Raw genomic sequence first — 72,089 nt, 5'->3', positions numbered from 1 at the left:
CTTCAAACTATGTGCTGCAAGCACAAAATGGGAAGTGCTTGCTGAATCTTGAGAGTTGGAAGAAGTAACACTCACTTTGCCAGTTTTTAATCTGAAATAGGTGAAGAAAACAAATGCAATTGACGTAAAAAGACCTGTCAGCATTATCTCCAGGAGTGTTACAAAAAATATTGCCTTTATACTGTATAATATACTGTACTTTTAAAACATTTTAAACATATTATATTGCAATAAAGCATGATGCTTAACCTCCTGGAAATCAATCTAAATTATTGAAAATACTTACTGTATTTTCAGATTTGCAAGAGACAGAATTTGTGATGGAAATCAAGATCTTACTGTTAGAAAGGATGCTATAGATGGTATAACAAGTCTGTGGTGTATGTGCCTTCACACTTGTGACTTTGCTGCAGCTCCTTCTGGCAGGGGCAGCTTGCAAACACTCTTTACAAAGCAGGAATGGCAGCCCCTCTGCTGAAGGATGATCTCCCTGAGCTATGGTTTATTAATGGTGTTATAAACGCCAATCACTTGGTTTTTAAAATTTTAAAAGTTTAATAATAATAAAATGGTTATAAAAATAGTAATACAATTAGAGTAATGAAAATTTAGAGTTAGGACAATTACAAGACAATAAAAAGCAAAGAATTACGGACATCCGGATGCTCTCGGGCACTTAAGCCCAATAAACATGCCTTGTGAACAAAGGAATAATCTTTAAAAGCAGTAGCCTGTTGCATATTCATACATCTCATACATGATGCATAAATTCCTTGCAAATTAAGAACTTTTCTGGTTTTTGTCAACTTCTTCTCCTTAATCCTGGTGGTTCCATAAAGACTGAGAGAAGGTGGAAGAATGTTTGTCTTTTCCGATAAGGAGGCAGTAATTCTTTATGGGCCCCCATCTTTGTCATCTCTGTGTGAAGAGTTTCTTCATTATCTCATTTCTTGCTTGAGTTAGTAAAAAAAAACCCCACATACATAGGTTCTATTTTAACTACAAAACTACATTTACCATACTATTAAAATGTTAATACAGCACTTCTAATCAATATAACATAATACATATAGTATTCAATTTAATATTTGCGAAAAGCCAATCATAAAATATGCATTTTTCAAAATCCCTCCTCTTATTCTTTATAAATCATTTGGCTTGAGCAATATTTCTTATCTAATTGCATTCTTTAGACTATGTTAGTAATCAAATTAAAGATGGGATTAAACAAGGAAGAAACATCAGAACAGTTGTAATCCTAATTTATTCCACTATCCATTCTTCAATACATTATCCCATCAGTTAGTTTTTATCATTGTTTTCTCACTTTTGGACCGGTATCTGGGTTATTTCTTTAATTCTAATGCCTGAGCGGCTTTGTTTGTTATCTTCTCTATGACTGCTTGGAGTCTTATAATATGATTCAGTATACTATTTGGGTTTAATACAGAGGTAGATTGCTGTGCTGATTTCACTTTTTTTTTTTACTAATGGCCTTTTTGCCTAATCTTGGACTGTATTCCTGAAATCAAATGTAAAACAAATCCATCTCTCTCATTTTGGACATTCAATGCCCCATCTATTACCACTTTTTCCTAAGTTCCTTGTAATTCAATATTTTTCCCCATTTTTCCTGCAGGTACTCAGTTCGGATGGGTTATGACAGTGGCTGTTGACATGGGGGTGTGTAACAAAAAAGGAACTTTGGTTTCTTTCCATGTAATATTTTTTTGTAGCATTTGTGACACGATCTTGCCAGTATCTCAAAAGGTAAAAGACAACAAATGAGAGACAGAAACAGGAATAACAGAGGTCTGGTATGGCTTATACCCCCACCTCCCCTGCCTATGGAGTTGCTTCCCATAGTAGGTATGTGTGATCTTCTCGGTGGCGAGTACAGTGGTCAATCCAGGCTTGCCCTCTGTTTCCTTTGTTACTCTTTTTACTAAATATTTTTAGGCAAGTCCTTTTCAACACTCTTTAACTGAGGTTTCTTACCATTCCTCAAGTATCTCTCAGTCAACAGGCACTGATAATTCCCATCTACAAAACAAAGTTATTACCTCAGTTGCTTTGAGTTCTATCTCTATAGAGGATAGATTCAGTACTCAATACCTATTGCAATGAGAACATAGATTTTGTGAGCTCCAATACCAATCATTCTCATAATTTGAACATTTACTTATAACCCAGTTAGCGTGTCCAGCACTGGGATGAATTAAATAAAGTATACAGTATAATACTGATGGTAATTTCCCTTCTTCCTTGTACAAGTCACAGGCTAAGGCCAGAATGTGAGAACTCTGATTAAAATAATCTTGATCTTCCTGTTTGAAGTGGTAATGTTCCTCTCCTAAGGAGGTGTCGGAGGCGTCTGAGGACTTATTTAGTCAGTGCTTAAAACCAGTGATGTAAGCTTTGCCTTATTTCTCAGTTAGGTGTTATTTTTTGTACTTTCTTTGGTTCATTTGGGTTTTCCCAGACTATTACCATCCAGTCCCAGTCGAAAGTCAATTTGATATCACCCAGTTTAGATGTGATAGTCCATTCTTCAAGGTTCTTCACAAGTTCTTTGATTTTGCTGTCGTGAATTCACCCTCTTTCCGTGGTTCAGATTGTTGCTTTAGTGGTACCTGGAAAGGACTTCTTAATAACACAGTGTTAAAAGAAAGACAATACTGCATTAACTTTTACCATTAGTTTTCTTCAAAACTTTCTGGGTTTAACTAAAAGCTTTTTCTACAGCTGCTTCTTCTTCTTGTATCCAGCTGTTTTAATAGCTGCAGAGGCCAATTCTTCTTGTGAGCTATAAGTAGCTAAATAGAAAGACCAGGCCAATTTTAACACAACATGAATCACATCTCTTGTTTTTTACTTTTTGGGCAACATTTAACTCATTCTTCAGAACAAAAAGCCTCCTCTTCTTAACAACAAAAACCAGAAAGAGAAAAGAGTTTTTGCTTAAACAAATAAATCACTTTGTGAAAGTCAGCTGTCTCTGCCTTGATCTTATCTCTAGTGGTGGTCCCTTTCTTTTATTTTTTTTTTTTAACTGTATTGCGTTTAACTCTGTCCTTCACCTCCCTCTCTCTTTTTCTCTCCCTCTCTTTCTCTCTCTTTACATTTTAACATCCACATTCCACCATCAGTCCACCTTCTAAGATCAGTCTACATTCCAATGTCTCAGAGAGGTAAGTCTGCCAACCACCCCTCCCCCTTTTTCAACTTCTTTACAAATTAAATTACTTTTGTTATGTGCGTTTGGCAAGCATGCAATTCATGGCACTCTCCATCAAGGTTACTAGCCACTCACAGCTGACACAGTATTAAAACTAAAGACTTGTTTTTCTATCACAATTTTTTTCCCATTCACAAGCTCAAAAAGGTTATAAGAACAAGGTAAACAACAACTTACTTCCAAAGTGACTCTACCTGTACCAAAAAATTTAAGACAATGTTAGTTAGTGCAATGCAATTTGCAACGAAGCCAAGGTTTGATTTGGGAAGGGCATCTGAGGACACAGAGCATGAGTTTTACAAATCCATGTTTTGAAGAGAGAATGGACAAAACATGAATACAGTGGGGGGAGACAGAAAGTAAGGAATTTGTCTCTGCAATACTTTCTCTTTGACCATTAGGAAACACTGTTCAAAGAGGCTCCTGTGGTACAAACAATAATTGGATGGAAAGAGGCATTCTTGAATTTAAGCTTTAATGTCACAATAGGAAACAGCAACTGAGCACTGCAGTGGTGAAGCACCCTGCCTGCAAACTCACTAGAGGCAAGCTACTGCTGCCACGCTGCAGGGCTACTTGCAGCACAGAAGGAATCATGACTAAGCCCTCCCTGCAGGCCTGGGTAAACCACACAGGGAACCCACAACTTCTTCATAGCTGTCTAACTTATTTCAGAAATAAAACTACAGCAAGCAGAGATCCCCCCTCACCAATATTTTTTTTTTTTTTTATGTGTGTGTGTGTCACACAACCACAGAGATGCTGAAAGTAACAAATTAACAGCTTACATTAGAAGATACTGAAACCTTTTCTTCATCCAGCTTTGTGTGTTCCCATTTATATATGTAGCCATCTCCAATTCGAGGTTAAAAAAATGAGCCTTATTTTTCAAAAGTGCTATGCATGCACAACTCTAGCTGCTGTTCTAGGTGCACTGCAAGTAGTCAGCACTTCCAAAAACACAAACAAAACAAAAAACTAAAAAAGCAAAACACATTTGGGTACATGTAAAAGGACTGGCTGGAAGAAAAAATGTTTCTCATTGACCTGCCAAGTAGCTGGTGTTACCTTTAGTTTAACTTTACACACTGAGAACCATGTGATTGAACAGCTTCACATCGATTCAAAATAAATTAAAAGTAGGTCTGGCTATGTCACAGCTGTAAACTAGTTTCTCAACTTTAGAGTATAGCAAGTTACAAATTTCAAGATGAAAAATCACAATGCAAATTGGAAGAAATAATTTAAACTACTTGTCTTTGCTTGCAATTTTGATCATTTCCCTTTCTTCTGGAGAAAATAATATCTTTACTATCGACCACATTTCTTCCCAGGTATAAATGCTTGAACTTAAAAATTGGTCTAATTGTTCAGCAGTGCTTATGGGATCCTTCAAAATCCCTTTGATTTCCTCTTTAAAATTCCTGACCTCAGAAGAAGTTAAAGGAGCATTTACAAACTCAGTTCCACCCACTCCCATCAGGACCTCTCTTAGTGGAAACAGATCCCAGTCTTTTTCTATAGCCTTTCTCCTGTGTTGTGAGGAAGAGTCTGGAGAATGTTGTTTTCTAACTGAACTTCTCGTGTTCCTATAAGGGGCGTCCTCCAGGTGCGAGTTTTTTGGTTTTTTTTTTTTTTTTTTTTTTTTTTTTTGGCTGCAGCTGCGGTTACCAGGGGAACGGGAACGGAGCTCAGGGGACCATGGGCAGGGTTCGCTGCCGGAACCGCCAAACGAGGGGGCATTTCCAGGGGATACCAGCCGGGAGCGTGGTTAATGGCGGCTGGGTCAGCTGTTCCCAGCAGAGGCGAAGCAGCAGCGGCGGTGCCCAGAGCAGCTGGCATGGTCAGAGTCACTGGGGATGGGGCAGAGGAAACAGCCGCAGGAGGAGCTGCCAAGGATGGGACAGACGGAACGGACGAGAGCCCGCCAGGCACGGCCGGCGGAGCGGCCACGGACCAGCCGGGCGGGATGGGGACGGGGACCGGTTGGGCAGCCGCGAGCAGCGAGACGGGGACTGGTACAGAGGCTGCGGGCAGCGAAACAGGCACCGGGACAGGCGCCAGCACCGGGGCAGGCGGAGCCGAAGCGAGCGGCTCGCTGGGACTGGGACAAATGCCGGGACTGGGACAGACGGAGCTGAAACAAGCGGCGAGCCAGGCCCGGGACAAGCGGCTCGGCTGCGAGTGGTGTGGTTCCCTCTTGTTCCACTCCCTTTTCCCCTTTTTCTTCCTTTTTACTGGTTTTCTGTCCCATTTTTTTTTTCCAAAATCTTATCTATTCATTCCATGCTCTTTTTTTTTTTTTTCTCACATTTTCTAACAACCTAAATACTACCTTCTTTCAACTACCCATGCAAAAAAATCCTTTCTCTCACAAACCATTTGACATAATACACCTCCCTCTAAAAAATAAAGCTCAAAATAAACAATCTACATTACATATCTTCCACTCATTTCCAATTACTCACCTTTATCTCTCGCTCACTCTCACTCACATTCACACCCTCAAGCCTGTTCATTCATACTTCTGAACTTCACAATATTGTTACATATACTTTCATTCGTGCACACTTACTCACTTTTATTTAACTCAAAACAAACAATCTGCATTGCATATCTTTCACTAATTTTATTTACTCACCTTTATTTTCCACTTACTTTCGCACACACATCTACACCCTCAGGCCTGTCCATTCATACTTCTACATTTCCCTTTATTGCACAGAGGAAGGAAACTTTAGCAAACCTCTTAGACTTAGACAAAGGGATTTCTGTAGCCAGAGAATCGTGAATCGTGTAAGCCCCCACCCTGACCCCTTCCACCTCCCCGAGGTTTGGCTATCCCTCTTCCCTAGAGATAGCCTCAGAGTCAGGGGTTCGGACCTCCGTACCTTGCCCGATCTGGACTCCCCACACCCCCTCCCCCAGGGGGAATGGGTTAGATGACTACTTTACGCAGCCGCGGTGCTGAAAGGTCCTACGATACTGAGCCATCCTTGCTTTGGGGGCAGCCTCTCTGGGTTTCAGTACCGCTGGGCCTCTGGGAAGGGCCCTGAGTTACTCAATCCTGGGTGCTCTCGAAGGTTAATATCTCAACCCAGCAGACTTTTTCACTCAAGTTTTTGCAGGGTTTTGCCTAAGCTCCCACCCTCAGGGGACTTGTTGGTGCAGGACCCACCGTCGCATACACAACAAGTAAAGGTACCTTTTGTTTGCCTCTGGTTCCAATTCACCTTTGAGGCTGGCTGCAGTCACAACTTCCCCCTCACGCCCAGGGGAACAAGGCTAGTTTTGTGGGTTTTGCCTAAGCTCCCACCCACAGGGGACTTGTTGGTGCGGGACCCACCCTCGCGTACACAACAAGAAGGTACCTTTTGTTTCACCTAATAGGTGTTACTGGCCAGTGTTGGTATTCTTGGATATCCCTCAATCTAGCTGTGTTGTCCAAAGCAGAATTTTTAGGGGCCCCTCCCACACATTTTACCTTTTGAATTTTTTCCTCCAATTAATTATGCCAAGAAAACCCTCTTTTTACCTTTTATTTTACCCAATGGATTATACCAGGAACACCCTTGGCTTCTTCTCTCCAAGGGGTCCCACTCCTTCCCCGAGCAATCCCAATTTTCCCCGGGGGGATTCTCTCACTCTTTTATCATTTGCTTCATCTCTGTACTGGCCGCTTTTCTCGCGAAAAAGACGAAAACGCAGCATGGGAGACTACCGCACTCACTTAGCAGGTCTGGGGTAACCAGCCCGCCTCTCATTCACACACATTCATCCCCCCTTATCCACCCCATCCCAACAAATACTTACCTATCCCTTGTCCTTGGGTCTTTGTTCTTCGTGTACACTTTGGTCTTAGGGGCTAATTACCGCGGTTTTAGGGAATCCTTTCCCTTTTCTTTGTTTTATTGTCTCCTTTTGTCCATCGGATCGTAACCTGCATCTGTCGGCAGCACCAGGGGAGCAGAGCGAGGCTGCCTAATCAGGGCAGGATGCGTCTTCTCACTCTGACTCTCCTAAGGCACCGGCAGAGAGGTGTTAGGAACCATCCTCTGCTACCATTTGTTATAAACGCCAATCACTTGGTTTTTAAAATTTTATAAGTTTAATAATAATAAAATGGTTATAAAAATAGTAATACAATTAGAGTAATGAAAATTTAGAGTTAGGACAATTACAAGACAATAAAAAGCAAAGAATTACGGACGTCCGGATGCTCTCGGGCACTTAAGCCCAATAAACATGCCTTGTGAACAAAGGAATAATCTTTAAAAGCAGTAGCCTGTTGCATATTCATACATCTCATACATGATGCATAAATTCCTTGCAAATTAAGAACTTTTCTGGTTTTTGTCAACTTCTTCTCCTTAATCCTGGTGGTTCCATAAAGACTGAGAGAAGGTGGAAGAATGTTTGTCTTTTCCGATAAGGAGGCAGTAATTCTTTATGGGCCCCCATCTTTGTCATCTCTGTGTGAAGAGTTTCTTCATTATCTCATTTCTTGCTTGAGTTAGTAAAAAAAAACCCCACATACATAGGTTCTATTTTAACTACAAAACTACATTTACCATACTATTAAAATGTTAATACAGCACTTCTAATCAATATAACATAATACATATAGTATTCAATTTAATATTTGCGAAAAGCCAATCATAAAATATGCATTTTTCAAAATCCCTCCTCTTATTCTTTATAAATCATTTGGCTTGAGCAATATTTCTTATCTAATTGCATTCTTTAGACTATGTTAGTAATCAAATTAAAGATGGGATTAAACAAGGAAGAAACATCAGAACAGTTGTAATCCTAATTTATTCCACTATCCATTCTTCAATACATTATCCCATCAGTTAGTTTTTATCATTGTTTTCTCACTTTTGGACCGGTATCTGGGTTATTTCTTTAATTCTAATGCCTGAGCGGCTTTGTTTGTTATCTTCTCTATGACTGCTTGGAGTCTTATAATATGATTCAGTATACTATTTGGGTTTAATACAGAGGTAGATTGCTGTGCTGATTTCACTTTTTTTTTTTACTAATGGCCTTTTTGCCTAATCTTGGACTGTATTCCTGAAATCAAATGTAAAACAAATCCATCTCTCTCATTTTGGACATTCAATGCCCCATCTATTACCACTTTTTCCTAAGTTCCTTGTAATTCAATATTTTTCCCCATTTTTCCTGCAGGTACTCAGTTCGGATGGGTTATGACAGTGGCTGTTGACATGGGGGTGTGTAACAAAAAAGGAACTTTGGTTTCTTTCCATGTAATATTTTTTTGTAGCATTTGTGACACGATCTTGCCAGTATCTCAAAAGGTAAAAGACAACAAATGAGAGACAGAAACAGGAATAACAGAGGTCTGGTATGGCTTATACCCCCACCTCCCCTGCCTATGGAGTTGCTTCCCATAGTAGGTATGTGTGATCTTCTCGGTGGCGAGTACAGTGGTCAATCCAGGCTTGCCCTCTGTTTCCTTTGTTACTCTTTTTACTAAATATTTTTAGGCAAGTCCTTTTCAACACTCTTTAACTGAGGTTTCTTACCATTCCTCAAGTATCTCTCAGTCAACAGGCACTGATAATTCCCATCTACAAAACAAAGTTATTACCTCAGTTGCTTTGAGTTCTATCTCTATAGAGGATAGATTCAGTACTCAATACCTATTGCAATGAGAACATAGATTTTGTGAGCTCCAATACCAATCATTCTCATAATTTGAACATTTACTTATAACCCAGTTAGCGTGTCCAGCACTGGGATGAATTAAATAAAGTATACAGTATAATACTGATGGTAATTTCCCTTCTTCCTTGTACAAGTCACAGGCTAAGGCCAGAATGTGAGAACTCTGATTAAAATAATCTTGATCTTCCTGTTTGAAGTGGTAATGTTCCTCTCCTAAGGAGGTGTCGGAGGCGTCTGAGGACTTATTTAGTCAGTGCTTAAAACCAGTGATGTAAGCTTTGCCTTATTTCTCAGTTAGGTGTTATTTTTTGTACTTTCTTTGGTTCATTTGGGTTTTCCCAGACTATTACCATCCAGTCCCAGTCGAAAGTCAATTTGATATCACCCAGTTTAGATGTGATAGTCCATTCTTCAAGGTTCTTCACAAGTTCTTTGATTTTGCTGTCGTGAATTCACCCTCTTTCCGTGGTTCAGATTGTTGCTTTAGTGGTACCTGGAAAGGACTTCTTAATAACACAGTGTTAAAAGAAAGACAATACTGCATTAACTTTTACCATTAGTTTTCTTCAAAACTTTCTGGGTTTAACTAAAAGCTTTTTCTACAGCTGCTTCTTCTTCTTGTATCCAGCTGTTTTAATAGCTGCAGAGGCCAATTCTTCTTGTGAGCTATAAGTAGCTAAATAGAAAGACCAGGCCAATTTTAACACAACATGAATCACATCTCTTGTTTTTTACTTTTTGGGCAACATTTAACTCATTCTTCAGAACAAAAAGCCTCCTCTTCTTAACAACAAAAACCAGAAAGAGAAAAGAGTTTTTGCTTAAACAAATAAATCACTTTGTGAAAGTCAGCTGTCTCTGCCTTGATCTTATCTCTAGTGGTGGTCCCTTTCTTTTATTTTTTTTTTTTAACTGTATTGCGTTTAACTCTGTCCTTCACCTCCCTCTCTCTTTTTCTCTCCCTCTCTTTCTCTCTCTTTACATTTTAACATCCACATTCCACCATCAGTCCACCTTCTAAGATCAGTCTACATTCCAATGTCTCAGAGAGGTAAGTCTGCCAACCACCCCTCCCCCTTTTTCAACTTCTTTACAAATTAAATTACTTTTGTTATGTGCGTTTGGCAAGCATGCAATTCATGGCACTCTCCATCAAGGTTACTAGCCACTCACAGCTGACACAGTATTAAAACTAAAGACTTGTTTTTCTATCACAATTTTTTTCCCATTCACAAGCTCAAAAAGGTTATAAGAACAAGGTAAACAACAACTTACTTCCAAAGTGACTCTACCTGTACCAAAAAATTTAAGACAATGTTAGTTAGTGCAATGCAATTTGCAACGAAGCCAAGGTTTGATTTGGGAAGGGCATCTGAGGACACAGAGCATGAGTTTTACAAATCCATGTTTTGAAGAGAGAATGGACAAAACATGAATACAGTGGGGGGAGACAGAAAGTAAGGAATTTGTCTCTGCAATACTTTCTCTTTGACCATTAGGAAACACTGTTCAAAGAGGCTCCTGTGGTACAAACAATAATTGGATGGAAAGAGGCATTCTTGAATTTAAGCTTTAATGTCACAATAGGAAACAGCAACTGAGCACTGCAGTGGTGAAGCACCCTGCCTGCAAACTCACTAGAGGCAAGCTACTGCTGCCACGCTGCAGGGCTACTTGCAGCACAGAAGGAATCATGACTAAGCCCTCCCTGCAGGCCTGGGTAAACCACACAGGGAACCCACAACTTCTTCATAGCTGTCTAACTTATTTCAGAAATAAAACTACAGCAAGCAGAGATCCCCCCTCACCAATATTTTTTTTTTTTTTTATGTGTGTGTGTGTCACACAACCACAGAGATGCTGAAAGTAACAAATTAACAGCTTACATTAGAAGATACTGAAACCTTTTCTTCATCCAGCTTTGTGTGTTCCCATTTATATATGTAGCCATCTCCAATTCGAGGTTAAAAAAATGAGCCTTATTTTTCAAAAGTGCTATGCATGCACAACTCTAGCTGCTGTTCTAGGTGCACTGCAAGTAGTCAGCACTTCCAAAAACACAAACAAAACAAAAAACTAAAAAAGCAAAACACATTTGGGTACATGTAAAAGGACTGGCTGGAAGAAAAAATGTTTCTCATTGACCTGCCAAGTAGCTGGTGTTACCTTTAGTTTAACTTTACACACTGAGAACCATGTGATTGAACAGCTTCACATCGATTCAAAATAAATTAAAAGTAGGTCTGGCTATGTCACAGCTGTAAACTAGTTTCTCAACTTTAGAGTATAGCAAGTTACAAATTTCAAGATGAAAAATCACAATGCAAATTGGAAGAAATAATTTAAACTACTTGTCTTTGCTTGCAATTTTGATCATTTCCCTTTCTTCTGGAGAAAATAATATCTTTACTATCGACCACATTTCTTCCCAGGTATAAATGCTTGAACTTAAAAATTGGTCTAATTGTTCAGCAGTGCTTATGGGATCCTTCAAAATCCCTTTGATTTCCTCTTTAAAATTCCTGACCTCAGAAGAAGTTAAAGGAGCATTTACAAACTCAGTTCCACCCACTCCCATCAGGACCTCTCTTAGTGGAAACAGATCCCAGTCTTTTTCTATAGCCTTTCTCCTGTGTTGTGAGGAAGAGTCTGGAGAATGTTGTTTTCTAACTGAACTTCTCGTGTTCCTATAAGGGGCGTCCTCCAGGTGCGAGTTTTTTGGTTTTTTTTTTTTTTTTTTTTTTTTTTTTTGGCTGCAGCTGCGGTTACCAGGGGAACGGGAACGGAGCTCAGGGGACCATGGGCAGGGTTCGCTGCCGGAACCGCCAAACGAGGGGGCATTTCCAGGGGATACCAGCCGGGAGCGTGGTTAATGGCGGCTGGGTCAGCTGTTCCCAGCAGAGGCGAAGCAGCAGCGGCGGTGCCCAGAGCAGCTGGCATGGTCAGAGTCACTGGGGATGGGGCAGAGGAAACAGCCGCAGGAGGAGCTGCCAAGGATGGGACAGACGGAACGGACGAGAGCCCGCCAGGCACGGCCGGCGGAGCGGCCACGGACCAGCCGGGCGGGATGGGGACGGGGACCGGTTGGGCAGCCGCGAGCAGCGAGACGGGGACTGGTACAGAGGCTGCGGGCAGCGAAACAGGCACCGGGACAGGCGCCAGCACCGGGGCAGGCGGAGCCGAAGCGAGCGGCTCGCTGGGACTGGGACAAATGCCGGGACTGGGACAGACGGAGCTGAAACAAGCGGCGAGCCAGGCCCGGGACAAGCGGCTCGGCTGCGAGTGGTGTGGTTCCCTCTTGTTCCACTCCCTTTTCCCCTTTTTCTTCCTTTTTACTGGTTTTCTGTCCCATTTTTTTTTTCCAAAATCTTATCTATTCATTCCATGCTCTTTTTTTTTTTTTTCTCACATTTTCTAACAACCTAAATACTACCTTCTTTCAACTACCCATGCAAAAAAATCCTTTCTCTCACAAACCATTTGACATAATACACCTCCCTCTAAAAAATAAAGCTCAAAATAAACAATCTACATTACATATCTTCCACTCATTTCCAATTACTCACCTTTATCTCTCGCTCACTCTCACTCACATTCACACCCTCAAGCCTGTTCATTCATACTTCTGAACTTCACAATATTGTTACATATACTTTCATTCGTGCACACTTACTCACTTTTATTTAACTCAAAACAAACAATCTGCATTGCATATCTTTCACTAATTTTATTTACTCACCTTTATTTTCCACTTACTTTCGCACACACATCTACACCCTCAGGCCTGTCCATTCATACTTCTACATTTCCCTTTATTGCACAGAGGAAGGAAACTTTAGCAAACCTCTTAGACTTAGACAAAGGGATTTCTGTAGCCAGAGAATCGTGAATCGTGTAAGCCCCCACCCTGACCCCTTCCACCTCCCCGAGGTTTGGCTATCCCTCTTCCCTAGAGATAGCCTCAGAGTCAGGGGTTCGGACCTCCGTACCTTGCCCGATCTGGACTCCCCACACCCCCTCCCCCAGGGGGAATGGGTTAGATGACTACTTTACGCAGCCGCGGTGCTGAAAGGTCCTACGATACTGAGCCATCCTTGCTTTGGGGGCAGCCTCTCTGGGTTTCAGTACCGCTGGGCCTCTGGGAAGGGCCCTGAGTTACTCAATCCTGGGTGCTCTCGAAGGTTAATATCTCAACCCAGCAGACTTTTTCACTCAAGTTTTTGCAGGGTTTTGCCTAAGCTCCCACCCTCAGGGGACTTGTTGGTGCAGGACCCACCGTCGCATACACAACAAGTAAAGGTACCTTTTGTTTGCCTCTGGTTCCAATTCACCTTTGAGGCTGGCTGCAGTCACAACTTCCCCCTCACGCCCAGGGGAACAAGGCTAGTTTTGTGGGTTTTGCCTAAGCTCCCACCCACAGGGGACTTGTTGGTGCGGGACCCACCCTCGCGTACACAACAAGAAGGTACCTTTTGTTTCACCTAATAGGTGTTACTGGCCAGTGTTGGTATTCTTGGATATCCCTCAATCTAGCTGTGTTGTCCAAAGCAGAATTTTTAGGGGCCCCTCCCACACATTTTACCTTTTGAATTTTTTCCTCCAATTAATTATGCCAAGAAAACCCTCTTTTTACCTTTTATTTTACCCAATGGATTATACCAGGAACACCCTTGGCTTCTTCTCTCCAAGGGGTCCCACTCCTTCCCCGAGCAATCCCAATTTTCCCCGGGGGGATTCTCTCACTCTTTTATCATTTGCTTCATCTCTGTACTGGCCGCTTTTCTCGCGAAAAAGACGAAAACGCAGCATGGGAGACTACCGCACTCACTTAGCAGGTCTGGGGTAACCAGCCCGCCTCTCATTCACACACATTCATCCCCCCTTATCCACCCCATCCCAACAAATACTTACCTATCCCTTGTCCTTGGGTCTTTGTTCTTCGTGTACACTTTGGTCTTAGGGGCTAATTACCGCGGTTTTAGGGAATCCTTTCCCTTTTCTTTGTTTTATTGTCTCCTTTTGTCCATCGGATCGTAACCTGCATCTGTCGGCAGCACCAGGGGAGCAGAGCGAGGCTGCCTAATCAGGGCAGGATGCGTCTTCTCACTCTGACTCTCCTAAGGCACCGGCAGAGAGGTGTTAGGAACCATCCTCTGCTACCATTTGTTATAAACGCCAATCACTTGGTTTTTAAAATTTTATAAGTTTAATAATAATAAAATGGTTATAAAAATAGTAATACAATTAGAGTAATGAAAATTTAGAGTTAGGACAATTACAAGACAATAAAAAGCAAAGAATTACGGACGTCCGGATGCTCTCGGGCACTTAAGCCCAATAAACATGCCTTGTGAACAAAGGAATAATCTTTAAAAGCAGTAGCCTGTTGCATATTCATACATCTCATACATGATGCATAAATTCCTTGCAAATTAAGAACTTTTCTGGTTTTTGTCAACTTCTTCTCCTTAATCCTGGTGGTTCCATAAAGACTGAGAGAAGGTGGAAGAATGTTTGTCTTTTCCGATAAGGAGGCAGTAATTCTTTATGGGCCCCCATCTTTGTCATCTCTGTGTGAAGAGTTTCTTCATTATCTCATTTCTTGCTTGAGTTAGTAAAAAAAAACCCCACATACATAGGTTCTATTTTAACTACAAAACTACATTTACCATACTATTAAAATGTTAATACAGCACTTCTAATCAATATAACATAATACATATAGTATTCAATTTAATATTTGCGAAAAGCCAATCATAAAATATGCATTTTTCACAATGGTTTATAGTATTTTACAAGCTTTGCTTCCAGCTAAGTGGAAGAAGTGGCACACAAGTGATAGGAGAATAATTCTCAGTGACACACTTAAATGTCTGCAGAGCTGTTTCAACATTGGATTCCCAGCCTTCTCTGTTGTTTCCAAAGTTTTCCATTTCCTTCAGCCTAGACAACAGCATAAATCAGACAAAGGTTGTGTACTGAAAACAGTGGTTACAAAGGCATATTTTGGGGGCCCCAGTCTCCAAAACTGTTTGGAGCACTGTGCTACACAAGCATACAAAGTCAATGTTAAAAACCTGACTAATACCTAAAAGTACCCTTTGTTCTTGTGTGTGGCTTGAAAATCTCTTTTGAAATTTGAAATTTGATGGTACATTTGACCTTTAATAATAGCAGTGATTTAATGTTCTACTAGAAGGCCATTATTGAGGTGGAGTGTCCATGTACCCAGAAGAATAGTCTGGGTCTTTGTTACTGAGCAATACTACTATTTTTAGGTAAGAAAAGTTGCCTTTAGCAGCTTCCCAGTCTGGTGTTTCTTAATGGAGATGCTAATTTCCTAGAGAGAGAGAGAGCTCCAGGAACACAGCTTTCAAATATTGATGAAAATCAGGAGCTGTACCATCTCTGAAATGAGGCAAAGATGAAATTGCAACATAAAAATACACTTCGCATCTTAGAACTCCAGGCTGCTGTGGGTCTGTGTGGGGTCAGGCAAGCTCGCTGCCCACGTTCAGCTGAAAATATCGAGCATGCCAACACATTGGTGCCATGCAAGGGCTGCAAGTGGGCTAACACAGTTGGCCCTCTAGCATCTCATGCCTTCACCCCCACCGCCAGGATATTGTGATAGTGTTATAAGTTAAAGTAAATAATTTGTCTGATCCTTTAGGGATTGATAAAAAGAATTTTATTGATTACAGCAAGCAATGACAAGCAAACAGCGCTGGGTGCAACCGGGGAGTCAGTACTCCGCCAAGGCTCACACAGCTTCTCTTTTCCCACGGTCTTTTATTTTCCCCCTTCTTCCGCGTTTGCGGCTTTTCCGGGAGTACTCTGCGCATGCGCCTCCAGTTGCTAAGGGGTCGCCCTCTGCTCTCTGGTGGTCGTCTGGATGAAGGCTCTCCTCCTCTTCCTCGTTGGGGGTTTATGATCCTGTAACAATCTTTCCATATATGGTTACACACCTCCCGACCCTAGTTGTACAATCAAGCAGTCAGCATATCCTCGGGTTTCCTGTTATTCACAAAAGCCTCCTCCTTTGTCTGAGTTCCTGTTTAATGATGAACAAAGAGGCTTCTCTTATCTATTACAATAGGAGGAGAGAAGCTGCTCTGGCTCCCAGGGCAAGGGGTGAAGAATCCCTGAATCCCTCAGACACTTAGGATCAGAACCTTCCCCGTGGTGGTAGGTGCCTTTCCCCTAGGCAGCCACACAGACCGATCGTTGGGAGCTGCATCGCTCCTGCCGTGGCTGCTGGAGGAGCAGGAGGCACGGCCGCACTTCTGTGGCCGCACACACAGCATACTCACACATGTCTCCCCCTGCTCCTACCCCTGTGCCGCTCCAACAGGCTCGGCCCAGCCCGGCCGCCGGGTCCGCCCCACCTGCTCTGGGAGCACCCGGGGGCGGGGGAGCTGCTCCCCAGCGAGCCCGCCCACGCTGCCGCCGCCGCCCGGGGCTGGACGTCGAGGCATGAAAAGGAGCCTCCCCTGCGGGTGGGCTGAGGCTGGTTAGGGCCCTCTGCGGCTTCGGACTGGCCGCCTCATGCGGGCTCCGTCCCCTGTGGCCGCTGCCGCTCGCGCCGGGATGGAGGAGCAGGGTAGCCGCCGGCAGCAGCTCCCCGTCCTGCTGCTGTGGGGTAAGTGGCTGGCGGGGCTGGCTGGGGGCGTCCCGGCAGCGTGCGGTGGGGCTCGCCGCTACCGACCCGGGACTGCTACAGCGGGACGGGCTGAGCATCCTCGCGTGTGCGCGGTCTCCGAGGGCAATCCTTCAACCCGGGCGTCTGGCTGAAGTTCGGGGAAGGTGGGAGAGCCCCCGCTTTGGCTAGAGCATCCCTTTGGGAGGGGGTCTCCGGGCGTCCCTTGCCGGCGGGTCGGGATGCAGCGGGGATCACTTTCCCTCCGGGGCTCTCCATCCCGAGCATAGCGGCGGCTTCGCAGCGAGACCGTTCCAGCCGCGCCGGACGGGCAGCGGGACCGGGCGCGGCGTCAGGGCCGCTGGTCCCCTTCAGCATCGCTTTCACATCGCCGAGGGGAGTCTCCGAACAGCGCGTCCAGGCTCCAGGGATAACAATCTCAAACTTCTTGCCTTAGTCAGGCTGTCCATCTTAGATCCCACATGGATTCTGGGGAGGTGTGTTTGGCTGTTCGGAAAGGTTTTTTCCTGCAGAGTGAAGGAAGGGCTGATTCCTGTTAGAGTAGTTCAGTTCCAAGCACGCAGCTATCAAGCACAGATATCCTTCAGATCATTCACTTAGTGTGCATGGAAAAACTATTGTTCCTTGTCAGGTAGATTGTTTTAGGGCTCTCTTATTTAATGTGTTGCAGTCATCTGAAGTTGACAGAAGTCGGCTCTGATAATCTTCACTTAAAAGTAAGCTAAGAAATGTAGTTGATTCCCTGTGAGTCACACTTAAGTAATAAAAATTGAAGCTTGGTACCTTTAGAAGATATATTTGAGGACTTCAGAACTTTGTTTGTTATTTTAGAGCCCTTCCAAAACTGCAAAACACTGCAGTATTTCTATGAAAAGACCCACAAACAAATGGACAGTATTGACAGTATTCAGTAGCATCATCCTTAGCTGGTCTGTCAAAAGAATGACATGCCACATGCACAAGTTTCTGATTCTCTGTGGCTTGAGGACTTCTAATATCTTACCTTAGTTGCCCAGATTTCTGTTATTCCTCAGATGAAAAGGAATAAAAAGATGACCAACACCTGTCTTGACATGTGAAATATTTATGCAATCTTGAACTTGGGGAACTAAGCAATAATCTTTTGGTATGGGGAGACTTCTTGATGTTAATGTGATCTTTGCAAAGCAGAATTACCCACTGGAGAATTATTTTCAGAGATTTACTAGAGTGAAGGACAGTGTCCCTGTGGCTCAGGAAACTACAGAAGGACATTTTTCACCAGAGAGGCACAGATAAATCAATTGTGCTAGACATTTTTAAATGTGCTAGTTCCATTCCTAATAGAATAACACAGACACAAAAGATTTTAAGATTATCTGTTAACTGATAATACATTACTTTTGTGTGGAATTGGAAAGGGTAGATATAATCAATAACTAATTAAATGAGACTGGTTTCCTAGTAGAAAAACCTTAGAGTTTTAGGATGTGAAATCAGGTTTTTTAATAAGAAAAGCCTAAAGTGGTAGAAAACAAAATTGCTTCTTTGGGAATACAAACACAGTTTAAAAATTAGTTATTTTGGAAGAATTTTTATTTTAATTGAATGGTAATTTATAATGGCTTTTTTTGATTAAGCAGAGAGCTCCGACTTCTGCCATTAAGGTGAAACCACCATTCCTCAGTGTTAAGCTCACTGAAGGCAGTGGGAAGCCCATCTGGGTGGGGTGTGGGACTGTACTTCTGTAACCTCAGGCAACTACTTTCTTTATCTTTCTGCCTAGGACTCATGACTCATTATCTCTATGCATAACTACTTGTTGTGTTGTCCATCCTTAGTGAGAATGGTAAAAAAGGCAGTGTGTTCACTCAGTGATTGTAGGAGAAGTTGGATTTACCAAGTGTGGAGGGGAAAGAATGCATCAGCTGAGGTACTTGGTACACAGGCATGTCATCAGTTCTATGAAGTACAATAACATCCAGAATGGGGAAGAGCTGGAAACACCAGCTGTCAGGTGAAATCCTCTGACTGGCTTAGCAGAGCTGTAGATACTTAGAAGACACCTACTAACTGTGGAATCTAAGCACCTAAGAAATAATCTAAAAAATAGCGTTGTATTTACTATCATACCAAATTTTCTTAGCATACTTCTATGTATGGCAACTGAGGTAAGAAAAACGTCAGGGCTTAACCAGGCCTTTTAACAAAGTGGGTTTTTTTACACAGGTCATTGTTTTGGAATCCCTGCCCAAATGTTTCTCCTTCATTCTTTATGTAACACCTGCATTTCAGTGATACTATTTGTATTTGAGTTAAAAGATGCTACCAGAGTAAAGCTGGGTATTTTTTAAATTCTAGAGTAATCTTTCTCAATATGTTTGTATAAACCCATTTCAAGAGCAATGGCGTGATCCTTATCTGGAGCAGTTCTTGTATGCAGATTTCAAAGATAGTTGGTAGGTTTTTGCATTTCATAATCTGTTTTCACAGGGGTTAGCCAGGCTTAGTGCTTTGGTCACTGGTGAGCTTCTGGACAGTTGGAAAGAACCTGGTCCCAATTACATTTTTACTTTCTGTTTTAAAGACTATACCTCATCTGCAAACAATAATGAAAAAGCTGTGTATAAAAAATCCAAATTCTGTAAGGTCCTGAGCTCCCCTTGTGTGAAACATGGCGTATGTAAGTCCTGGACAGTTTGGATTCCAATCATTAAAAAAAAAAAATATCCAACAGGAAACAATTTCAGCAGGTTAAAGTTTGAAAACCAAATCAAGGGTTTTTTTCCCCTTTATTTTCTTATGAATATCATGCTGTTCTGCAGCTGCAAAGGGTGGAACAAAGGGAATACCATCATAGGAGTTCTGAATTTAATAGACCGAGGTGAGTGTGTGTGTGTAAAACAGATAAACCTTTGCAAAACAGAACATCTCATTCTGAGACTGACCACAGAGTTCTAACAAAAACACATTTCTACTAAAATGATGCTTCATATTCTAAAGATGTGATTTTCCATACTAGACAAGGAGGAAGACAGGCAACAGGCTCCATCAACATCCATCCTGAAAACAAAGCATCTGATGTAAATGCAGCCTGTGTTCCAATTAGCTGTTGGATCCAGGCATTCTTCTCACCACCCTTCATGCTGTTTGCGTCTCCTAATTCTTTTATTCGGGAAGGTGTTGCTTCTTTCCTAACATCTACATGTGCAACAGGGGACAGGTTCACACCAATTCCGTTGAGAGGGAGAATGGCAGGATTGTCCCTGTGGTGGCAAGTGGAGTACAGTGGTGGCAGGTGGTAGCACAGCATCGAATGCTATCTCGAGCAGGCTTGGTCCCAGTCCTCAGGAGGAATGGCACTCCATTTTTGAAGGTAACTGCGGGCTTTTAAACCCTGATTTACAGCAATGAGATCCAATCGTGGAGACCATTTAGCTAATGTAAACTCTTGCTCCTAAATTAGTAAGATCTCGCTATCTACATCCCCATTAAGATTTTAAATACCTTTGGTGTCTCAGGGCTTTGCCTGTAGGTTTGTTTTGCCTATGAGGCAAATCACAAGAGACTATGAAGTGGAGATTGACTTCTACACTGAGATAGACAGGTACTGCTATAGGTGCAGATTCACACAAACTGCATGATTTGAAGGAAAGGGTCTTGGGCTGAACTCAAGGGGAGCTATGGGAGGTTTTGTCAGTTGAGTTTTGTTTAAGCATTGAACCACCATTAGTTTTTTGTATCATTTGTGTTTTAGTTTCTCCCACCTATCTACTGATAACTGAGATGATTCATGGCTTCAATTGCAAACAAATGAATCGATTTCCAGTTTGCCTTACCAAGGAAAAAAATGCAATGAGTGGTCCCTTGCAAAACACCATTTGCTACCATCTGTGTCTAGGCTATTGAAATTAGTACTTGAGAGATGCATGAAGAAAGCAAACTGTGCTTTCATTTGGGGCTCAGAGAGATTAATTTTCACAAGCATAATGAAACCTGTTTTAATTCACACCCTTTTAGTTTAGTGGAAGCTGTCACATGAACCATTTTATTTCAGAACAGAATTTTAGAAGTGTATTACTTTGTGTTTTATGGAAACAGTCTGTCTTTTCTAAAATAAGAATCTCTTCACAGCCAGATTTGCATTAAAATAAACTGGAAAATAAAAATGGAAAAAATTCACATTATTTTAATGTGAATATATATGTAGAGCAGGCTGAAAGCTGCTTGAAGGACTCTTAGGTCTTTTGTGGAAATGTGCAAGTATGAGGAAAGAAAGGAGTAGCAAAGTGGAATAGGAGAAAGGTGCCCTTTCAGAAGTTTTTAGTCTTAATCTCCCTTCATATATTGGTTTCCTTGAAACCAGTCTGAAAAGAGGAGACAGCTTTTTTCCTTGCTAAAAGCCTCAAAAGAAAATGCAGTGGCACTGTTAGAAATGGTCCAAAGTGTAGAGAGGATCCCTTGTTGTCTTCAGAGCAGCTTAACATGATCTAACATATTGTCTTGGACAAGAGGCATGCCTGCATAACAGCCCTTGCTGTCAGTTTGTCTCTAGGAATACAGAATTTTGCCTGTATGGAAACAGACTGATGGCCTTCTGCAGATGTGGTGTCACTTGCTCCCCTATGCTCTGAGCCAGGGGGACACTCACCTGAAGAGTTCTATAGCTTTGGAGTGGAGGTGGCCTTTGATTGAAGGGGATCTCAGCCTTCGCGTCAGGGTTTTGCTGTCTGGTAGCCACATGGAGCTGTGGAACAGATTTTCTCTTCATGCTTGTTTTTGACAAGTGGCTGCAAGTGTAATGCTGTCTTTCCACATCTCTTCAGTTCTTGAGCTGTTCCAGCTTTACTTCTCAAGGATCTCCATGTACCAAGAACATAACTTATCCAATTTAATATTAGAAGAGGTGTCTTTAAATGTATTTAGCCATGTATATTGTAAACTTACTCTGATAAAGCATTAAGATAATGTTTTCAAGAGAAATAGGAAAAATAAATTTGTTTTTTGCTTTCAGTGAAGAGATGGTCAAAGCCTTTATTTCCATGGGGTCATCAATTGTCATTCAGAATGTGTGAAATCTCCTCTATTCCTGTTTTATTTTTAGAAAGCAGAACAATATTTAGTTTTATTATAAGCTATGTCTGTATTTCAAGCTAACGCAAAGTCAGAACTTACTGTATTGTGTTAAAAAATAATGCAAATCTCTTACTTTTGACCAGTGGACCTAGGTGGATTTGCATTCAGGAATGGTAACCTTTGCCATTAGTAAATGTGGTTGCTGAACATAATTGCAGAGCTATGTTTGGGGTGAGAATTTTTTACCATGAAACACTTTGTGATGCACAATGAAGTAGAGATAATATTGCTTGAATAGCCATTGGTCCAGTTTCTATTTAACTGTCTCCAGTGCAAACCAGAAATAGCAAAAAAGTCTGAGCATTGTGAAGTAAAGGTCAAAATAAAGTTAAGCTCCTCAAAATACTTGTTTTCTTTCTGTACTTTAAGATTTTTTGGAAAGAAATATTAGTGTTCTTTTCTTGGTTTTAAATATTTTTGAAAATTGGGAGAGGAGTCTCTGTGAAGTAATGTGACATTTTAGACTTCCTGTTTTCAGTGAGTTTTAGTTCAAGTAGGTTCTAACTCCTCTTTGTCTTATCTTTCTGATGGAGCAGTACAGAATAGGTGGAATGTGCACTGCAAGACCATAAGGATGCTTGTTGTTACATGGTGCATGCTGTTCCATGCCACATATGCCTGTGCAATATTTAGGTTTTCTTTTCCTCACAGCTACTTCATATTTTATCATGCAGTGATTTAGAAAACAAAAACTTGTCAAAGCAATAAAAAGTGCTGGTAGGAGCAATATAAAATAAACATCTCTTGTAGGAAATGGGGGATTCTTGCTGTCTTGAAATGTACACTGGAAATCTTTATGAAGAATATCTGTATTGGAGTAGATGTTCTACGCTTGGTCTAGAAATTATTGAAACACCTTCTTCACCTTGTTCTACAAAAGATCTGGAAGATGTGAGGGATTCCTTCTGGTATCAGAGTGTACCACTCCACAGCTGTATAGATAAATTAAGCTCTTTATAACTTCATGAGTAAAAGTATTGTTGACACATTTGCAAAACTAGAGGGAATGGAGTACTCATTCTTATCTACTCTCCTTTCTAGTTATTTCTTGCATGACTCCAAAATCCTTAGGAGGATTTACCTCAGGGTTTAGGTGAAGAAGTTTGTGTGCCATATGGGAGCAAAGCCACAGAAAATATTAGCCTTAGAACATCTCTAAGACTGTGAAAGCAGGCAGATTTAGGTAAACTGTTTTGCAGGCCCACTGATAGTATTGGAGATAAACAACCCCTGATCTATAGGTGAATACAGAGAATAACCAATATTGTTCAATTGAATCTGCTGTTGGCCAAGGCTGAGTCCATCAGTGGCAGTAGGAACATTTCTGGGATTACATAGTTTTGATGGGGAAAAATAACTGCTGCAGAACAGCAGCTGAAACTATGGAGTGAGAACATGTGAGAGAAGCAACTCTGGTGAGTGCAAGAGGAGGAGGAGGTATTGTGGGAGCCAGAGCTGAAATTCCCCTGCAGCCTGTGCTGAAGACCAGGCTGAGGCAGCTGTGCCCCTGCAGCCCATAGAGGACTACATGGTAGCAGAGATCCACCTCAGCCCCTGGAGGGCCCCATTCCTAAACATGTGGATGCCCAAAGGAGGCTGTGACCTTGTGGGAAGTTTGCAGGCTCCTGGCAGGACCTTAGATCCAGTAGAAGGACCCACGCTGGAGCAGCTCATGAAGAGCTGCAGCCTATGGGGATCACTCTTGTTGGAGAAGTTTGTGGAGGATTGTGTCCTGTGGAAGGGATTCAGCACTGGATTAGGGGAAGAGTGTTAGGAGTCATCTTGCTGAAGAGGGAGGAGGGACAATGTGTGATGAACTGGTTGCAGCCCCCATTCCTCATCCCCCTGAACTGCTCCAGGAGGAGGAGGTAGAGAAATTAGAAGTGAAATTAAGCTTGGGAAGAAGAGAGAGATAGGGGAAAGGTATTTTAAGAATTGGTTTTATTTCTCATTACCCTACTCTGATTTTAATTGGCAATAAATTAAATTTATTTTACCATGTTGAGTCTCTTGCCCATGATGGTAGCTGTTAAGTGATTTCTTCCTGTCCTTGACCCATGAGCTTTTCATTATATTTTGTCTCCTCCTGTCCAGCTGAGGAGGGTTATAATAGAGTGGCTTGATAGGCACCTGGTGGAATGATTTACTCCAGTAGATTGGCCTAAGTAATTTCCTATGCCAGAATTTGTTGCTTTGCAGTTTCCTATATACACCTAGGAAAAATTATAATGTAGAGGGATCATGCTGCCATGCAAGGATCTGTTTTCAGTGTTTATTCTTTGGAGCAAGATTGTTGTAAAAAACCACTCACACCTAGTATGAGCAGGTACATGTACAGCAGTGTAACTAGACATGTGAAGCTCTGAAATTTTGTTAGTGTTTCATTGTTCTTATGAGTTCTTCATGGAAGCATGTCATTTAAAAGATTCTGTGATCATGTAGGTGAGTATCCAGGGCTCTGGAACCCTGGTAGTCAAGCTGGACTGCTGAAGAAAAACAGCCCACATTTGGATGGTCAGGACAACTTAATATTTCATAGTAGGCATAGAATTGAAAGAAAACATGATTTCGCTGGAATCGTGTTGATGTATTGCCTCAACATGGTAACATGTAACAGCATTAGGAATCTGTGAGAGGAGTACATGCAGCATTAAGAGAAGGTAGATGTGCAGGGTGGAAATTTTTGTCATCTGATCAGAAAAGGAAAAAAAAATAATTTTCCCAGGCCTTCTGTGATGGTAGTATTTTGATTTAAATGTTCTGCCTATCAGGGGAAGAAGGAACTTTAAATGTCTTCAAGTATCCCATGGTTTTAAACACTTCCTCAGGAGGGAGTGTGCAGTGACCCTTGTCTGTGAAATCTTTATGGGTCATTTCCCTTTCCCAAAGTCATTAAAAAAACAACAAACAAAGAAAAGAAACATTGCTTGACTTCTCTTTCAGGCTACTTCACAGGAGCAAACTGGAGTCTCTATTGGCCTTGAGGGACTGGTGCTTCACACTCTTTCACAGACAGTTAGGTATGAAATAAAATCTGTATTGTGCTGATTTTTTTCCTTATTATAGGGAAACCTTATGTCACATCACATTTTCTTTTGTGTTTTCCTGCCTTTTCAACTAATGATAGGCATCTGGGTTGCAATAATGAGCAGCCATTACATCAAACATGTGCATCCAGGTGATCAGGTGATCAGTGTCAAGCTGAGGTCCTGGATGCAGATGGCCAACTTCACGGGCTGTCACAGTTCTCATGTGGTCTGGGGTGTGTGTGTCTCTCAACAGTAATTGCAAGCTATCTCACTGTTGAGGGTAATGAATCAGAATTATGCTGTCTCATTAGTTGATGTACCTTTGCTATAAATTGCACAGCTGACATATTTCACAATTATCTTTTGGGCAGAGAGATATGTTCTTCAGTTGCTTTGGTCACATTTTCTGAGAGGAGATAGTGAAATAGGTACTGGCACCAGACTGTTGCTGGCTCACACTGTAGTTAAGACTGATGCTGGTTTCTGCTTGTGACCTCAGACAGACTTCTTACTAGTTCTGTCATTATTTCCATAGTTCATGTCAAATGGAGACCTCAGTAGCAGTACCTCACAAGGCTGTAGTGAACCTGAAGAAGTAGAGATGTTTAGGGGGTGAAAAAAGATTTTTCACTTCCATTTGCTAGAAATGTATTTATTTGTAGTCATAAATCATGAAGAGCTATGGTCTGGTTGTTGTAGATGTCACACACTTATGTGGCAACTACTGTATGCTGAGACTTGGAGGACAGGTCTTGCAGGCAGAAAACAAGGTGCACAAAGCCTTTGGCAGGCCCATAGATACATGGTGAATAACAGTCTTTGCCTTACGTCCTAGGTAACACAAACAGAAGTTAATTTGGTGAATTTAGGTTTGTTAGGAATGTTGTGCTTGCCTCTGCTGACCGTAGACACCTCCTGATGTGTGTAATCATCTGGAACTCTCTTCCTTCCACCTTACATCATAGAATAACCTGAGTTGGAAGGGATTCACCAGAATTGTCGAAGTCCAACTCATGGCCTTGCATAGGATAGCTCCAAGAATCACACCATGTACCTGAGGGTATTGTCCAAATGCTTCTTGAACTCTTTTAGGCTTCATGCTGTGACCACTTCCTGGGGGAGCCTGTTTCAGTGCCTATCTTCTAGGTAAAGAACCTTTTCCTAATAATCAATATAAACCTTCTCTAATACAGCTTCAGCCATTCCGTCAGATCCTGTCACTGGGTGCCACAGAGAAGAGATCACTGCCAGGCCTTCTGCTTCCACTCATGAGGAAGTTGTAACTACAATGAGGTCTCTTCTCCAGGCTGAACAAGCTAAGTGACCTAAGCAGCTCCTCCTATGGCTTCCCCCTTCACCATCTAGTCTTCAGCAAAGCCTTTGACACCAACTCCTATAGCATGCTCCTGGAGAATCTGGCAGCCCACAGCTTGGACAGGTGCACTCCTTGCTGGGTGAAGAACTGGCTGGATTGCTGGGCCAAGAGTGATGTGGTGAAGGGTGTTGCAGCCAGTTGGTGTCTGGTTCTAGTGAGATTCCCTAGGGATCAGTGTTGGGCCCAGTTTAATATCTTTATTGATGATCTGAGTGAGGGGATCAACTCTACGCTTAGTGAATTTGTGGTTGACACCAAGTTGGATGCCAATGTCGATCTGCTGGAGGATAGAAAGGCTCTGCAGAGGGATCTGGACAGGCTGGATTAATAGGTCTGAGGTTCAACAAGGCCAAGTGCAACAGCTAAGTGCCAGGTCCTACACTTCGGCCACAACAATCTCATGCAGCACTGCAGGGTTGGGGCAGAGTGCTTGGAAACCTCTCTGGACAAAAAGAACCTGGGAATGCTGCTCAACAGCTGGACATGAGCCAGGATGGCCAAGAAGGCCAATGGCATCTTGGTCTGTATCAGAAGTAGTAGCCAGCAGGAGTAGGAAATTGATTCTCCCCTTGTATTCAGCACTGTTGAGGCTACACCTTGAGTGCTGTGTGCAGTTTTGGGCCTCTCACTTCAAGAAGGACATTGAAGTGCTAGAATGAGTCCAGGTAAGGGCAGTGGATCTGATGAAGGGTCCTGTGAGGAGTGGCTGAAGGAGCTGGGGTGTTCAGCCTGGAGAAAGGGAAGTCCAGGGGAGACCTTAACACTCTACAACTGCCTGAAAGGAGGGTGTAGCCAGATGGGGGTCAGTCTCTTCTCCTAGGCAGCCAGTGACAGGGTGAGAGAACACAATCATCAGCTGCTCTGAGGAGGTTTAGGTTGGAATTTCTGGATGTTAGGAAGAATTTCTTCACAGAAAGAGTGATTTGATACTGGAATGGGCTGCTCAGGGAGATGGTGGAGTCACTGTCCCTGGAAGAGTTTAGGGAAAGACTGGATGTGGTACTTAGTGCTCTGGTCTAGTTGACAAGGTTGGACTCCATAATCTCAGAAGTCTTTTCCAGTCTAACTGATTCTGTGATCTTTTTTAGCCCTCCTTTGGATGCTTCTAATAGCTTAATATATTTTTATGTTGTGGTGCCCAAAGCTGCACACAGGATTTGAGGTGAGAACGCAGCAGCACAGAGTAAAGTGGGACAGTCACTCACCCTGGACCGGCTGATGATGCTGTGCTTGTTGCTAGATGTCATCTTTAAACTGTTTCTAGTGCCACAGATTTCTTTCTAGTCTAGAAAAAAAATATACTCCTCTTACCCTTCCTCAGTCTTACTTTCTGGAAGGATGGATCTCAAGTAAAGGATTTGAATACACAAATACGTTTGTGTATTTCACTTTTGTAAAAGTGTGAAAGAAGTTTACTTCAAGCAATTGCTTCTGCTCTTGGAGTATTTAGTTTATTCACTGTCTGAAAGTCAATGGTTATAAAAAAAGTATTTTACATTTCAGTTACATACTGCTTCATCAAAAATGTAATGGGACAGAAAAGACTTGAAGAAAACATCGTTACATTTCAGGCTGAACCATACAATTTTCAGCATACAGATCTTAGTGTACAGCTGAGAAATCCCTTCATAAGTTAGTTGTTGAACTGGTATGTTTAATTTCATTATTTATTTGATAAATTATTAATTACTAATAAAGAAATATTTCATTTAAAATACTGGTTATATATTTATTTAAATAGAGCATACCAGTTTCAAAATAGTAGAAAACCCATCCAACACTTCTGGAAGTAGACAGACTCTTCAGAAATTGTGTCTCATTCTTAATATGCTGCAGCAGTGATTTAAGAACTTCAAAAATGATGTAAAGGACAATAATTTGTACTCTGAAAGATTCTCAGTTGAAGCATGAGTTCAGAATAATGGTCACATTGCCTTGCAGTCACAGGAAACCTGGGGAACTCTGTACCAGCATGGGTCGGAACAGTTGATACTCTCTGATTCATACCCTGTTGATTTCTACTGATGAAATGAAAAGGCTTAATTTGCTTCCTTTCATGCTTTTCTTGCTCTGCAGGAAGAAGACTCTAATGTCCAAAATAGTTAACATTCTGAAATGACCTTCGCAATTTAAAAACAATAATGTAGTGCCTCAAACTGTGATAAAGTAAGCATTGAGCTGCCCTTTTAGTTTTGGATATTATATTTCTCTGGCTATTGATGCATCTTCTGTACCATTGACACTGGGGGATAAAAAGAGCATTAAAAAGGATTCATCATCAAAGCTGAATTCCATGTTATGCTAGCTCTCAAGAAAACTTCTTGAACCCGGAGACAGATCAGTGCACCCTGCCAACAGATTTACCCTGCTCCCGCCACTCCATACACTGAGACACATTTTTTTCTGGGTCAATTTTGAATGCAAGTGTAACACTTCCTTCAACTACTACATTTATTGCAAGCTTCTGTTTATTCCTGGCATCTTTCATTTGTGTTGAGTTCCTGTCATTGCCTGTCTCTGTGAACTTCAGTTGCCTCATTTCCTTCGTTGCTTTCACACTATGTGATGTTGTTCTTGCGTCCTGTCCCTGACCCCCTCTCCCCATCCCATTCCTCTTAAGAAGAAGTGTCAAAAGGACAGTTGGTTGCTGAGAACAAAAGATGACCTTCTGAGCCATGTATATTGTGCAGAGAGTTACTTAAGGAGTGACAGGTGGTTTAGTTTTTGTACCAATAGCATTATTTTTCCTTTCCTTCCATTTTTATAGTGGCATCTGGCCTTTCCCATCAAGCTGTAGGATTTTTTAGCCTTTTCAGTGTGTCGTGTTTTGGCCATGTACATTTGACTTGATCCCAATAGAGGAGTTTTAGAAAAGGCTTTGTAAAGCAACCATGTGATGCTTGTGTTAGTTCATCTTGTCCTTCTGTATTCAGACAGACCCTAGTGAAATGAATCTCTTAAAATTATGACTATACAGGAAACAGATAATAAAGAAAACCTATGCCAATTGTAACCAATGTTTTTTTATGTAGTAGGATGTCTCTTGACATTGTGTGAGAGCACAGGAGAAGTAATTTCCAAGGGTAATTTCTTTTGCATTAGATACCCTGAAGTGTCTGTATTCCTGCTAGAGCACCTGTAATGGTATGACTTGGGATTAGCATAAAAGATTGTTCAATTTAACATGATCTTCAGTCATACCTGTGCAACAGGTAGCTTTGTTCAACATTAAAATACCTGGAGAAGCACTAGATTGCTGTAAGATTGGCTTATTCAGTATTTCAAATCAGGTTTAAAAGAAAATGTGGGTATTGAGATTTTATCAGTATGACAAATCGGGATTTTATCAGTATGACAAATTATACATATATATTATAATAATAATAGAGTATTAATCTCTCACTTATGTGTCCAACAAATCATATGTGCATGATTGCACAGCAGCAGTTCCCATTTCAAACTCTGGTTTTACTTGCTTTTGTGAACTGTATGTCAGGGCAGTTCTTGCACAGTTGTGTGTTGCTATCAGTGAAACTTCCAAGTTCTGCAGGGAGGCAGCTGTTTGGTTAGTACGTAACTTCCAATGGAGATCTATCCTGATGTAGATAAATATTAGATGATGGTAATTGGCAGGATTGTCTTCAAAAAGAGATACAGAGATAGGCTCTTGACATGAGGTTTAACTTGAGGTCCTTATTAGTTCTTTTTGCTTATGAAAATTATGATTGATAAAAATGAGGTTTTGAATAAACATCACAAATTTTGAAGACTATGTACAGTATTACACTGTTGTAATTGCTGCTTAAAAGGTGCATACAGCAGTTTTATCTGTTAAAATAAGAATTATTCTGAGAAAATATGGGAGCCACTCAAAATATCTTACTGTATGCTGTCAGTAACAGCATCTTGAAGAAACATTCAGACAGAGGAAAATTGTAACATTTCACTCATATTTACACAAGATTTTCAGAATTGTTCTTAAAACATATTTGGAGAAAGGTGGAGTAGGGAGAACACATAGCAATTAATATGCTGGTTCAGATTTATTGAAGTAGTTGCAAGACAGACATTCAGTGCTTCTTTTAAGCCTCTGGGAAAAATATCAGTGAAAAATAACAGTATAGATTTTTATGGGATTTTTTTCCTCAGTTTTCTTATTTTCCATTACTCTCTCCTACTTTGTTTATCTTCTCTTGTTCTTTCCAAAAGCCTTTCAAGCCTACATTTCCTCATCCTTCATTTGGTTATACTTTGCTCCACCTCTTGCTCTGGCTCTAACCTGGTTGTTCCCTTTCCCTCTGATTCAGCTAGGTATGATCGATCATATATGCTGCTACCATGTATGGAGGAAAAAAAGTAAGCAGCTAGTTCAGGCAGCTAGTACAGTTAAACTGAACCTCCTTTTATCTCCCTAAGTGTTAGTTTAGGTGGGAGTGTATGCCAACTGTTTTATTTTGAGGTCTTGGTAACACCTTTCAACACTGACCCATTTTGCTTCTTCTATGAATCTTCTAATGAGAGACGTCATGGCATCAGCCTTTCAAGAAAAAGGCTGAGCTTGCCCCATCTTAAAAGAGCTACTGGAAAGTTTTTGTGTAAACTATCATGGCCAGCATGCTGCAGTCTCCTGATTAAATCTTTGTTGAGTGTCTCAGAGCAAAGAAAATAGAGGTGTGGTGCGTGATAATCTGAATGGCTCTTTCACCCTTCTCTGAATGTATCCGGAATATTTTGGTTGAGAATAGGTAAAAAACATACTGTGTTACTTTTTTATGAGCAGATCAAAAAGTGCAAAAAAGCACATTTTCTTGTGGGCAGGAGGATTTGTGAGCACTAACCTCTAAGCCTTTATTCAGTATTTGGTTTTTTCACAGCTTTCCTCACTGTCACTTGGGGCAGTCTGGTTCTTTCTAGTTGTAAACCCACTCTTTTTTTGTATTGCTGTGGTCTTGTGAGGATTATTGCAGCCATAACCATGAGAGATCTAGAGCACAATGATATGAATTGATAGAATAAGGATTGGGGGTGCAGTCTGTGATCTGTCAGGGAAGTACCTGGGGTGTGTGCACCTTACACTGTTTACCCAGAATGGGTGGGTTTGGGTTCATTGTAAAGTGTGTGCTTTTAATGTGATCTTCAGTCTTCTGCGGTCAATAAGGCACATTTTCAAATGAGGATTCAAGAAAAAACTGCACAGGAAATCAAGTCTATTTATTAGTCCATCTGCTAATAGCCTGTAAAGAAAAATGTTCTATTTGTGAAAGAGATACAGTCGTCAGAGTGTATTATGGAGTTTCATCTCTGTGTGTTTGGATGCATGACAATTTTCCAATGTGTGGATTCCTGCTCTTCACAGTACATTCTGGCTCATTAGTAACTAAGACAGAGATTAATGCTTTTCTGGAAGAAAAATATGTTCCTTAGAAGGATCTAAATTCTTCTCACATGCATGTACGCAATAATTTTCAGTTAACTCAGTTGACAGCTTGGCACATCCCAGAGACCATGGTCTAGTTTAATGACTGGTACTTATACCCTGCTATGTATATCTTGATTCATTTTACTGGGGTGCCATGTATTGTATAAAGAGGGAAGCACCCATTTGTGTGAAATCATTACTTTTATTTCTGTTGTGAGGTTAACACTATAAAGATTTGTCAGCAATTTAATTTTTCAGTGGGACATCAAAAATATGTGAAGCCATGTCCCTCTTAGCTATTACAAAATCCTGGGTGTGGCTGGAGCTGTGCAAACACAGTGGGCTTCTGTTAATTTAATTCATCTGGATAAACTGCAAATCACTAATCAGAAGGCTTCTTCTGTTTGTATAGTCTGTTTCCATTTGGTTGCTCTTCCAGTATACCTGTTTTAGTGTAACTTCTGCATAAGAAGCTTGTAGGTTTTGATTGTAATGTTTTTCAAAATGTGTGACTTCACTGTGCAAAAGCTGGAGACTTAAACACAGCAACATGCTCTTAAGGAGAAGAGTACACAGTTATGGCTTTGTTTGCTTAACAATGAAAGGATTTTTTTTCTCTATATGCTAGAATGTGCAGTACACCTATATTTTGTTTGTGTGTTATCTTCTTGAACTTTTTCACCCAAGCTTCTTAAGAAGCTTGAAGTAAAAATTGCCCTGTCCCTAATCTTTAATATTAGAAACTAGAGGAAGGAGTGGTATATAGAGACCCATAACAAGTCTAAATCAGCCATTTAAAGGATAGATAAAAAGGAATTTAAAACCATAATGTTCTCTAAATGCTTATTATTTCTTTCAGACACACTCTTTCAGAAAACAAACTAATGTTTGAATAAGCATTTTGAATATTCTGTTGAAATGTGGTTATCCTCTACTTGTCTTGTAATTGCAGTAATCCTTTTATATAAGAGTGTGGAGGTATCTAACTAATCTATTTTTTTTTTTCCCGTTCCTAGTTAATGGTCTAATGACACTTGGATTTGCAGGTGAGTCTTACCTCAAAAATTCAAGCTTCTGTTTCTGTTTTGCTAATGGTTGACATTTGAGAAACACTTTCATCCTATTTCATCTCAATTACTCAACTGTCATGCATTCTTTACAACTGGTCTTATCCATTGGCTGTATGCAAAGAGGTTGTTGTAGTTTTGTAAGGGTCGTTTTCAATAGTGATGGTGAAATTGCAGAATTATCCATGATTTTTAACTCCTTTGGTCAGGGATTTAGACAGAAGCTCTTGTGTCATCAAATTGTACTCATATGACTGACGGAGTTTTTTTTTCCTATGGCCCTGCAAAATATTGAAGTTTTAAATACAGACAAGCAAAAATACCAATGGCATGGAAAATCCATTTAAACATCCTGCTGGGAAGGGGCTGGAGGAAGTTGTCAACACAAGTGACGTAGTGGAAGAAAAAATTCTACTCTGTTGGACTTGGTTATAAGTCAGATGACAGCTGGCTGTTTAGAATACCCTGCCAGAAAAAGCATCTTTGCGTAACTTTTGTCAAAGCATCAGTGCAGGATTTAAGTTGCGAGCTATGCAATTTTCATATGTGGTTTTGAATTCGGCACAGCTTTAACATTCATCTGCAGGTCTGTCTGTGGAAAGTGTAACTGGTAACTGCTGCAGCTGCCCGGTGAATTTATAGGAACACTTAAGTAGGCAGGATCCACGTTATCATGTTAACTTCTCATGGATAAAATGATGCTGCCCTTGTGTGGTAATTTTCACCATTTCTATCACTGGTGAGTAATTGTAGTTCTGACTTTTTGCCGACATAGATGAAGGCTTCATGTCAGCTTTAAGACCACTGACAGTCAGGTATGATGAAGGAGCAAGGATTAGATCCCAGTGATGAGCCGTACACCTGGAGAGGTTTGTGGTCTGTAGGAAGTTGTAGACTTACGGTTTCAGGTGCAGCACAGGCTGTCCTGTTTTGGGCCTACTGCTCTTGGCAAGTATGTGAAAGCAAGTTGTTTGTTTCACCAGATGAGATGGTTGTCATTTGTCATACAGCATCATGGAGAGAGTGACCACCAGCTAAGGAGTCAGCTGTGATAGCTGGAATTAAATTGCAAGGTACTCCTGCCCAGGCTTCCAAGGAGCCAGCTACTTCCTGGATGAAATGATGTACACTCAAGCCTGTTTTACAATCACATGCCTCATTTCAAATGGAGATACTCAAGCTTCTGAGTATCTGATGGCTGAGCTATGATGTGAAGCCTGAGACCCGTCATCTTGCCTTAGAGTTTGGGGTTTTCTTTCCTAGATAGTAAGGAATGGACCATGAGGACTTCTCTTATTACCAAGCAAAGTCCTGCATGATTTGACCTCAGTTGGCCTCAGGCAATATGTTTGGCTGTTACCACACAAAATTAGAACCACTAGCTCTTCAGCAATGCTTTCAAAGTAACTAATGGAAGCAAAAGAAATGTCCTCTCCCTGGTGTAAATATGTTCTCAGTGAATTTTTTTTTAGGAATAAATGGTCTATTCTCCTTGGTTCTATTAAAAAAAGCTGTTCCTCCAGAATTCTTAGGGGGATTCCCTGATACACCAGTTTGTTAGGGTTGCAGTTTTGTTCAGGCAAATACATTTCTTGGATTTGAGTTGCTGTGCAGAGAAAAAATTACAGGGGTTTTTTTCTGACATTTAATTTAGGCATTTGTATTAAAGATGTTTATATACATATATTTACAAGTAACTTTCAGTGTTAATGAATTTTTTATACAGAATAATAGTCAAATTAATGGCCTCTATAGATGTAAAGCAAGACATGTTTGATGGCTTGATCAAAACAAAATGTTTCAGTCTTACCAAAATCAAAGACATTAGTCTGAAGATAATTTTTTTGGAATTTCAATTTTATAAGAAATATTAAAATATTATCTTTGTACACCAATGCAGGTATGTGCTGGATGAGAAAAACATTTGACTGACTTAATATACTGGAGTTGCCATTATAGGTTGAAAAAGTTCCAGGCTTGCTCAAGTCAAGGTTAACTCTTTCTTTGCAAGTAGCTATATGCTGTAATTTCAGCATTTGATAATTGTAGATAATTCTTAGAATTATAGAATTGTTAATGTTGGAAAAGACCTCTATGATCATTGAGTCAATTTGTTACTCCAACACTGCCAAGTCCAACACTAAAACTTGTCCCTGAGCTCCACATCTACACTTCTTTTGAATACCTCTACTGGTGGTGGCTGAACCACCTCCCTGGGTAGACTATTCCACCCCTTTTGGTGAAGAAATTTTCCCTAATATCCAATCTAAACCTCCACTGGCACTTTGAGCTGTTCTGGTGCTTGTTACTTGGGAGAAGAGACCAAACCCTGCCTGGCTACAGCCTCCTTTCAGGAAGTTGTAGAGAGCAATAAATCTCCCCTGAGCCTTCTTTTCTCCACACTTAACAATCTCATTGTCCTTCATCTGCTCCTCACAGGACTTGATCTCTAGACAATTCCTTTAGTGGCTATACTAAAGAAAAAGCTTTGATTGTGGAAATTCACACTCTTTAGCTGGTGAGACATACAAATATTTCCAATGTTAGAGTAATTTCACAGTAATATAATTAGTTGAATGCGATGCATGTGTGTAAGCTTGAAAAGTGCTTTCTTCATTGAAATGTGAGATTGGGAGATCCAGTTAGCTTTTAACTAAAGATGGAAATAGAAGAAGTGATTAGATAGGTTCCTTTATTCTAGGTTTAAAAGGCAGTACTATATATTGTAACCTTTAGTTTTTTATACCAAGTTATGTTTTTAATGTATTTATGTAAATATGTATTTTGTCTTTTTTCTAAAATTGCTTAGAAAATTAAACACTAAGCTTATGAGAATGTAAGTCACAGGCTGGACTGTATGAACAAATTTGAGTGATGTGTTTGTGCTTCTATTTCAGTGTTTCTGATTAAAGGTACATATGATATTTCCTAGGTGCACGTCAACAGACTGAGCTCTGCAATGAATCTCTCATGTTAGAAAAGTTGCCTGCCTGTGGAAAATCCTTTGAAGAGATGATGAAGAAAGTGGACTCAAAAAAGTGGTGCAACCTTACAGAATGTATCATGTAAGAGTTAGTTTCAGTTTTAATAGTTCTCCCCTAATGCATATAAAATATTTCTGTTCCAGAAAATAGAAAACCTTCTGTATTTTGTTGTCACTTGCATAGGGCTAATCTGTAGCTCTTAAGCCCTGCAGTAAGGCCATGTGCACACAGAGACACCTGTCTCATATCTCAGTGTGCAAAATAGTCAACTTTAATGAAAACTAACCAATGGACTATTTAATACTGGCTGCTATTGCGTTACATCAGACAGTTATGTTTACATTTAATCTTTATTTCTGTGCCTTTTAAGCAAATGTTCTGTAACTAATTTCTTTTTTGTGAAACCACTAAAGCAATAATGCTTTTAAAATCATGCTGTTCTCTCTCAACAGCAATGCAGTTCCTTCCTCTGATTTCTTTTTTTTTTGGTAAGATGACACTGTTTCAGTAATTCACCTCATGTGAAATTGCCCTATCCAAATTTAAAGTGATTTGTCCTATTGAACTTGCTGCCATATGCTTCTTTGCCTGCCAGCTAACATGGAGAGAGTGAGCACCACCTATTCTGTTTGGACGTCTAAAATACTGCAAGACTGACAGTAGTGAGGGTGGCATTACTATTCTCTAATCTCTTTTCCTGTTCCATAGTTACGGGAAGTATTTAAACATCTCTCTATAAAGCTGCACACTTCAAATTCTGATCTGGAAAAAACTCACAGGTTTTGGGAAATTGGTGGCATTTTTGGATTTGTGGAGCATCTGCTTCTTAAGACCATGTCTGCTCATGCATAATGCCTAGTTTTCGGAAGTGCTGAGTACCCTCTACACCAACTGAAATTAGAAGAAACTGCAGATGTTCAGCACTTCAGAAAACAAGACTCAAGTGAGCAAGAGCTTGTATTGTATGAGCCAGCCTGAAGCAGAACATCTTCCTGCATTTGAAACTGTGCTGGTGCTGTTTCTGGAGTCTGCTGTGGAGGCAGAGTACCCCAAGCCAACTGTCACCACACCTGTTAACAGTGTCTTTGAACCCCAGATATGTTCTGGTAGGATCATTGGTCTTGTGTCCTGTTTAGTGTTATGTCATGTGATGCAGACTTTAACTGGCTGATAACAAACAGACTGGACAGATGACAAAATATTGGACTGCAGTGCTGTGTTGCATTAGTTTTCCATGAATCCTTTAGCACCAACACCTGTGTTGAAATGCCCCACCTGTTAATAACGTTTCATAATCTGACATTATATTATCAATTTAGATGCTATTCCTTCTTAGCACATTTATTTACGCACCTTGATGACTTTAAAATCTTGGCAGTCTGTTAAAAGTTCAACTCTTAAATCTTACGGCACTGAAGTGAAAGATGCACTCATGCAGCTCTCTCCAGTTGTGGAGAAGAGTAAGAGAAGGTTAGCTCTTCTAAACCAGCTTGCAGAAATTGCAGTCGAATCTGACAGAGAAGTGTGTGCATACAAAAAAAAATCATTTTATATTTAACAAATATCTGTATGATATGCAGCAATAAATTTAATTTTATAACTCATCTAGGTACAAGATGTTTTATTTATTTTGAAAGAAACACTGTAATTTTGCTCCATTTTATCTTCATTTCAATTGTTTTAGAATCACAAGATTTCTTTTCTGATATCTTATTTGAATCAATAAGCGACCTCACCTAATGGGATTACTTGCAGCAGTGAAAAGTACCTATAGGAGCCAAAATATTAGACTGTAGCTTTACTAATGAAGGTGAAAAACCAGGCAGCTTTTTGAGAGACTTCTGCTAAAATTATTCAAGAATTTACATATTATGTGCAAGAATTTTTCAAGATTTGGAGGTGACTGAAGTCCCTGAGTTTTCTTGACTTTTAATTAGTTAAGAATCCACCTTGATTTTATTCTTTCCAGTTGTGCTTACTGTTTGGTGTCATTTTTATTCCATGTACAAGAAAACTTTTCTGAAGAAGTTGGTCAGTCTGAGGCTTTGTTCATTTTTCCTCAAAAGCAGTACTAGAAGAATTGAAGGTTCTTACAGAAGAATAATCTTTTACATTTTTAACATAATATACATTTTCAAAAAAACCCTTTTTTTCAATATTTCAAGTTCTACTTTATAAGAGAGTAGGGGAAGTAATTTGTTTTGAAATTTATCTCTTAAATCAAGCATTAATCAAGCATTAGAAGTCTGATTACAAACTTACCATAAGGGTTCATTGCACTGAAGAAGCAGCAAATGTGCATCTACCTTTAAGATTTTTATTCTTTTGAGAATAGACATTGTTATTTGATGTCATGCATTCTATAACAAGCATATAGAATCACAGAATGGTTGGAAGTGACTGTAAAAATCCTCTAGTTCCAACCCCTCTGCTGTGAGCAGGGACACATAGAGGTTAATTTATTCCAGCTCACTGGAGGAACCCTGAGAGATGGGACAGAAACACTTCTTTCTTTGGAGTAATCTGACAAATAAATGAAAAACTGGTATATCTACCCATGGGCACTCAAAATTCAGATATTTAAACCTGGTAGTATTAGTTTGTGCTGATTTTATATCTAGCCTTCCTGCAGTAACAATTAATCAGTCTGGATCAGATGGTGGGTTAAAACTCTGAGTTTTGTATAAAAAAACCTGTTTCTTCATGCAGTAATTTCTATATGGCACTTTTCACTTAGAAATAAATCTTTGTAACTTATATTGAAATGTAACAGTTAATGGAAATCTGCTAATTTTCTAAATTCCTTGTTTCACAGAGGAGTTTTAGCTCTTCAGTGTAAATGGCTGTCCTCTGTTTTTGGGATTGTAAATAGCAATTATCTGTAGTGCTTCACCATTTGGCCAAACTTTTGTGAGAGAATTTGCAGTGACTCCAATTTGCTGTAACTTAATTAACCTGTAAGATTTTTTGACATCTCTGACATTCTTAACAAACCTGTGGTCTTTAAAAAGCAGCCTTTTCACTGATTTTGAATAGACAAGGCTTCTGTGTGTGGCAGCTGGTACTACAAACCAATATGAGAGTTTTAGCCTCCACAGCTGATACTGATCTTGTTGGAAATGTAAGATGATCACATATAGATAGTAAATTCTCAGGTAAAGTTTTACAGAAGCACTATTAGATGAAAGTTTCACTATTAATTTTTGCGTATTTCTGTGAAGATTGGCAGTTAGTTAGGATACAAGTACTCAGGGTCAAAATGTCGAAAGGTATTTGAAAGCTGAAATACGATGAGGGATCAAAGTGGGATTTTAACATATTTTAAGTCATTTAGATGTGGTAGGTTTCAGTGGTTCTAGCTTGGACATCAGAATATGAAGGCTAACCACAAACAGCTTACAAGAAAGATAAAACCTTCAATACACAGCCAGAGGTGTTCACTGACAGAAGAGAAGGAGTTTGCCTAGTCACAGTTTTGTTGAGGCCTTTAGATTATTGAGAGCAGAAGATGAAGAAGATGATGAAAATACAATGAGGTTGTTTAAAAGACTAAACTTATGGTACATAGCCAGTGAATAAGCTGAGACTAAAGTGTGGGTGAAAGCTATAAGGGGAATTAACAGAAGCAAATATACTTTTCATTTGCCAGAAGACTGAAAATTGCAGGAAGGTTTTTATTTTTCATGTGTAGTATTTCTATTATGTCTACTTATCTTTTTAATATTTAGCAACTACAGCTGAAGATGTAAAATCAACTACTGTCCAGAAGCCAAAATTCATTATCAATAGTCAGACTTTTTTTGTGTTGTGTGATAAATCCTGGTGTGGGATTACAGTTGAGAGGCCAGGTATGACTAATTCCTGAAGCAAGTGGCCAGATGAAGATGGAAGTGCCCAGAGCTGTCTTACATGAACATGAAAAAATGTTCCTTATTGTAATTGCTTAGATTACTTTCTATTCTTAACTCATAAAACAGTTTTTCAAATACTTGTAACTGGATGATGGAAACAATTTAGCTAGAACACAATCTCTACACAAATCTGCATCTGTCTCATGTGGGACCAAAATGTACTAAAGGTGATTTTCAGTGGCTTGTTAGGCTTTTGGCCTGCTCCCAAGTACCAGTTTTCTCTCTTCTGCATCACCATTTTCCACATATTTCTGAGTGTAGTTACCCGCATTTCAGTAATTCTTGAGTCCAGAGAGATGGCTGTGGCCATGTCTGCACTGTTGCATAATACAGGCCATGCAATCTGCCCAATAGTCAACTGTTCTAAACACTGTAAGAGTGAGTATATTATGGAAAGGCATCAACTCTTAATTTAAAAGATTAGTATTGATCCATTGCATCTATAAACAGATTGTGTCATCTGTTACAGGTGAGGCATTCTTTTATTTCAAGCCAGTACTATTGTTGCAGCACTCATTTCTCAAGTGGCTAGGGTTGCATACCTGCTACTTTGGGAGCTCCCAGTCAGTCATTCTGTGTTTACCAGCTAAGGAATAGCTGTGGGTTTAGAGCCCAAGGGTGAAATAGCAATTTGTGTTTTGGAAGAGAGTTCTAGCAAAGTAGTGTATGTAACACAGGTCAGATCTGGATGTTCTGTTTGAGAAAAAGAGCGGATTCTAACAAACCTCTTCCTCCAATCTCTATGTTTCTTTTTACCTGTTTTCACAGCTCTAGGAGTCCCTAATTGGCTGTGAGGCAGTGGCTCTGTGACAGCACCTGGAAGATTTTGAAAGTCTCATTTTTCTGATGTTTTAAATTTCAGTTCATAGCAGAATACAAGAGGGTAATTTTTTTCTTTAACTGTATGTCTGAAGCAGATTCATTGCAGGTGTGTGTGTACCTGATGAAATTCTCTGCTTTACTGTGTGCCTAGTCCAACGTCTGTGCCAACTGTAAATAACTATTTATCCTGTACAGCCTTAGTGTAGTTTTGCCAGAACACTTTACATGAAATGTTAATTCTATAAACAGTTTCGGTCCTATTGAAGATAATGAGGGAGTCCACGCATGTCCTGTACAGATGCTGGGGATTTGAAAAAAGAATAAAGGAAAAAAATCTGTATGACTAAATTTGATGTAATTTGGAAAAGTAATCTTGTTGCGCAATTTTTAAGACAGTGGGAGTTTTGCCCATTGCAATTTGGCCCACTAAGCTAACTGTAAAATTGCCTAGTTTTCAAAGAAACTTAGTTAAATATTAGATAAAAGAATGCTGGATCACATTAAGATCAATGGGAAAGCAAAGACTGTAAGAAACATGTGCAGCCCAAAATGAAATTATATGCCCACGCTTCCTAAGGCTTGGAGCTAAGAACCTCTACTGGCTGAGTGTGTATGTAAGAACCCTTCAACATGAGTAATTTTCTTGGTTGGTCATCTAAGTTTTTTTTATCTTTCCCACTGGCTGCTGCCCAAAGCCTGATCTAGACACCAATCAGCGATTGCATCCAGCTGCTAATGGCAAAACTTCTACAGAAGAGGAATGTACTGTGAAAACCATAGAATTGCTGAGTGGTTTGGATTGGAAGGGATCATTTGGTTCCAAGCTGTGGACAGGGACATCCTCCACTAGACCAGATTGCTCAAAGCCTCATCCAGCCTGTCCCTGAACACTTCCAGAGATGGAGCATCCACAGCTTTTCTAGGCAACCTGTTTTAGACAATAAAGAATTTCTTTCTAATATCTAATCCAAACCTTCTCTCTCTCTGTTTAAAGCCATTCCCCCTTGTTCTGTCACTACTGTCCCTCTCACCTCTCTTTAGTCCTCTTTAGGTACTGGAAGGTGCTGTAAGGTCTTCAGAGAGCCTCTTCTACTGGCTTAACAACCGTGAATACCTCAGCTTGTCTTCAGAGGAGCGGTGCTCCTTTTAATTTTCCTTTTTAAAAACGGGGGTTGTTTCCTCTTTTAAAAATGGGGGTTGTTTCTACTTTCTCTGCCAGTTCTTTCAGGACCTTCAAATGCCTGTCATCAGGTCCTTCAGATTCCTTACATATTTTTGAACCTGATATTCTCCTACTATGAGTAGTTCTTCATTCCCCAAATTCCTGCCTTGCCTTCTGCAAGCTAATGGAGCATTTTCCAGTGAACAACAAGGCAAAAAGGTCATTGGAGTACTTCAGCCTTCTCATTTCCTGGGTAACGACCTCTTCCGTTTCCTTCCAGATAGGGTCGACATATTCCTTAGTATCAAATCTCAGTACAAATCCCTAGTGAAAATCGTAGACAAACCACTGGGTTTGTTTTGCAGCTGGGGTGAACCAGTGATTCGTGTGAGCTAATATGTTCCCACAGTAATGGTCTCACAATTAGAAAGCCGACACCTTTGGTTCATTCTTTTAAATATTATCAGAAAAGTCTTGATTCTGGATTTTTGCATGTGATTTTCTCACATGAAAGGCAACCTGGAAACTGGATGTTTGAGTGACCAGCACATACAATTTTAAATCCAGAACAGTATTGATTAAAGGGACTCCCACCCTTCCTCATTTGTGTCATGTTAGGAAGGGGCTGTCTGTGTTGGGATTCATATCCCTGTAGACAGACAAGTACATTGGTTATGGTTTACCTTGGGCAAAGTCATGATGAAAATGCTGCAAATCACAAATGTGCTTGCACAAAAAAAGGCCATCTTACTGCCTGTTCTCTGGGAAATTTTCAGCAATTTTGTTGCCTAAAGTTCTGTATGTATCTGAAGAGTAATGTCTTCTTTTCCCCTGAAGATCTAACTGAGAAGAGGGACCAAAATCCCTTATTTAGCCAGCTGCAAGTCCTCCCAGTTTTGTTAGTCTAGATTTTATAGAAGAAAATATTTGTCATCTCAGTGTCTCTGTGATGGAAGGTTGAGTAGACCTGCACTTTGTGTGGCCTCATGTCAGTATAACTGATTTAGCATTTAGAGTTCAGTTGGGTATAGGAAAAGGACTGGGGTGGTAGATGCCAGCATTTGGTCTTCTTTAGTAGGATTTTCTTCCTTTGAGCTTCTCATACAGATACAGTTGCTGATTTTTTTTAAGCTCTCAGTGAAATGAAGATGATGCTGATATTTAATATTTTTTACCTGTGTATTTCTCTAACCTCTTTACCTATCAAATCTTACAGTAGTTTTGTACTAAAAAAGCCATCTAAAAAGTCATGGCAGCAATGGCAAAACCAGGCTGGTAATTGTTATCCCAGGAACATACTATTTTTCTTCAGTGACTCATGCCTTTCTTTTCAAAACAAAAGCAAAGCAGCTAATAAATCAGTTAGGTGTGAGAAAGTAAAACAATAGAAAAGAACGTCATATTTGAGCACTTGTGTTGCTGTCATGCTGGTAGCTGACAATAGGAATTTTTCATTGCAAAAATAATAATGCTCGCCATCTATTATTTAAAACATTGGGAATGAAAGAAACCTAAAGTTTATAAAATCTCATGGAGTAGCCAGGTACAGGGCTGTGCTCAGAATGTGTACAATCATGTGCTGTTTTGGGATCAGCCATCCTAGTTGCTGTGAGGTTGATACAAAGGCACAGTGGGTTCCTTAATGGGGCTATAGAAGAATATCTTCCGTAGGATCTTAATTTCAGATCATACTTTCATATGAAATGTATTACCTTTGTTTTGTATTGTGTAGATAAGAATATATCCTGATGAATAGAAATAAAGTGGTTAGTTTGAATTTCAACACCAGGGTTCGACATGAGGCAGGAATACTTCATTCCCTTATATATTATTCCCTGCTTTCCTCCTGATAGATGCAGAGGCTGAATTATGGTTCTTTAGTGCATTATAGTTTTCACCTTTACTACAAAGGAAAGGCACAGACATTTTATATAATACATGGCTGTGAAAATAAAGTCTATATTTGATAATTCCAGGTAAGGTATTGGAAAGCCTTTGGATACCAATTTCTAATAATTTTTCTCTCTTTAGTGGAGGATTATGGCAATGCTTTTCTAAAATGGTGTTTTCAGTGTCCATCTTACATGATGCAGAAGGGTGGTGAAAAACATTCATGAATGTTGAATTTTTTTTAGTGAATTACCCTGACTTCTGAATTTTAATGCTTTATTAAGAACACTGTCATTTCCAAATTTTGTGATGACCTGCAGACCCCTCTGCTTATAAATGCCAAGCCATCAGTTTGTTTTGCAGCATATTATAGGCATAGCTATGCTACAAATTAGCAAAACCTTATCAGTTTTTTGTCTGATGAGATTTCTTGGTTTTCCACTTTAGACACTGAAAAATCTTGCTTTTTGCAAACAAAACCTTTTTTTTAAGAGCTCACTTGAAACCAGTGAATGGGTTTCTCCTTATCCTCTACAATAAAGAGGTTTATTGTAGAGGATAAGGAGAAATTTGCCAATATTTTGGGAGGCTGCTGAATTAAATACACTAACTACCAAGAACTCAGATTTGGTGAACTAAAACTATGTATTTGTTATTTATACCACAATACATGTTGTAATCACAGTCTACAAAAGTCACCATTCAAGGATACCAGTGCAGTGGAATGGGGAGAAGAGAAAATAACTGGAATTTATTATTCATAAGGGATAACTGTTTCTTTCTTTGTTAAACCATGGGAGACATTGGGTCTTCCATTAAAAGACATATGTCATGCCAGAATAATATGCTTTCCCAGCTCATTATCCATATTTTCAAGGTTTTAAGAGCTCAAATCTTTATGTTCTTCAATTTATCAATAATTTTGCAAATCTTTGTGGAAGTTCTGTTAGTATGAAAAAAGAGAAGGATCTTCTGAGCCTGCTGCTAAGTAGGAAGCATTATCAAGAGCTGAAAACTTTTTAGTTTTTAATGTTGAAATTCAGTTTTTCAGGTACTTTTTCCTGCAAGATTTAACACCTGATACATTTATTTGTCCTGATTTTTTTTTTTCAAAAAGGGAGTGAAATTTGGTATTTGCCAAGAGGTCAGTGATATAAATATCAGTATTTTCATGAAGTTCTGAAAGAGTTTTCAACACTGGTGAAGTTGATGTCACCTGAAGACCCCAGTAACAATATTTTAGCAAGGGTGCTGTGGGTCAAATTGATGTGTACTTCAGCAGATGCCTTGGACTAATGGTGGTAGCTTACACTCACAAGGTGGTGTCAGTATGTCAGTGCTCATATTTCCAAGTCAACTAACAAATACTTAAAGATATAAGAATATAATAAGTCTAAGTCAATTGGAGAAAATAATGTAAGCAATTTAGAGGTGATGTGAGGAAGCAGTTCTGCTGTTAAATCTCAGGACTGTCAGTTGATATGCCTTTCACCACCTTTCATGACCTTTTTGAATTTTATTATGGTAAGATCAGTGATCAAAAACAGTCTTCATGGAGCTTATTATTAAAGGCTGTATTTAATAAAAACCATTGCATAAGATTTCTGTGTAAAGTTGCTTGGTAGTAAAATGGTATGGTATAACTTGATAGACTGAATATTTTGTATTATGCAATGCATATATAATGGACAGTATATTTTTAGAGGCAGTGAAAATGAAAATAAAAATATAAATGTATTATGAAAAGGAAAAGTTAATGCAAACCTTTCTCATACTTCTGGTTTGCAAAACAGTTTCTACATTCTTGTTTTCTAAATGGATCAACCACAAACATACAATAATGGAGATTAACTCAGCAGAGACAAAAAAATAGATTTTCTTGCTCCAGGCTGCATGTGGAATTAATGCTACTATGTTTTGTATTCAGGGTCTTGTTTCAATCACCGAAGTTTATTATGTAACACTATTTAAAAAAAATAAGTATTTAATATGGTTAATTGCCAACGCTCTAGCATTTCTATTTATCTTTACAGAATAGTATATAATTCTGTGTTGGAAAGTAATTCCAAGACATGAAATGCAGTCTTCTGCACTCTTAAGCAGATAAGTCACCTTCTTCAGCTAGTTGTGTAATCTGCAAAAGGCAGACACATGTTGCTGGCTGCACTGACAAACTTGAAGGCAATGTATGAGATGCCTGTAGTGCTTATAAAAATAATAGAGATATGGAAGCTTTGTAAAATTAAACATCTTCTCTAAGATAAATTCAGAGTATAGAAGGAGTGGAAATCAAAGGTTGTCAAGGCAATAGTGCATTGATGAACAATATGTGCACAGTTATTTGCAGCTCTCAGGAAATTGATGTTTTGCATTTCTCTCAGATATACAAATATCTTTCATACATTTCACTGACTGCTAAAATGTACCATTTCATATTAAGGTATAATTATAAAATAAACATAGAAATATTCAAATGAGAGTTCTGGCATCTAGAAGTGTGTTCTGTGTCTGCCTGTGGGACTGGGAGTTATCAGTGAGGTGCTGAGTCCAATTTTTATCTGCAGGAAGGTAGCTTAAGAAGCACAGTGATCTTAAGATGGTTCTATATTATGTATAACAACACATAAGTTCTATATTATGTATAACTTATCACACTTATATAACTTGCACTGTATAATAGATTTTTGCTTCCTATTACTGGGGAGTATATATATCTAATATATATCTAGGCTGATTTGTAGTATGCAGGAGTAAGATATTAGTATTACTACTTATAAAAAGTAGGTGCAAAAATGTAAGGTTCTTTTTGATGTTGGCTGTTTCTGTGCAGGGAAACAGATTGGCTTTTAATCATCACTATGAAAGTAAGTAATTGTTTTCATCAGCCAAAGAGGAATTGGATAAAGACTCAGAAAATACCCTACTACTTGGCTATTCACAGTGCTTAAATATTATCAGATGCCAGAACAGCTTTCTTATGTCAAGCGTTTGTAACATCTCATGGGTGATGTGCCATGTTACATTGTTCTTCCTCAAACTGAGGTAGAATTTAGCTGGGCCCAAGATGAAGTTAAATAAACTTAGCAGATCCAGGAGCTAAGAAACTGCTACCTTTCCCAGGTGACAGTCTCAAGATCCTGGGTCCCTCTGCTTCTGATCTACACACAGTCTAGCTGGACATTATCCAAAATCCTTGGACATAATATTTTTTCCACCTGCTTAGGAGGTTGCTGGCTTACCCTTAAGCAACTCCAGGGAGTGTTGCATCACTCAAATCTTTCATACACAGTTGTGGATAAGGAGTAAGGCCCTTTGGGTCCACCATTTGGTTCTGTTGTGTGTATGAGATGTTGGAACAATCTTGGGAAGCCACGAAGCACAAGAAGAAGTTACATAAGGAGAGGGAATATGTCTTTTCTACCACAAGTAAGAGGGGAAGACATAAGAAAGGAAAAAAAAAAACCATTAAATGGTGAACATGCTGTGCTGTCAAAGTCATGCTAAAACATAATAATGTACTTGAATAGTAGATAAGCAGAACTTTTCTATATTAGGCTTCTTCCCTATTAGTCTTTATGCTTAATTTTAAATAAATTTCTGATATTGTTACTGTTCCTCTGATTTTGTGGTTAATTTTTCATCAGTTTTGGTCTTGTTTGTGAACTGTCTGTGCCTAGATTGCAATTTCACATAATTCATTTATTGTGCAAGATTGCAAAAAGAATTTATTCTTTAACCAGTCCAGTAGCTGACATAATCTGAAGCTTAAGATCTGTAATTAGTCGACTGATTTTTAACTCCCATTATTTGTGCTCTGCTTGGAGCAAAACACAACAGCCACTCTTCTCCCAAAGCAAGTGGCTTTTTCAGTTACAGGAATTTTTTAAAGTTAATATAAATTTTCCATAAATAATCAGGAAAAGTGCACATTCTTTACATGCTGTTAAAAATTATGGGAGGAGGGTTATGAAAATGGTGATGAAAAGTTCAACTTAGAAACAAGTTATTTGTTTTTTTTTTTTTTTTTAATTTTTCAATCTGTGGAGATGCTAGAGTAGGTGTTCCTCAAAATGTAAGCCTGATTGACTGATGATTTCTGTTTCACAACTGCATATTACCAGATAATTCTCTCCTCTCTTTCCACTTGAAGAAATAGTACTCTGGTATTATAAAAGGCTTGTGCTACTTTGGACTAAGTGGAATATAATAAAAGCTTCCATTCAGCAGGTGACACTTTAATACTCTTTAATACTCTAATAAAAATGGAATATGAAGCAATTGTTTGTAGATGTTTGCTGGAATGAAGAAGGACCTTTCTGTTATTTCTTTCTCTGTGAGTTTTTGTCTGTTGGTCAGAAAAATTATCTTCATGGTTGCTTGTGTTGAGTGGCTGTCTGGAGGCCCAGCTGTGGAGTGCCAGTCTGAATTCAAGCCACATTTTCTCTGTTCACCTGTCAGCTTGGTTCATCTAGAAGGAAAGAAAAGCCTTGAACTCCTGAACTGTGGTGTGAGCTCACATAAGAATAGACTTTTTATTTTTGTGAGGTTTTTTTGCTACTTCCTGCCTCCCCTTCATTTGGAAATGCTGTAAGAAAAGCCTTTCTCGTCATATGATATTTCTTGTTAATATTTTTACATTTCAACATTTTGTATTCCAGTCTGGGTGGAGGTTAAAAGGATGATAATCCAATTTAATATATATATGTATAAACAAAATTAATATGTATGTGTATTAAGGAAAATTTTGGTTGAATAATCTGGGGGAAAGCAATTAGTTTTAAAGCATCTTTATTAAAATACACCACATGACTTGTAGTGTCCTGGAACAGTGCCTCTAAATTGCTGTCTGGGATTGTAGAGTCGCAGGAGTGAGTGTCCCTGGTGTATCTATTACCTGGTTGCATCAAGACTCAATTATGGTAGAGACATTCTGCACTGTATTCTCAGTACTTGGACTCAAAATAACAAAAATTGCTCACAATATTATATATATCTAGTATTATATATATCTAGTACTACCCTTCTATAATTATATCAGGAATCATGAAGCAGAATTATTTAAAATGGGGTAGTGGAAGTGTGGTGGTTTGGTTTTTAATCCCTGGCCCTCCTCATTAAGCAACTGCAAAACATTCCTTATTGCTTATATGCTGATTGTCTCTGTGGTGGTCTATCCATGAGTACTGGAGAGGTGGAAAGATTCTCCTGTTGGAACTGACAGTGGGTCTACTGGCTGCAGCCAGAAAATGCCCTCAAATATTTGTCTTATGTAACATATATATATATATATATATATATATATATATATATATATATATAGTATTTTGGCTTTTTGATAATTGTTTGTGATTCTTTCAAATAACAATTTTGCATTGGAAAAGACTTATTTGTTAAAACTCTTAGTTAAACAATGTGTTTTCTTAGTCTCATGAAAACGTGGAGGAGGGTGTTGTGGGACTTGTGTTTTTGTAAACCAATCATCTGCAGTTTTCCTTTGCAGGGATATTGAGGAAGAAAGAGCAAGAATTTACTACATTCCTCCCTGGAGATGTGGGAAACTACAGATGAGAATCAAGCCCCACTTAGCCTGAGAAGTGCCCTGAGCGAGAGGCAGCTGTGTACCCTGAGATAGATGAAATGTAATAAACCCAGCTGTCCATTTAAATAGTTGGAGTCGACACGCCATGAAACACTGTCCCATTAAGGCAAATGCGTCCACTACCATTCCTCATAATAACTGCCTACTGTTCAGGTTCTTAGTTATAGGTAACATGTTAAAATATATCTTCTAATGGGAAAACACTCACAAAATAAAATACTACACAGTTTCAACAACAACAACAAAAAAACACCCTAGTGACACAGTTGTTATTATCTGGTTTAATGGAAACATAAAGTACAGGACAAAAAAAGTATATGTGCTCTGAAAATGAGGTATTGTTCTAGAATATTGAAAATTATCTTTAATGACAAATGTGTTATAGTTCAGAGGTTGCTCTGAAAGGAATTATATTTTGTGTTCTCTGAAAGTATTTTCAATAATGTGCAGTATGGTGAAGGCGCTGGTTCCTCAATAAGAAACTACAGTTGTCCTGAGCATATCAGGGCAAAGCACATCTTTATATGAATTTTGCTGCTCAGACTATGCTTAGATTTTGGGTTTTTTATATTGGACTACTTAGCTGAGTTGAAACTCATTGAATTTTTTGGCTCATTTGTCACAAAGCTTGTGACCTGGATCCCAGTGAATATCCCTTTCCTGAGTACTACCTAGGTCCCTTGTAGCTAGCCTGAAAGAGAGGAAAATTTGTCTCGGCACAAAGAATAAGAATGTTCCCACACCCTCTTAAAATCTGAAAAGTGAAGGAACTTGAGCTCCAATGTGCTCTCCAGTTACTTGTTTGGGGGATAAGTGGAAAGTATAATTTCTTGTTCCTTCCTTTCACAAGTTGTGGAACTTTAATTCACTTCTCCTTGAAGTATCTCCAGTTAGAGGCCAGGACCTCTTTGTCATAGCCATTTTATTATACAGAATTGAAAGATTTCCTATTCCAGCCTTTACCATTTGAATAAAGAGAATTACGTAAGACATGAAAGGATTAGGCTTAGGAGAATTGAACTGGAATTAAATATCTATTAGCCCACATCTCCCTCTTAAAAAAGCCCAACTTCCAAACCAATTGATCAGCTACAAAAACATCCATGCTGTAGTAATGAGGATGCAGTTGCTCCCTTCTGAGGCAGCTGTTCCACAGTGCCATGCAGAGAGGATCTTTTTTTATTTGTATGAACTTTCTGTTGCAGTGCATTAACTCTAAATTACAAAACTACATAAATATTTAAGTGATTTCTGCTTTACTGGCAAACATGCAATTTCCAGCAGCTGAAATTTTCCTTTATCTACGTTCTCACAGTTGTGTGAACTAAGAGTTAGAGTTACAGAATTATAGGTAGGGGTTTTTCCCCTTTTTTTTTCATGCGAGAAGGTTTTAAGGAAAAATTTTAAGGAATTCCAACTATTAAAATAACATTTTTATTCTACTTTGGCCCTTAGGATTCAGTATTTCAAATACAATTTATCTCCCAAGTTATTTTTATCTGGCCTTTTGGCAACACTTAAACAACTTTTTCTATCTGTGTTGTATTTACAATCAAAAATCAGTGGAAAACATTTTTGTTTATACCATCTAACATTTAAGAAAAAAACCTACAGGATTCTTTTTAGAACACTGTTTTTTCTATAGGATTTTAAATACAGAGGAAAAAAAAATTCTATCAACAAATCTTTGAGCTTAGGGTACTTCTATGCTGAAATCACTTGGATTTATTGTTGATTTTCTTATTGGGGTGGCTGTAACAGCAGCCATTGATGGCGCAGAGGTGCCCATGAGAGCATGGTCCAGAGCAGGCTGGAGCAGAGTCCAGCATTCTGGAATCTTGTCTGGTGTCTGTGCCACGTGGAGCACTGACCTTTCTGGGCAGCTGGATGCTCCTCCATCTCTGCATTGTAGCCTGCTGAACCTTGTAGCCTTGCCTTCAGACCTGTTGCTCTTCAGGTCCTCTGGGACTGTATCTCCCACATTCAACTAGACATCTCCAGCTCCTAATTTAGTCCAAGGACATAAAGAATGGACGCCATTAGGTCACACAGAAGAATGACACTATTAAAATAGCAAACAGATGATATTTGTATTTTATTTTTAGCTTATTTCTTGTTGTTTTCCTGTGGTTGCTGATGTTACAAAAGCTTCCTTTCTAGTCGCTTTGCTTAAAATACACATACATTGTATATATATGCATCTTCACGCTGGAGTTTGGCATTAGATTGTCCAGTGTGTTTGCTTATGAATGAAGTAGTATTGGCTTAAACTCCTTGAGACTGAGAACTACAAGGAACTTGCAGAAGGCCCTTTCTGTGATGCTTTTTCTTCTTCTGTGAACACAGCCCTGAGAATTTAGATGCTCAGCAGGCTGTGTTCCCAACCTGTGTGGTTTTAGCATGGGTGGGCAGACTTTTCCCCTGACAGATACACAGTAGACAGTAGACTTCAGTCTTGGCCCAAACGCTAAATGTCTCTTCTCCTTTATTTTACAGCAAAGCATTGAATCAACATTAATCCCCTGTAGGACTTAATGTCAGAACGAGTCAGTCATCAGGAGTCCATATTTATATGGACTGTAAGGGAGAGTAGGGTCTTCAGATGCTGTAAAAGGATGCTGTCCCTGGAGATGCCATGTGGATATTTGCTCTCTCCTTTCTATTTTTAATTCCCCTTTGAAGTGAGATTATTGAGTCATGCAGCACTAAAATAAATGCAACAGACAAATAATTCAGCTTCCTTATTTCTTGCCTTGTTCATGCATTGACCAGACACTCTTTTGTCTTCCTAATTTCCGATCTTCTTCCCCATATCCCTTTCACTTCCTGAATTTCTTTGGTTTATAATAACACCACAAAACTCCTTTAGGCTTATTTTTGGCTTTTTTTTTTTCCTGAGGGGTAGCCAATTCTCATAAATATAAGTTATTCCTGGACAAGTAAATTTCAGCACATGAAACATTGAAATCACATGTTAGGTATTACAAGGAATTCCCAGCCTTTCATAAGCAAACATGTAATTAGAATTTATTTCTTTATTTATTCCCTGGTGGGCATTTGCTGGAGTTGGAAAGAAGAGGAATTCTGTCAAAAGCTAACTTTCTATGTGTTTATTTTCCCATTATTTTCTTACATGAGAGTGGAACAGAACCAGAGTTTTTACACAGTACTGCATGTTGTGGTTCAGTCCTAGTGCCACATCATAATTTTCACTACAACATCATGTCTGGTGGCAGTTGAGGCATGAAATATCCGTACTTTGTTCAAAATGTCCTGTTCTTTGCACATTTGTGTGCATGTTTTTTAAAGAATCTGTAGACGTCTGTAGTGAGGGAGTTCTGTTTATACTTAAGTGGCATTAGGAGGCCCTGGCTGTAGTTGAGGTTTGACTGTTGTCCATCTGGGATCTCAGAACTTCACATGAAATCTCTCAGTTGCATTAGTACATGTGAGTCAGTTCTCCTTCTGCCTTGCTGTGCCACAGTGTCCATTGGAGGTCCTTCAGCAGAGTGTCTACATGATAGACACACTCTTAGAGATTTCATATGGTGCCCTCTGTAGCTTTCTCCAAGTGTAATATGCATATACATTCTATTTCAACTTCTCTTATTTTTCTTCTACTCCCAGGTATTATGACAACTTTACCCAATGCACAGAACGTGAAGCCAATAATGCAAGTTGCTTTTGGCCAAACCCCCTTGCAGAAGGCTTTATCACTGGAATTCATAAACAATTCTTTTCAAACTGTACTTCAGAAAAGGTTCACTGGGAAGATCCGCCGGATGAAATTCTCATAACACTGATCTTGATCCCAGTCTTGTTGACATGTGCCATGATAACGCTGGTAGTATGGTGCAGCAAGAGAAGTGATATCTTGGTGTAAGTTCTTCCTCTGGGTTTTCTTTTTCTTCATTTCTTTCTTCCCTAAACACTGAGAAAGGAGGACAAAGAGAGGAACATGGCATAAAGATTTCAGATCTGCTGAAATGGAACCAGTGAGATACTGAGATGCTCCCATGAATGAAGAGCTTCCTGCTGCTGCTGCTGCTGCTGCATCACTGTCTTGACCATGAGTATTGCTGGTGGACAGCTCTATTTACATCAAGCCTCATCAGCATGGAATTCACAGGCAGCTCCCAGAAACAGGAGAGTTCCCAGGCAAATGGACCCCTTGTCTGCAAAAGGAATAAAGTTACTTTCCTGTGGGCAAAGGTGGCTGTTAAAGTTTTGCAAAGCCATATGTGTGTAATACTGACTTGGGGGGAAGTGATATCTCTTGAGGTTTTTCTGCAGGACACTCAAGGTTTTCATCTGTGAACTCTGTGACTTGGAGAGATCCCTGGCACAGGAACTGATTAGGGTTATAACCAGGTGGCAGCTTTTCTTAGAAGCTAGTCAAAATTATCATTATCAAAACTGGGAAGTATTGTTCTGGCAAAGAAACAACTTCTGTGTCCGGTGACTATCTGCACAGGGAAATTATCCTGCCACATTGTAAAATAGTTTATAAAATTCCTTTAAGCACGGCTGCTTGGAATTGTATGTTTTACAAACAAACTTCGGGAGGATATACAGATCTTACTTTTACAGAGCTGGAAAATGTGAGAGGAAATTGTTTGGTTATAAATATACTAAGGAGTAATGAAGAAACTTTCATATATGAGACTTTTTATTTTTTCTCTTTTATAAATATTATTCTTGATGACTTGTGTTCACTGTATACTCCCCACTCGCACTCCAATTTGTGCAAGTGATATACTACAAATAAATATAAAGGTGTCATGTTGAGGTGCCTTTCAGAGTATTGTGCATAAATAATTCTTTGTCCTGTGAAGAGTGTGGAAACTAAAGTATGAACATCAAAACTTGGAATAGAAGTAGGAGGAAAGAGAAAAATTCAACTCAGAAATCTTATTCTATAAAGTTATGTATTAGTTGAAATAAAGATCATATGCTCAAAACAAAAGAACTTCTCTGTGTTGCAAACCTTCTTTTCACAACATGTCTTTCAGTCCAGTGCTTTTCTATGACAAGTGTGCAATGTATGTTACAAGTGACTTTTAATTTTTCCATAACTTATGCACACAAATAAAATAGAGCTGAATGGTCAAGTAATTGTGTTTTATATATTTTATAGTTAGATTTTCTCCTTTAAGGTTCTGGCTCCATGTTTGAGACTTAGGTTTGTGAATATGGAAAGCATTTCCCAGTTGAATCAAATTAGAAGTGCTCAATTTCCTAGATTATTTATCTACATACATTGTGTATGGATAAATAAATAACCCTTATGAGCTGTACTGGTTTGTTTTCACATCTGTTCACAAGGGTTGAAGGCACCAACTTGTTTATTCATTACTCTGATGTTGGAAGAATTCTATTTTGAAAGTGTTTCCTCTGTGTTTTTCCAGAGACTTTTCCTCATTCTCTAGATGCTAGCAGAAATTGCTCTTTGTAAAACAGAAGACTGAAATAACGTATTAAGCGATTCTGTTTAATTTTCTTTTGAACTTTTATTTTCTGTGTTAAAATGCATTAGAGCACCAAAACTAATTTTCAGTTAAGACATCCAACCCATTCATTTTATCCAAAATATTGTTTGGTTAAGCATTTTGTGTGGCCAAAACCAAACAATCTTATATTCTGGATGGAGTTTCATCTTAATTAACATTTACTTCAACTTCAGCAAGCTTCAAGGCAAGTTTCAAAACTTTGGTTTGGAAACCACATAGCAAAAAATTTGACTTTTGAAAAAACACATTAATTTCAACCTAATTGTCGTGTTTGGGGCAAATTCTGGACATGTACCAGAGTTTCTGACTCATTTGAAATCATATTCACCTAATGAACAGGTCGCCTGAGAGATACCAGTCAGCTTAATTCATAAGCTTAATTTATAAAATGGATTGGCCTAGGTACTAAGTGAGGAAGAAAGCTTGATGAATTCATACCACCAGATGTGTACTGTGGTCTTTAAAAGAATGTCATGTTTAAAATCTCTAGTTCAAAGAGTCTTTTAAAATATAAGATTCAAAGAAACAGAAATAGTAGATTTTAATTCATGTGCTGTAGAGAAGGGGTAGAGGATGTGCTTTGGAGGAGAAAATTTAATCATTGTTGTGTGTCCTCATCCAAGTATGATCTTCTATTACTTTTTATACAGCTGAAGAAAGGCTGAGAAGTTGAAACGATGCATGGGAAACAACACTGAATATTTTATGTAGTCTCAGTGTTTTAAATCTGAGAAATATTTATAGTGTTTTTAGGAAAAATGCAGCTGCAGTATTTAGTTCTTAACAGTTGTGTACATTAATAGGGACCCAGAATGATAATTGTAGAATCTTTTGACATAGGTTGTACTATATGTTGATAAGAGTTAGTGGTTATTTTCTGCTGCAAGGACCTTGCTATGTCTCCCCCAAAGCCTATTTCCATTGGCAAGAAAATCACATCTAGTACCAAGAATCTGGCTTATTAATTAATTGCAAATTAATTTGGTATCACAAGAGAGTCTCAGGAATAATGATATTCAAAAAGAAAGAAAATAACTTGTTCAAAATCCTTCCTAGAACTGGAATTGTTGTTGATCCCCAGCAATATTTAGGCCAAAAGAGAAGTGACAGCTAGCTGACATTGCTAATTGCTGTGAGTTGTGGGATCTTTTGCATTCAGTAGCAACTGTGGAAGTGTGTATAGGGTATAAGAGCTTCAGCAAACAGTTAACAGAAGAAGATGGCGACTAGCAGGACCAAGACAAAGGCATAGAGGGCTGTCATCTCTTTTAAGAAAAATAGCAGGAGGCCAAAGGAAGAACAGAATTTCTTCAAGGCAAGGACAAAAATGGTCAAGAACTCTAAAAAATGCAGTACTTTCTTCCAGGAGTATGATCTCACCATAAGCAGGTTAGTAGCAAATGTCCCTTGGGGCATTGGTAAGGAATGGTGAGGAAATCCTGCATGCTGTCTGCATCTGTCCAGTGTTCATGCAGAGGAAATCAACAGCCCCTTTCATTTCTTAGCATGTCCACAATTAAATGAATGTTTATGGTGCAAATTCCCTTCTACACGGACTGGGCATCCAGATGAATTTACAGGAATGCTCAACAGGTGTGCCTCTTTTTTGACTGGTGTAGGTGGTGTCTCTTCCTGCTTAAATGTCATGTGTGGATCCTGGCAGCAGGTGTCCACCTGCTCCAATACATTGGCTCTCTTGGAAACTGAAGCAAAGTATCAATTTTGCAAGGCAGCAAGATGTAATGCAGCAGTGCTGGGTATTATTTTGCTTAAGCCTTGATTGTCAAAAGCATGAGGGTATTTCATAAAGTGAAAGGTCCTGAACTGTATTGGCATTTGTATTTGCAAAGTCTGAGTTCCACAGGAGAAAAAGAAAACATTGTATTTTTTTTAACTCGTGGGTGGTTTGGAAGGATAAGTACCATTAGTGACTGTTATTGTTTCAGAATACAAGAAAAATGGAGCTCTCTATGTGCTTTGATATAAATACCTACACGCATGCAGTGGTATTTATTTATTTATATAAGATACTCAGAAGTGGACATATGAATTTTAGTTAAAGAGTCTGTGTTTCTGCTACTCTAACAAAATTTTGAAATACAAAACTGAGACCCTCAAATAGTGGATTTGATAAGAAAAGCAAATTTTCTGCACAGTAGGAAATCTGAGGAGCATTGAGGCTACTAACTTGCCTTTGTCTAAACTCTCAGCAGAACATTTTGAAAGGATACAAATAGTAATGATGCATAATAGGCATAATCTGTGAACACCAACTGTGCCAAAACACTCGGGGAGTGGAGGAAGAGCCAGGTGGTCACAGGCAGTGTACAGGTACCGCCCTGCTTAGAGCTGACTGGGAGAGCCACCTCTGCTCAGAAGTGTCTGGAGACGTATCAATGTGGTGCTGCACTTGGTTTTGAGGGATGGGCCTTCTTTGCCTTATGCAGAAACCATCGCTAATGTGATTGCCTGGCTGCTGGAGACAGCTTCAAATGAGTTTGTAGAAGATGTGCCTTTGTAGAGTTTCCTGGGAGTGTGAGTATACAGACAGGACTACCAGGCTACTGGGGGGTTTTTTTGGAACTTGCAGGGATGGCAGCAGCATAGTTGGAATTACTCCTTAAGGTCTGACATTCAGATACAACTGAGTTCTGTCTAAATCCTTCATGGTGGGATATTTTTTCTTTACTAGTTTTTGTATCTATGGTGTAGATATCTGCATGAGAACAGGGTCTCATACTTTGTTTTCATCATGTTCTAAGGGAGACTCTTGGTTTTCATTAAATTAATGGTCAGAAATGATCTCAAAGAACCATTAAATGGATCCTATTTTCAGTTTCACTGTAGCCCCAGCTACAGTGTGGTAGACATCTAAATTATAAAGGATGTTAATCATGCTCCCATGTACCTTAGACCTCTGTTCTTCAATGCTCCGTCTGAGTAGGGAATAATCTCAGAAGGATGCTATGAGCATAAGAAAGTGAATGATAAGAAAGTTACTTAAAGATTATTGAGTTGTAGAACCTACTTAGAACAATCTAATGATTCAAAATGACAGCAATTAGAAAACCAATAGGAAATACAGGCAGGGAGAATTTTCCTGATTCAGTCCATTTGGCTAATTGTTTTTCTTGTTATATTTTTTATTTGCAGTTATTCTTTTTTAAAATTATTGGGCTAGAAGGGGGAGATAAGGAGGCTGTGCCTTTTAAAGCAGAGCTCTAAATTTCTGAAAAATGCCATTGTATTTCTCATCTATGATTAACATTAACATGGGTCTTCTGTCATCTTCATTCTCCTGCTGCTCAGAACAGCAGAAGAATGCAATTTTTGCCTGACAGTTTCAATACCACTAAAGATTCAGAATGACAACAGTGGAAGCTTTTTAGCACATAGCTGCTTAAAAGTGAAATATGTTGAGTGACTTGGAAACTAATTGAAGTATTCTTAGAGAGCACACCAGGGAGCTGCCTAGATGTAGAGAGAGTGAGTGGGAACACAGATAATTCCACTGACAAAAATCACTTTAAATTCTAGGAAATTATGGTACATTTAATTTCTCACCTTATAAAAACAACCTTAGTTTGTAATTCAAAAACAACTGGGAAAAATCCTAAGTATGTATGTAAATATGTACCTTATTTCTCCCTACTCATCAACAGGACTGAAACATAACTGCAAGGGAAATGTGCTATTTTCCAGCTAACAGTTGTTGTACACATTATGGAGGCTCCCTGACTGTGAGTGGTGTATCTGCTCAACATTTGATGCATAAAGAAATTCTATATAAATCAGAAAATGTTATGTGGTGCCTGTCACTGTAAAGAGGAAATCCCACTGGTTTATGTGCGTGAGAAGCCATTGGAGGGATATACGAGCACAGAGCGAAGCTTCATTAGAACCAAGACACTTGGGGAGACCAACTGATATCAGTCTTGGAACATACCTGTGTCTGATCAGACTCCCGTAACACCAAAATATTCAGATTTTGATAGACAAGATTGGTCAGTTGTTGTAAAAGCAAAGATGCATATTTTATGAGAATTGAACAACTGGTTGTTTTTTAGGAACTTGGATAGGAACTAAGTTTGAAAACAATTGCACATTCAGTCATTCTTATTTCAAATGACTGTAATGAGGCTTGGATTTGAGTGAGCTGTAATGTTTAGCTAATTAAACTAAATATTCAGTTATAGATAAAATAATGCATGCAAAGTTACACTTTGATTTTTAAGTTGGTCTCTGCCTTTTGCATGAATTTTAACCTGAATGAAGAGAGAAGAGTAAGGGAAAAAAAAAGCAAAATTATTTTATAAAGTGTAAAGAATTTTGCTAATTTATTTAAATAAATTATTTATTTTTTATTGCTCTGGTGTATTTTGCAATTTTGACTTCATATAAAAGTACATTACTTTAAGGTCAGCATGGATAGTTTTTCAAAGACATGAAGGTATTAATACAGACAACTGTTGCCTTGCTTTCTGTTTTATTTTTTGATGAAAATACTGGACATAGTGCTGTCAGGGTCACATCTGAGCCAGCAGACCTGAAGGAATAGCCAAGTCAGATTATAAAGGAAACCTTCTTAATCCTAGTGGGTCACTGTAGCAGAGTGCTCCTTAGGGCTATCTGGAAACACTCTGCAGACTGAAAAGCCTCACTTGGAAAGACTTGAGTTTGCTGTCTTTGACAAAGGGAATAATTTTTAAGGACCACTATTAGTAACTGAGGTTACAGTTTATAGAAACTTTATAGGATCAGCATCTTGGAGACCTTTGCACTGGGATCCCTAGGCTGGGATTTTGAATAAACGCATTCCCACAAGTTTCAGTCTCTAAGGAGAGATATTTGCTTAGAGTTTATGAGATGGTTGCAATGAATTTTCCTGTCAGCAGGGAGTGAATCCCAGTTCTCTTAGACTGCCTAATAACTGTCCCAGTTTATTTTAAAGTGAAGAGCTCTGACAGTAATTTTTACCCTTTTTCAGAATTAATCTGGGCATTAAAACTACTTTTTAAAACATTTGGAGAAACACCAGTATTTGACAATCACATTGGCAGAATATCTGCAGACTACCTGTTTTTTTCTGTCTTTCAACAATTTGGTTTTGCTAGCAAAAATAACATGTTTTGAGAGTACTTTCTTGAGCAGAGTAGCAGAACAAGCAGTCCTTTCTAATAATTAAAGCCTTAATACTTAACACAAAATACTCTCATAAATCTACTTACATACACTTTGGTTTTCTTATGCTCTTTTCAAGAAAAGAAACCATTAAGCATAATTTCAGGACTTAAGATGTAGTAATTGATCACTGGATCCTCTCCATTTGCTGTATAAAATCTGAAATAATTATGAAATTATTTTTATTTAAAAGTGAAGGAAAATGCTTCTGGCTATGGCTGCACACTTTGGTAGATTATAAGACTGAAAGAAATGCTGTTTTGTGTAATATGCAGTATTGTCAATGTATACTCTAGGGTAACAGTTTAGAAATACAAATCAAGGGCTGCAATAGGTCACAAAATACTTCTAATACTGCAAAAGTGTAAACAGGAGGATTTTGCTGAGGAAAAATCGACATTATAGTATTTGCTTACATAAAGGGTCCAATACAATAGTTTATGATGCTAGTTGAGGCTTTCATTAAAAAATGAAACCCAAACCCTAGTAATAAGCAGGAATACAGTTAGATGAATGCTCGGAAAAGCAAAGACCAAGATCTGCATCAGCTGCTGAAGTTTCCCAAATGTAAACAGTGTTTGATTTGAGTCTGTCAAATGTTTTTGCCCTGCTGTGAATTGCTATACTTAGTTGTCCTGGGTTCCAGAAGTTTTAAGAACATTAAATTCAAGAGAAGAAACAAAGCTAATCAAGTAAAATTTATAAAACAGTGCAATTTAAGTAATGTGTATTCCAGAGACCATACTGCATTCAATTCTGCTTTGAAAAACCGACATTGCTCATCAGTTTTTCTTTTTTTATCACTTTAGGCTCGCAAATATGAAAGTTTTGATTTCACTTGCTTAGAGGTGAGTTAATTGTATGGGTCCAAACTCTATTTTACATTCTCTAATTGTATGGTATTTATAGTGTTATGATCATGCTAATTTTCTGCCAATGTACTTTATAGTAAGAAATAAGAGTTGGATTCCCTTGCTCTCAGAGGAGTAACAAAAAAGGTCAGCTCTCTGTTTGGAGACACAAGGTGTCCTTTTTTGTGCAATTAGTATCTCTTCAATTGCCATGATAAGTTTCAGGGAGAAGTGTGGTAAGAAGTAGAGCAGTGCATCCTTTTTGTTAGGCTCAAATTCCTTTGAAAAGAAGAGAACTCAAAGAATAAGAATTTTCCTTTTGGACCACAGCATGTGCCTGTCTTTAACAGTCTCCTTTAATGAGGTTAACCTTCATTTTAGCTCAATGGCTTTAAACAAATATCAGCCAAACGTTATCTCCACCACTGCATGTCTTGATTCTCTTTCATTCTTAGTGCAGTCTCCAGATTCTTAATAATTTTTGCCCTTCAGAAATACACCAAACAGCATTTAAGATTCCTTTAAAATCTTGCTGGTATTTATAAATGTTAGCAAATGGAAAATATTACCTATTCCCCTTTATCTTGACTTCTAGAAAGGTTGGAAAGATGTATATAAGGAGAAGTAAAAGATAACAGACGTATTGTCTTGAGTGAAAAATGACAAAGTTTCCAGATGATGTAAAACTTGACAGACATTTTACAGTTCCTGTAACAAGTGTGGTGTCAAAAATCATATAATCAATGTAAGTATTCATTCAATTTTTATTGTATTTGTAAAATTAATTTATGCAGAAGTTACAGACTGATGTTTTCCCTTGGTTTCTAAATTTCCCTAGTATAATAAAGTACATTGTACAGAGGTTTTGTAACACAAGTCAGGACACGTAGGATGAATTTGTCATACTCATATTCTGTTATGCCCAAAGCTGTTATTAAAATCAAAGTGCTCATAGAAGAAAGGCCAATGCAGTAAGCAATTGGACCACCCAGCTCACAGACTAAAATAGAGCATCATTCTCTGTTTTGAATAGGTGCTATTCTTGCTTATGGGAATACATAGTTGAAGGGGAAAATGTGACTGTTGTTCTTCTTGATGTTTGTTATAAATGGAATGCATCATTTACCCTTCTGTAAACTACTATCCAAAGTAAAAGTCTTGGAATTAAAAAAAAACAACATACAGTTCATGGTGTCTCTTTTGAAGCATTATTTCAGTGTTCAAGGATATAGGCAAGGGAATTGATGCCGGTCTGGTGGAATTTGAAAATGGCCAGACAATACAGTGTGATGAGCAACCAACAAAAGTTGGCTCTGTTTTGCACTTGTGCAATGCACTTTATTTATGGAGGATGAATCTGCTTCTTAGGGTAGATGGTTATCATTTGTATCTCATGCACTAGGTTTTCCAAGCCATTTTTAAAAGTATGACTTCTGGGAAGTATCACCTTTCATTGATAGCCAGGCTAGAGAATATATATCCTTGATGAAAACCAAGTATGACATGAAGAGCAAAGTTTTCTTTAGAAGATCTTTCCTGACACCATAGCTTGCCAGCCAGGTCACATCCCAGGCATGTCCCTGCAGCCTGGTGGGTCCCTGCCATCACATTGCGTTATGTGCCACATGGATGAGGCACATCCATTGCCCTTGCTCCCTGACATCTGGACACCAGGGAAACACTGATTAACTTACAATACACACTTTCATGCCCCAAGAGGACATGATGTCCTTCTCACAAGTCTGTGATTACCAACAACAGTGAGATGCTTCTCTTCATGATTGAGCAAAGGCAGACACTTAGAACTAGGAAACAAATCTAAATTTGATGCTGGGTAAGTTTTGGGTATTAACAATACCATTTAGTTAGAACTTAGCATATCTCTCTGAAAAACTACAGAAAGCCATATGAAACTGGCTTTCTGTGGCCTGTACAACAAGATTTCCTAAATGTCACTAAGGTTTGTGATTGTACAGTCAATTACAGAATTTTGCTTGAAAATTGATTGGGACAAGAACTGATTGCACCTTCAATTAATTTTTTTTTTTTTAATAGCTTGACCAGTTTGAATTCTGAGAACATGGAAGTGCTTTCCTGTGTATAGAGATCAGAAGTAAATTATGTTAACACATTACATTAGCTGAAGGGAAGTATGCAGAAGTATGCAGTTTTAGGGTATAACCAGCACAGAGGAAGTTAGCTTAATTTATGACTTTGAAAAGAAAGGTTTATTGTCTTTATAATAAATCTAAATACAAATGCTGACATCATTTACCTAAATAAGACTTACCTGAATATTCATCTTTTTTTATAAGCTTTCCCAAAATGTACATACAGTGATATCTTGAGGTAATAAATTTTACATAATTAACCTGTAGTGTTGTTGATGTCGGCGAACCCAATGGGAAGAATGATGATGTCTGACTTATTTCAGAAGGCTGAATGAGTTCTTTATTATAATTATGCTATGATACATTAATATACTATATAAAAGAGGATACTAAAAACTACATGCTACTCTCTCTAACTATCATATCTAACTCCCCCCACAACTCGTGACCCTGCTCTCCAGAGTCCAGACACAGGTGGATCCGATTGGCCATCAGGCCCAAACAATCCACTGTGATCCAACCAGGCATTCGCTCTAGGTAAACAATCTCCAAACACATTCCACAAGAGAAAAACAAGGAGCAGAAATAGAAATTGTTTTCTCTTTCACTTCTCTCTGTGCACCTTTATAAAAATCCTGAGAGAAAGAGAAATGTGCTTGCCACATATCACCGTTTTAGTATAAATTTAAAAAAAAATTAAAAATAAAAAACTGCAACTGCAAGTCTTCTGCAGGACCCTGCAAAAGAGAGCAAACACATCTCAAGAGGCCCCCTTATCAATTTGCTAGCTATCAATCAAAAGCCAAATCACATACTGATGTGGAATGTTCAGAGATCCCCTACCTGCAAACCATCTATCAAATCTCTAAACAAAGCTTACAATACAAAAACCCAAACAACAAGGAAAAGAACGCTCAAAGTTCAAAGTCCAAACAGCTGATTGTCAGGAGGTGTCCATTGTCTGGAAATGTTTATCTTGACATCCTCAAAAGTCCTTCTCATTGCTGAAACAGAGAACTGCTGAATCCTGAAACAAAACAACTGAAGTCCAAATAACCATTAAAAAACCCATAAAGAAAAACCAAATGTGACATCATATAATTATCAAACACCAAAACACTGAATGTCATCCCAGAGACTTCAACAACCGATAAAACCAACTCTGGGCTGATCATCAACCACGCAAACATACCTTTCTTGTGCAAAAACCCATCACCAAATAAAAAAAGAAAAAAACCTAAAAAATCTCTGAAATGCTATGGCCAAAACTCTTAAATCGACCACTTTTTTCTTGTTCTCTTGTCAACCACCTCTATTTAATTAATCTTAAATCTAACTGCAATGATTTTTTTTTTTTTTTTCCGAACTCTTGGGATCAGAAGAACGCCCAGCAAGTAGCAGGCTTTAAGACCCTGCGCAGCTGGCGGCCCCGGTCCATGCGGGCGGAGCCAAGATCCCAAACCCGGCCGTGGGGGGCGCGGGGCCCTCCGGCCGGGGGGCTGGACCAATCGGCCCCAGCCCGGCCGGCGAGGCGGGATCTTCATCTTCACAGCCCGCCCCCACCACGCGGCCAGCATCACGGCAATTCCTCCAGCATTTTGTTCATCCCGCACCTCAAACGAGAGCATGACACAAGAACTGCCCCAGGGCTCAGCAGAGAAGGTGCTTTCCCCAGAGAAATGTTGATTCTCAGGACTTGCGGCACGGCTGGGCCGGCACGCAGCTCCCTGACCCCTGGCAGCAGCACCCCCACGCTCTCCGGGCACAAGACCAGCGGCAGCGTTCCCAGAACTCATCCCCTCCGCCCCCCAAACGGGAGCGGGAAGGATGAGGGGCCTCGAGCTCCCGCGGGAATCCCCCACCCAAGTAAGAATTGGACCAAGAAAAACTCTGTTCCCCAGAAAGGCACTAAACTTCATAACTTCCACTTTCGCGGCAGCTGCAAGGAGCTGCCGAGGAGCGCCAGCACCAGGGAACAGGCCGGGAGGGGACCCCGGGCTGATTGGAGGCGGCGGGGTCCGCTCCAGCGCGGCCCCAGGCTGCTGCTGCTCGCTGCTGCTGCTGGTGGGAGCGCCTGGGGACCCGGCGAAAGCCGCGGGAGGCGACGGGGCAGCCGGGACCGGCGGGGCCGGCGCGGGCGTCAGAGCTGATGTCGGCGGCGGAGCTGACGCAGGGAAGTTCTCGGCCTCGGCTGCCGATGGCTCAATCGCCGGCTGCGGCGCCGGGGGGCTGGCTTCCAGCGCGGGAGGACCGGCTGCCGTTGCGGGGAGCGCGGCCGCCGCCGCGGGAGCGATGACGGGTGGAGCCGGAGGCGCGGCCGCCGACTCCGAGGCAGGGGCGGGCGCGGCGAGCGGGGCTGGCGCGGGAGCCGGCGCGGGCGGTGTCTCCGCCCCTGCCGAAGTGGCTTCAGGCTGGCTCTCAGCGGCGGGTGTGTCTCCCAGCTCCGAATGGGCAGGAGGAGGAGGAGGAGGAGGCACAGCTGCGGGCGGGCGGACCGACGAGGGAGGCGGTGTCTCCGCGTCCGCCGGGGTCGGGAGCGGGCCCGCCCCCTCCGAGGGGAAGAGGGGGGGCTCACACGCTGCAGGAACAGGAGGTGGAGGAGGCGGTGAAAAAACCTCCCTCTGCGCAGAAGCAGAAGAAAACTTCTGAGCCATGGACAAAGGCTCTGCCCCCCTCCCTTCGCGGGGGGGCACCAGCCGCAAAGACTGGACTATCGAAAAAGGGGTCCATTTCTGGACTATCGGAAGAAGCTCGAAATAAACTCTCATGTATCGAAACGCTCGGAGATCTCGCATGACGCTTTGCCTGATGAGGAAATACAGGGATCTCCAAGCTTCTGGATTCAGGGAAAAACCCAGATCCCCGAAAAAAACACGAGTGTCTGCATATTCAAGAAACTCCAAGAAATCATCCTCAGGGATATAAATTCCATAGACCTTAGCCAAATCTCTCCAGACGGCAAATATACGGCCATGTACACAATACAAACCAGTGTCTATATCTTCAGACATTTCTTCCCAAAGTTAAAGTCCACCCCAGGTCAGGGCAGTATTATAATCAAAAATCAGTACCTTTTCAAAGGCAGGCAGAGGCGTCCGGTCACGGCAACTGCTCGGGGCTGCACCTGGTCCTATAGAGAGGGTTCCCACGGCGTCTTACTTCCCCTATCCCTCGCAGGGACGTCGGGCATGCCTTTTCAAGACGGTTCACCTCCTTTCCCGTGTAAAATCACGGTTGTGGACCGATCCAGGTCCTGGTTCTTCATTCAACGTTCGGGATCACCACTTGTTGTTGATGTCGGCGAACCCAATGGGAAGAATGATGATGTCTGACTTATTTCAGAAGGCTGAATGAGTTCTTTATTATAATTATGCTATGATACATTAATATACTATATAAAAGAGGATACTAAAAACTACATGCTACTTGTTGTAAACAAAATGGCCAGGAGACCTTGCGCTCCTTTCTTGATAAGGCCTTTATTAAAAGATAGCCTAAGGGGTGGGGGTATGGGGTTCGCGACGCCGCCGCTACTCCCAGGTGAGTCGACGTCTCAGAGGAGGGGTAGACGATCCTGTCAATTACGGCAGAATTGGAGTCTTCACCCTCAGGGGATACGTCCAGAGACTCGCTTATAGCTCGTTGGTCTAAGGGGGTGAGTCTGTTCAGGCTTCTCCTAAGTCATGGCGACCGGCTCCCGGGGTGCCGAAGGCCAGTTCCGATTCCCTGACATCTCCCTGTCCTGGAGATGTTGATTGTTGGGCTGTCCTGGCTTTTGTTCACGATCTTGGTCCAGTTCTAGTCCTCGGCTGGAGTCCGGCCATTAACATGCAGGACATGCTAAGCCTTCTGGGAACCAGGAAGTCACATCAGGGAGCAGCGGCCGAACTACCCGACGCCACGAAGGGGATACAGAGGGCCCAATCCGTCAGGTACAAAGGGGTTTTAACAAAAAGGGGGGGGCTAACCCCCAGACCTATACATATAGTGAAACTGGAGGGATATAACCGGAGTGGGGACCGAACACGAGGGCAGACACTCCAAGTGGGAGTTACACGAACAGGGGTGAAATTAGCGAACTGTGGAACAAGCAGACGAATGATTTTAAACTGTGAAATAAACAGAACAATGGTCAAACAGTTAAACGTACACCTCAACGGTCAAATCCCGAATTTATTCCTAACACTACTCTCTCTAACTATCATATCTAACTCCCCCCACAACTCGTGACCCTGCTCTCCAGAGTCCAGACACAGGTGGATCCGATTGGCCATCAGGCCCAAACAATCCACTGTGATCCAACCAGGCATTCGCTCTAGGTAAACAATCTCCAAACACATTCCACAAGAGAAAAACAAGGAGCAGAAATAGAAATTGTTTTCTCTTTCACTTCTCTCTGTGCACCTTTATAAAAATCCTGAGAGAAAGAGAAATGTGCTTGCCACACTGTAGAGTGCAGTACTTTCTCCCTACATGTTGACTTCTACTATTAGTATGTTGGCTCTGAACTGCATAAGAAGGAGTGGTCCTCAGTGAATACTTTACCATCCCAATACTAGCTATTATATCTGCTCTGTCTGTTCTTATTTATCTCACCCTAAAACTGTAGTGCCTATTAGAGCCTTTAGTCTTTCCTCATGTGAAGTCATTATCTCCCTCTAACCATTTTTCTTATATGTATCTGACTTTTCTCTTTCTTCTATAAAATATATGAGTATAGTTGCAAAACTGTTCTAGCAAGACACCACCTTTTTTCTGAAGCTGACACAGGTAGGTGCTATCTAGGCTATTGCACTGCAAGCAATAATGGTCCCTTTTATGGGTAGAAGGAAGCAGTTATGTGACACTTCCTCTGAGAGAGAGAATTCCAAACTAGTGTCAGGAAAGTCACATTTCATCCTTACTGGTGTAAGTACTGGTGTACTGCTTAATTCTGAGCAGAAGATCTGCATAAAGTGTAGGTCCCCTCTTGAGAACTTTTCTGGGGAGAGAAGCATATCATTGCTCTAGGTGAGTGAATTGTATGTGATTCCTATACCTCTTTGACTGATGCCATGAGTGCAGGAAGCATATGGACAGATCTAAATATCAATGAAGTTCCTTATGAAGGACCTAAACTGTACTTTTTCCACTGAAGACTTGACATGTTGGGGAATTTTCAGAGAACTATAATTAGTTTTATCTTAGCATCTACACAGAACTACCCTGAAATTAAAGACCAGTAAAGCTTTTGTGGTTTCCAAATCAAGTAATGGAATGTCCCAAATGGATTTTTATTAAAAAGACTTAGAAGATGAGTGGTGCAAATCAATTCCTTTTTTTTTTTTAATTAAGAAGACTAAGAGTTTGTCTAAATGTGTTAAAGCTGATAGAAAACATCCTGCATTCTCTACAGACAGGTGGCCCAGCACTAGAAGTGCAACTAAAGTTACCATTGGGATGGTGTCAGTCACTCATTCAGGGAGTGAGGTTCTCAGTAGCCTCACCTGTGACCAACACTGTACCTATCTAAAGAAACGGTTCCAGGAGCAGAGTGAGGATAGGGAGAAATCCACATCCATTTTTATAATGCAGCTACGGTCTGAGTGCTTTGAATTGCATTCGTTTTATGTTGCTACCACTCTGCTGGCTTGAATAGAACTATTTCAAAACATATAAATATCATCTCAGTGTATGTGCTTATTGGGAAGAGTAAAGTTGCTGTGTTTTTCCACAGAAGTTGTTTGCCTAATCATATTAGTGTTCTGGTTTAGAAAAATCATCATTCCCAGGCTGAAAAATAGTTTTCTAAACTAATGAATGATTAGTTCAATTACCTGAAAAACTAACATTTAGCATCAGCCATAAGAATGAGATTTTTTTGGTCTTTTTAAGTGTAGAATTTGGGGAAGACAACTTAATTGAAATTGAGTGGTTTATTGATATTGCCAGTCGATTATATTATTTTATTGTTGTTTCTACAGATTCAGTATAATGACATTTTGAGACTCTTAATAATGAAACTCTGCCTTCTTAAAACTCAATGTCACCTAAAAGTAAAGCCAAGTCACTTACAAACTTTTTGATATCCAAGTGAGCAAATTACAGCCAAGTGATCCCTACGTGTGTCCCTTAAAACTGTGTGCAGGTTTCACCAAAAAATGGACATCATCTGAGTCATCAACAAAAGTTACAGCAGAGACTATGAACAGAAAAGCCAGTTCCTTAAACTAAGAAAGCCTCTCCCTGGATTTGACAACTCAAGTTGAATGTTGCCATCTTGTACAGACAATGGGAAACAAATTCTCTGCAATATTTGTTGCTTTGAAGTCAGCCTCATGAGCTACCTGTTTTGTTTCTGTGGATACAGGGATAAGAAGACAAAGCTACAGCTTTGAGTACACAGATTTACCTTTTGAGGTTTTAAACAATAGTGTCTTATCATCTCCTCATCAAAGGGAAGGTACTTAATACTGAGAGGCTTCACCATTTTTACTACAACACCAAAGTATGGGCAGACTTGTGAAAGAAGTGAGGAAAAACCTGAAATTTCTGCTGCTCTTCCAGGTTCCCCTGCAATAGGGGAATTCACTCCCTTGGGATTTACACTCCAGTAAGAATACTAACACACAAGAAAGGCAATGTTGTGCCTTCACTATGTTTTGAGAACTGGAAGCTGTGGGGTTTCCCATGAAATTAAGGAAACAAAGCCTCTTTTTCCTGCAATAGTTTTTTGGGTTTTTTTGCAGGGGATGTGTGTGTGTTTGTTTGTGTGTGGGGGGGGGGACAAACCCAACTGAACTGTGTAAAATTAAACACCGAAACATATGGACCTGAAAAAAGAGATCTAAAACTGGTGCAAGGCTATTATAAACTGATTTATGGTTCCTGAGTTCCCTAGGAAGCTTGGTTCCCTGCCTAATAGTAGGACAGGTTTTGTCAATAAGTTACAGAGCCTCAGTAATGATGCAGTTTGAATGCAAACAACAAATGCCTAGCACATTTGAGTCAACTTGGGCCATGACCTCCCAGATTAGGTGCATGTACCATCACACCTGGGTGGCAATGCCTGAGCAGCACAATCTAGTGGGAAAAATGGGAGAACTGTCTGGCCTTTTTTACTCTAAAAAGATAGAAAAGTGAGTATATCTTGTGGAAACCCAGGGCACTGGGAATATTTCTCTGTCTGCTCTGGGGTGTCCTGACCCCCAGGGGAGCACTGACTTTGACCCTCATTCATGGAGAAAACTTCCAAAGCCTCAAGGTAAACTAGAAACCACAAAAGTGTGAAATAGATTGTAGAGATTTTAGAGAGTAGTGTAGTATGTCACATAGGTGAGAAATTTAGGTTTTAGGATTTTCAGTATGTTATAGATGGGTACAAGATGGAGGATATAGGGTGCTGTCTTGAATTCATTTTTCTTCCTTCTTCCTTCTTCTTCTTGGGTTTAGGTGGTATCTTGTAATTGGGTAGAAAAATCCGCATTGTGGGTCTTAAGGGGTCAGTTATTGGATTAGAAAGGAAAATAATTTAGGTGTCACTTCTTAATTGGGTAGCTTAGGTTTTTATTAGACTTAAAAGCCTTGTAAAGAGATTGTTAGCCATTTTTGTGCTGTTTTTCCTGCATGCAGAATCTGGTGCAGACAGTGTGCTGAAGTTTTGATAAGATAACAATAAACAGCAGCTGAAGACCAAAAAAGTCCAATGCGTCTCTCGTTCCTGACACAGAACTGCTCCAGGAGGGTCTCCCCTGCCAGTGGAGTCCCCAGGGAGTTGCCCAACTTGGGGCCCACAAACTCACAATATCTGAGTGGAAAATTAATTGCTTAGCTCTCCATCCCAGCCTATTTTAGAAGTATTTTGGCAGAAAAGCAAAAGCAGATGGAGGTATGTACTGAAGTTTATCCAGCAAAAAGACATTTTCTAGCTAGCTCTATCAGGAATATCAGTAGCTGCTTCACCTAACAAGCATGTTTTAGATTTAAGTGTTTAATTTGTCTCATAGTCTGGAAAAAAATGATACTTTCCTCTTTGAAGAAGTTAGTAAAGGGAATTTAGGTGGAGTAGACAGAAGAATAGAACTAACACTGAGTCAGATAAAATGGAAAGCTTCCTTGAGGTGTGGGTATTGCAAGCAGATAATGATTTCTGTTGAACAACACTCTCACTCAGTAGCAGAAATCAAGCCCCTACCCCTCTAATGCTGTTCAGCCTGGCAGCTTTGACCCAGGCAGACAGAAGACTTAATAAAACCACTTGATGTGGCAAAGTTCTGGCTGGCAGGTTGGCCCCTGCAGAAATTCCACTTTGGGCTCAGCCTTTCAGATGTTGTCAGGTGTGTTTCTCCTCTTCTTCCCATACCTCCCCATGGATTTTCTATCCCCATTATTTATTACTTTCTATACTGTACTGTTGACACAAGCTGCAAATTGCCACCCTAACTGCACAGTTCCAGGACAATTACTTTGATTTTCCTCATATACAAAGTCAATCAGAAATGTCACTTAAGATCTCTATCAGGTTCTGTTCTCCCACTTAAAATGCATATCAGGAAATTACTTTATAGCTGTAGCTGACTTTGAAAAGTGTATGTATTTCTTCAGTTTTCTAGCTGCTTCTAGATTCTTTCTACTTAGAACTGGGCAGATGCAATTAAAGTGTCATTTACCTAAGCAGTTCTTTAAGACTGGCTTCAACCTATGACAGAAATAAATTAAAGAAATATTTCTCTATCACTCCTCATCTCTGGTATGTGTAGCTAAAAGCTTGCCCAATCAAACACCTTTTTTCTCACATTATTCCAAACAACAGCACAGATATTGGCTTAGTGTCCTGAAGTGCTGGCTAGATACCCTTGGCAGACCTGGCTGTTGGCACACATGAGTTGCTACCTCCTGGTAGCCTCCCTATTTCTCTTCCAGATGATATGTGTTGCATTAAATTTTTCACAAGCAAAGTTTGTAGGTATTCAAGTGTTCAATGTTATAGTATTAAAATAATTTAAAATGGTGTGGTTGCCAGATAGAATGCTTTGTAAAATTTTGTTTTATCACAACAGTGCAAGTGACAGAGGGGAAATTCCAGTGGGGGCTCATTAATGAAAATGTTTTTCTGTCAGAGCTAAATATTTATTCAACTATGCTGTTGCAGGTAGCTGGACATAGCTTGTTCAAGGTTTCAGCTGAGACTTACTATGTCCTCTGGAACTACAGCAAAAACCCATTGCAGGAGAGGCTGTGGCCAGGAAAGTTACCACAGTCAGAGCAATTAAGAATTACTCTTATGTAGTGGGAGATTTTTGTTTGTTTTGGCGCTTTTTTTTTTTTTTGTATGTGCGGTTTCTTGTTGTTTCTGGTGGAGGTTTTTTGTTAAAGGGGATAGTTTCTTTGGTTTGGTTTGGTTTATTAAATTTTAGAGAAAAGCCACATTAGGAAGCTGAGTAGATATTTGGCAAACTGTAGAATCAGATTAGCAAGTACTCTGACTTTTGT

General features: G+C 39.8%; 1 protein-coding gene across 1 annotated transcript; it reads left to right on the top strand.

Moving 5' to 3' along the window:
- The first annotated feature begins 16,455 nt into the window (after positions 1-16,455).
- RAMP3 (receptor activity modifying protein 3) lies at positions 16,456-53,004 on the top strand. Its single transcript, XM_068200324.1, has 4 exons — positions 16,456-16,574; positions 32,547-32,576; positions 35,530-35,662; positions 52,593-53,004. Exons 1-4 carry the CDS (start codon positions 16,481-16,483, stop codon positions 52,846-52,848), a joined length of 513 nt encoding a protein of 170 aa, XP_068056425.1. The 5' UTR covers positions 16,456-16,480; the 3' UTR covers positions 52,849-53,004.
- Positions 53,005-72,089: the final 19,085 nt, after the last annotated feature.

This window comes from Anomalospiza imberbis, chromosome 1, assembly GCF_031753505.1.
Source record: "Anomalospiza imberbis isolate Cuckoo-Finch-1a 21T00152 chromosome 1, ASM3175350v1, whole genome shotgun sequence".
Taxonomy (NCBI): Eukaryota; Metazoa; Chordata; class Aves; order Passeriformes; family Viduidae; genus Anomalospiza; species Anomalospiza imberbis.
Note: the sequence above shows the minus strand (reverse complement) of the source record. Positions and strands in the feature narration are given on the sequence as shown.

Excerpts from the sequence above, each read along its gene's own strand:
- RAMP3 (XM_068200324.1), top strand. The coding sequence starts at position 16,481 with ATGCGGGCTCCGTCCCCTGTGGCCGCTGCCGCTCGCGCCGGGATGGAG. Across the intron at positions 32,577-35,529 it reads AATGACACTTGGATTTGCAG|GTGCACGTCAACAGACTGAG; the intron begins GTGAGTCTTACC and ends GATATTTCCTAG. Across the intron at positions 35,663-52,592 it reads AACCTTACAGAATGTATCAT|GTATTATGACAACTTTACCC; the intron begins GTAAGAGTTAGT and ends TTCTACTCCCAG.